The sequence below is a fragment of the Mustelus asterias genome, chromosome 21 (genome assembly GCF_964213995.1).
Source record: "Mustelus asterias chromosome 21, sMusAst1.hap1.1, whole genome shotgun sequence".
NCBI lineage: Eukaryota > Metazoa > Chordata > Chondrichthyes > Carcharhiniformes > Triakidae > Mustelus > Mustelus asterias.
Genome location: NC_135821.1, coordinates 215519 through 287607, shown reverse-complemented (window position 1 = coordinate 287607; position 72089 = coordinate 215519). Strand labels below are relative to the sequence as shown.

The following is a 72089-nucleotide window of genomic DNA, read 5'->3' as shown; positions in this document are numbered from 1 at the left end:
ATTTGATTTATTATTGTCACATGTGTTGGGATACAGTGAAAAATATTGTTTCTTGCACGCTATACGGACAAAGCATAACGTTCATAGAGTCCATAGGGGAGAAGGAAAGGAGAGGGAGCAGAATGTAGTGTTCCAGTCATAGCTAGGGTGTAGAGAAAGATCAACTTAATGCGAGGTAGGTCCATTCAAAAGTCTGATGGCAGCAGGGAAGAAGCTGTTCTTGAGTTGGTTGGTACGTGATCTCAGACTTTTGTATCTTTTTCCCGATGGAAGAAGGTGGAAGAGAGAATGTCCAGGGTGCGTGGGGTCCTTAATTATGCTGGCTGCTTTGCCGAGGCAGCGGGAAGTGTAGACAGAGTTAATGGATGGGAGGCTGGTTTGCGCGATGGATTGGGCTACGTTCAGAACCCTTTGTAGTTTCTTGCGGCCTTGGTTAGAGCAGGAGCCATACCAAGCTGTGATATATCCGGAGAGGATAACTTCTTTGGTGCACCTGTAAAAATTGCTGAGAGTTGTAGCGAACATGCCGAATTCTCTCAGCCTCCTGAGAAAATAAAGACATTGGTGGGCTTTCTTAACTATAGCATTGGCGTGGTGGGACCAGGACAGGTTGCTGGTGGCCTGGACATCTAATAACCTGAAGCTCTTGACCATTTCCATCTGGGGTATTTAGCAATCCTCCAGATGGTTGGTGAAAGGTTTCATCAGCAGAGGTTTTGGCTGCGGTTGTCTTGCCTGCGTGTGGGAAAGGAAAGATACTTTCAAATTCCTTTCCTTGGTCATTCACATTGACCAAGTGACCATTCTTCCCAGGAGACCCTCGGAGGCGAATGGCTATTCGACTGCAGGGGAAATTGCAAGTCCAATATTTGCAAATGCAAACCTTTTGGTTGTGGTCACTGGATTGTGATCAGTAGCTGGCTGATTGTCCCCCTCATTAAAGCAGGGTACTGAGGCCAATTACCATCCTCCGAGGTCACTATATTCCTCCAATTGTGGGCTCTTTGCATCCCTGATTTTATTCTTTTCCAACTTTGACAGCCGTGACTTCAGCTACCTAATCCCAAAGCATTGGAGTCATCGATCTGAACGTTTTGCCAAGTTGACCCAGATCTTTATAAATGATGGCGGGGGGAGCAGGACATGGAAACATAGAATCACTACAGTGCAGAAGGAGGCCATTTGGCCCATTGAGTTTGCACCGACTCTCCAACAGACAGAGTAACCCAGGCCCTATCCACATAATCGCACAGATTTACCCCGCTAATCCCTCTAACATACACATCTTTGGGACACGAAGGGGCAATTTAGCATGGCCAATCCACCTAGCCTACACAGTTTGGGACGCTAAGGGGCAATTTAGAAGGCCACCAATCCACCTAACCTGCACACCTTTGGACTGTGGGAGGAAACCGGAGCATCCGGAGGAAACCCACGCCGACACGGGGAGAACGTGCAGACTCCACACAAACAGTGACCCAAGACCGGAATTGGACACACGTCCCTGGTGCTGGGAGGCACCTATGCTAACCATTGTCCACTATGTCGACATGGGAACAGAAGCTTGGCTGCCATTTCTAACAGATCCCAATTTTGCCGGCAGAAGGAAGGGGAATAGAGCTAGGAAACTCAAACTCAGCAGATCCATTTCAAATAAGTGCTGAGTTCAAACTGACCTATTTTTCACTGTACCAAGCAGTGTGGGAGTCACACATTTATGCAGTATACATAAATGCTTGCAAAGAGCAAAAACATCTATTTAAATTTCATGAGCTGAGTGTTTTTTTAAAAATCCCAAGCTCATTAAACATGAGAATACAAGCAAGTACTCTGGTTTCCTCCTACAGTCCGAAAGACTGGTGCTGGTTAGGTGCATTGTCCATGTTAAATTCTCCCTCGGTGTACCCGAACAGGTGCCAGAGTGTGACAACTAGGGGATTTTCACAGTAACTTCATTGCTGTGTTAACGTAAGCCTATTTGTTACACTCATAAACTTGAAGCAGTCAGTTTGAGTTAAAAAAGTACTCTCTGCTGGACTGTTTTGATTGACAAGCCAACTCATGTAGGTTAGAAAACAGAAGCCATAGCCATCTGTCCCTACGGTTTCGGTGGAGTTTTTTATTTACATTTCCCCAAGTGCTGTTAACACAGCTTACGTTGCTGAAAGTGCTTGGCTGAATTTCAAAAGCTACAAATGACTTATCTCAGCTGGGGTGGGGCGGCTGCTGATTGAAAGTTTAAAGAGGCTGTTAAAGGATTAGTGGTTAGTAAATTGAACATTATTTTTAAAACAAATTGAGCACTTCAGGGGATTTAAAAGCTTTGAATGGGCTTATTTGGATGGGAGGGGTTTTTTTTCAGATTCAATTGTGCCTAAGTGAGTGCCTCAGTAGATTATTAGAAGTCCAATGTGTTTTTTAATCTCCACATCAGCTCTTGCGTCTATCCATGGTGGATATTGAGGAGGCATTTGCGTATGGAGTGGCCTGGAGGATTGAGGGGACATAGGGTGGGGGTCAAGGGGTGGGAGGAGTGAGGAATGCAGCCTTTTATACAACTAGACAAAAGTCCAGGAGAACCAAGGTGAGTTCCTAACCAGCCGGTACTCGGCACCGGCCTGTTTGGCTAGGTGGGCTCAAATTTGTCCTGCATCCCCCTGCCCCACGTCCCTCCCCCGAACTCCTCACTTCAGTAGCAAAAATCCAGACCACAGAGTCATGAAACAGAAGGGTGCCATTTGGCCCATCATGCTGGCTCCTATCGAGCAATCCCTTCAGCCCTTTTTGCCCTGTTCTAGCTCTGGATTTCCCTGTGCTTGCTTTCCTCAAGTCCCCATCCAATTTTTTTTTGAAATTGTCAATTATCTCCTCTTCTGCCACCCTCCTGGACTGCAGGTCGTAACCACTCGCTGTATTAAAAAAATGCTTTCTCAGATCTCCCCAGTATCTCTCCGCCAAAACCTTAAATTTGAATCTCCCGTCCCTTGTAGCAGAGGCTATTGGAACCTACTTGCCCAGCTTATGTAGACTGATCTGATATGGCTCTGCCAAATCTCCCATCAACCTCCTTTGTTCCAAGGCGAACAGTTCCAGCTTCTCCAAGCTAACCTGAAACCCCTTAACCTCGGAACCATTCTGGTCAATCACATCCCCCCAATCCTCTCCATCTCTCTCTCCCTCTCTCCACTCTTTAAGACTTTCTTGGAAACCTACATCTTTGGCCATGTTTTGGTCACCTATCAGAATACATCAGTCCTCATGTGACTCAATGTCAAATTGAGGCGGGGCTGAACGGCACGGTGGCACAGTGGGTTAGCACTGCTGCCTCACAGCGCCGGGGACCCGGGTTCGATTCCCGGCTCGGGTCACTGTCTGTGCGGAGTTTGCACGTTCTCCCTGTGGATGTGGAGGCTTTGGAGAGAGCACAGAAAAGGTTTACCAAGATGCTGCCTGGTATGGAGGGTATTAGCTGTGAGGAGAGACTGAATAAACTGGGATTGTTCTCTCTGGAAAGATGGAGGCTGAGGGGGACCTGATAGAAGTTTATAAAATTATGAGGGATATGGATAGGGTGAACAGTTGGAAGCTTTTTCCCAGGGCAGAAATGGCAATTACAAGGGGGCAAAAGTTCAAGGTAAGGGGGGAAAGGTTCAGTGGAGATGTGCGGGGCAAGTTTTTTACACAGAGGGTGGTGGGGCCTGGAATGCACTGCCAAGTGAGGTGGTTGAGGCAGACACATTAGCGACAGTGAAGACTTATCTGAAGACTAAACACATGAACAGGCGGAGAATAGAGGGATACAGGCGGTTGGTTTCAATAGGACGTGATCGGTGCAGGGTTGGAGGGCCGAAGGGCCTGTCCCTGTGCTGTACTGTTCTTTGTCAGCGTGGGTTTCCACTAGGTGCTCCAGTTTCCTCCCACAGTCCGAAAGATGTGCTGGTTAAGCGCATTGGCCGTGCTAAATTCTCCCTCAGTGTACCCAAATGGGCACCGGAGTGTGGCGACCAGGGGATTTTCACAGTAACTTCATTGCAGTGTTGATGTAAACCGACTCAGAATCATAGAATCCCTACAGTGCAGAAGGAGGCCATTTGGCCCATCGAATCTGCACCGACCATCCAGGACCTATCCTCGTAACCCCACATATTTACCCCCGCCAATCCCCTGACACTAAGGGTCAATTTGGCGTGGCCAATCCACCTAACCCGCACATGTTTGGACCATGGGAGGAAACCGGAGCACCCGGAGGAAACCTATGCAGATACGGGGGAGAATGTGCAAACTCCACGCAGACAGTGACCCGAGGCCGGAATTGAACCTGGATCCCCGGCACTGTGAGGCAGCAGTGCTAACACCGTGCCGCCCCGTGCCGACTTGTGACACTATTAAATAAACTTAAATTTAAACTTAAATGTCACTTGATAATCGTGATGTGGAGATGCCAGCATTGGACTGGGATAGGCACACCACTCACCTGATGAAGGAGCAGTGCTCCGAAAGCTTGTGATTCCAAAGAAACCTGTTGGACTTTAACTTGTGAGACTTTTTATGTGATAATGGTCTTATGAAGCCCCCAAGGCTGTTTTCATACATTTATGCTGTTTATTCTATAAATACTATATTATCTGCGCCTTTGAGGACAGGGACTTTTCATTACAGTAAAGGCTTTACATAAACACAAGTCACCATTTCACACAGGCGATTGGTTTGTGTTGTGAGCATGGACCTCTGGTGGTGAGACTCAGAAATAATTTAGATATCGTGGAATTTAAAGAGAATCTGGGCGTAATTTCCCCGTCTGCCCACCATTGGAGCGGGCAGGACACGGACCATGTGAAAATTCGTTGACCTTGGGTGGGATTTTCCGGCTTTGGGGCAGGCGCGGCCGGAAGAATCCCGCCAATGTGTCCAAAGTGGGCTTGTGACTGAGTGAGAGCTAATTTAATCCTTGGTGACCTCTAACCCTGACCCAACACGTGCATCCGAGAAATACGAGTCAATACTCAGAGAATTGGGTGTCGTGGTGTTGGTTGAGGGATTAATATTGGCCTGGATAGATCTCTGGTTCTTCTTCAGTGCCCTGGGATCATGTTTATTTATTTATTAGTCACAAGTAGGCTTACATTAATACTGCAGTGAAGTTATTGTGAAATTCCCCTAGCCGCCACACTCCGGCTCCTGTTCGGGTATACTGAGGGAGAATTTAACATGGACAATGCACCTAACTAGCACGTCTTTAGACACTAAGGGCCAATTTAGCATGGCCAATCCACCTAACTTACTCATCTATGGACATTAAAGGACAATTTAGCATGGCCAATCCACCTAACCTACACATCTATGGACACTAAGGGACAATTTAGCATGGCCAATCCACCTAACCTACACATCTATGGACACTAAGGGACAATTTAGCATGGCCAATCCACCTAACCCATGCATCTTTGGACTGTGGGAGGAAACTGGAGGACCGGAAGTTATCCACCTGAGAGGGAACACTACGGCTTGGATTTTCCAGATGCGCCAAGGTGAGCCAGTCAAAAGTTGATTGAATCTGGCGGCTCTGGAAGATGTAGCCGGTGGGGGGGAGCCAGAAAATTCCTACACCTGAAATATGCTGGCCTGAATTCTCCAGCCATTCACGCCCCACTGCCATTGCCAATGAGGATGGAGAATCTGGCACTCAGCCAAATCTCCGTTCACTGCTGCGGGACTGGCCGCGAGTGAGGCCGGAGAATTCCGGCCCACTATCATTGTCTGTGTTGTTCTCCCTTCTCTCCCACACAGGAGTGTGAGTCTGGAGTGTGTACTCAGAATCGGGGAGACAGTGGCGTATTGGTAATGTCACCGGGCTAGTAATCCAGAGGCCCAGGCTAATGCTCTGGGGACACGGGTTCAAATCCCACCGCGGCAGCTGGTGGAATTTAAATTCAACCAATAAAGTCTTAGTAATGGTGACCATGACAACTATCATCGATTGTAATAAAAACCCATCTGGTTCACTAATGTCCTTTAGGGAAGGAAATCTGCCGTCCTTACCCGGTCTGGCCTACATGTGACTCCAGAGCCACAGCAATGTGGTTGACTCTTAACTGTCCTCTGAAATGGCCCAGCAAGACACTCAGTTGAAGGGGCAATTAGGGATGGGCAACAAATGCTGGCCCAGCCCGCGACGCCCACATCCCATGGAAGAATAAATAAACTTCCATGGAGTGGATTTGACTCCATGTTCTAATAGCGCTGCGTGCAATGATTGAGTCAAGCTGACACTTAAGAATTAGAGTTCTGATTCGTCGATGTATTTGTGGCTTGATACTAGCTTCTGAACGTCGAATTAAATGAAAAAACTGTACACTTCTCTGCACTGTGAATGGGTTAGTGTTCCCAGTTTGATGAATAACCCCCCCTTTATCAAACCAAATTATACCTGGAGATCGCAAGGGATGTCCAACACTTTCTCCAAGGTATCCAAAGAAAAGGTGCTATGAGCTCAAATTTTCACCTTAAATATGTTTTGTGACGATTCTGCGCCTTTAAGAAATGTATTTGTGTCATGTTTCTTGTGCAGGATATTTTATTAGCAGTCTGTTCTATTAACCGGTGCCGCTTTGTCTGTAACTGGCAGCCCCTGTGGTTACTGCAGCAGCATAATTGATCTTAATCGCTAGAATGTTTGTTTTAATCTGGGCTAATGCTGTTCTGTTATTTTAGTGTTTTTCCTTTGGGTTCTTCAGAGTAAGGCTTGATTAGATTGATTGATAGAAAAAAAATCACATAATTGGGCTTACACAGAGAAATCAAGTCAATTGCTGCTTGGGATCTTTTTTGTATACAAGAAGCGGCTGGATATAGCGCCTTGAAGCGAATGGGATCAGAGGTTATGGGGGAAAAGCAGGATTAGGCTATTGAGTTGGATGATCAGCCATGATCGTAACGAATGGTGGAGCAGGCTCGAAGGGCCGAATGGCCTCCGCCTGATCCTATTTTCTATGTTTCTATGTTAGAGAGAGGTAGCTTTCTCTGTGTCTCTTTTTCTCTCTGGATTTGGTAGAAAATACCTCTGTAAGACCAAGAATCACAGGCTAAACTACCTGGTCAGATTTATTTATAGAATGAAGAATACATAAAAAAATAATGAAACACATGGCACTGAACCAGCCCAAAACCGAAATTAAAAAAATCATATGTGTTAATATACCCCTTCTAAAGCAGATCTCATTTAGGGTCTGCTAGCTAACAGGGCCTTTGGATGAATCAGCCAGGTAGTTCCCTTGGTTGTCCTTTCAAATGTTGTAATTTATTTATTCATCCGTGGGACATGGATGTCGCTGACTGGCCAACATTTGTTGCCCGAGGGCAGTTGAGACTCAGGCACATTGCTGTGGCTCTGGAGTCACATGTAGGTCAGACTGGGTAAGTACGGCAGATTTCCTTCCCTAAAGGGGACATTAGTGAACCAGATGGGTTTTTCTGACAATCGACAATGGTTACATGGTCATCAGCAGATTCTTAATTACAGTTTTTTTTATTGAATTCAAATTCCACTATTTGCCGTGGCAGGATTCGAACCCAAATCTGCAGGACATTGGCCAAGATTAGCGGTAATACCACGAGGCCATCACCTCCCCTCAAATGGTCTGGAAAGTCACTCAATTCAAGGGGCGATTGAGGATGGGTAACAAATGCTGAACTTGGTGGGTTTCGAACCTGGGTCCCCAAAACATTAGCTAAAGTTTTGGATTCATAGTCAGTGGCACAGCGGTTAGCACTGCAGCCTCACAACAACAGGTGGCACGGTAGCACAGTGGTTAGCACTGCTGCTTCACAGCTCCAGGGACCTGGGTTCAATTCCAGACTCGGGTCACTGTCTGTGTGGAGTTTGCACATTCTCCTCGTGTCTGCGTGGGTTTCCTCCGGGTGCTCCGGTTTCCTCCCACAGTCTGAAAGACGTGCTGGTTAGATGCATTGGCCATGCTAAATTCTCCTCAGTGTACCCGAACAGGCGCTGGAGTGTGGCGACTAGGGGATTTTCATAGTAACTTCATTGCAGCGTTAATGTAAGCCTACGTGTGACACTAATAAATTGAACTTAAACTTAAATAACACCAGTAAGCCATTGCCTCCCCAAATGAATGGTGCTAATTCCAATTTATCTATGGAGTTAATAATTTTTATCTCCTTGAACAGCCAGCGTTGCTATCTGGAGATGTCTCAAGGGTTACAATCTCTTCCAAAGAGAACAGAGAAAAGTACATGATGTGGAGATGCCGGCGTTGGACAGGGGTGGGCACAGTAAGAAGTCTCACAACACCAGGTTAAAGTCCAACAGGTTTATTGGGAATCATGAGCTTTTGGAGCGCTGCTCCTTCATCACCTGATGAAGGAGCGACACTTTAACCTGGTATTATGAGACTTCTTAAAGAAAAATACAGCACAGGAACTGGTCTGGCTGATTACTGTAGGTAAATGGTTAGTGTAGGTCGGGGGTCACTATAGATAGATATTCAGTCTCGTTGGTGGTCAACATTGTTGATGTTAAAGTTAAAGTTTATTTATTAGTCACAAGTAGGCTAATATTAACACTGCAATGAAGTTACTTTGAGAATCCCCTAGTTGCCATACTCCGGTGCCTGTTCAGGCACACTGAGGGAGAATTTAGCACGGCCAATGCACCTAACCAGCACATCTTTCAGACTGTGGGAGGAAACCAGAGCACCCGGAGGAAACCCATGGAGACACGGGGAGAACGTGCAGATTCCACACAGACAGTGACCCAAGGCTGGAATCGAACCTGGGTCCCTGGCGCTGTGAGGCAGTTCACTCATTTAGTGGCAAATGCAAAAACAGGAGAAGGTTATTTCCTCACAACTCAATCTTTATTGAATTAGACTGATACAGAATAGAAACCCCGACAGAAAGGGACAGGGAGAACTGCCTGCCACCTGGCATTGCAGCACCATTCCTGAATGGGGCAGATTTAAAAAAAACTTGAAACCATTGATTGAAACAATCTGAAAGAACCTTCTCGCACAATGCTTCAGGTTGCATGAAGCTGGCTGTTTTAATACCCTCTCAGTAAGAAGTTTAACAACACCAGGTTAAAGTCCAACAGGTTTATTTGGTAGCAAAAGCCACACAAGCTTTCGGAGCTCTAAGCCCTTCTTCAGGTGAGTGGGAATTCTGTTCACAAACAGGGCATATAAAGACACAGACTCAATTTACATGAATAATGGTTGGAATGCGAATACTTACAACTAATCAAGTCTTTAAGAAACAAAACAATGTGAGTGGAGAGAGCATCAAGACAGGCTAAAAAGATGTGTATTGTCTCCAGACAAGACAGCCAATGAAACTCTGCAGGTCCACGCAACTGTGGGGGTTACAAATAGTGTGATATGAACCCAATATCCCGGTTGAGGCCGTCCTCGTGTGTGCGGAACTTGGCTATCAGTTTCTGCTCAGCGACTCTGCGCTGTCGTGTGTCGTGAAGGCCGCCTTGGAGAACGCTTACCCGAATATCAGAGGCCGAATGCCCGTGACCGCTGAAGTGCTCCCCAACAGGAAGAGAACAGTCTTGCCTGGTGATTGTCGAGCGGTGTTCATTCATCCATTGTCGCAGCGTCTGCATGGTTTCCCCAATGTACCATGCCTCGGGACATCCTTTCTTGCAGCGTATCAGGTAGACAACGTTGGCCGAATTGCAAGAGTATGTACCGTGTACCTGGTGGATGGTGTTCTCACGTGAGATGATGGCATCCGTGTCGATGATCCGGCACGTCTTGCAGAGGTTGCTGTGGCAGGGTTGTGTGGTGTCATAGTCACTGTTCTCCTGAAGGCTGGGTAGTTTGCTGCGGACAATGGTCTGTTTGAGGTTGTGCGGTTGTTTGAAGAATAGTGTGACATGAACCCAATATCCCGGTTGAGGCCCCCACACACACCCCCACACACACCGCCACACACACCCCCACACACACCCCCACACACACCGCCACACACACCCCCACACACACCCCCACACACACCCCCACACACACCCTCACACACACCGCCAGCTGTGGCTCAGGTTCCAGCTCTCGCTGGGTTTAGTTATTCTTTTGATGTAACTTTTAAGTAAAAGTTACCACCAATGTATTCAATAACAATTGGTTACTGATGGAATAGGATTCCCCTGGTTTCTGTTATCTATCTCTCTCCCTCAAATTTCTTCTTCCCCGACCTTAATCCTCTCCAGTTCACTCATCGTCAGTACCTCTTCTCCCCTCCCTCAATTATCCCTCTCCCCCTCCCTCAATTATCCTCTCCCCCTCCCTCAATTATCCCTCTCCCCCTCCCTCAATTATCCCTCTCCCCCTCCCTCAGTTACCCCTCTCCTTTCCCTCTGTTACCCCTCTCCCCTCCCTCTGTTACCCCCTCCCCTCCCTCTGTTACCCCCTCCCCTCCCTCTGTTACCCCCTCCCCTCCCTCTGTTACCCCTCTCCCCTCCCTCTGTTGCCCCTCCCCTCCCTCCCTCTGTTACCCCTCTCCACTCCCTCTGTTACCCCTCCCCTCCCTCCCTCTGTTACCCCTCTCCACTCCCTCTGTTACCCCTCTCCCCCTTCCTCTGTTACCCATCTCCACTCCCTCTGTTACCCCTCTCCCCCTCCCTCTGTTACCCCTCTCCCCTCCCTCTGTTGCCCCTCTCCCCCTTCCTCTGTTACCCGTCTCCACTCCCTCTGTTACCCCTCCCCTCCCTCCCTCTGTTACCCCTCTCCACTCCCTCTGTTACCCCTCTCCCCCTTCCTCTGTTACCCCTCTCTACTCCCTCTGTTACCCCTCTCCCCTCCCTCTGTTACCCCTCTCCACTCCTCTGTTACCCCCCTCCCCTCCCTCTGATACCCCCTCCCCTCCCTCTGTTACCCCTCTCCCCTCCCTCTGATACCCCCTCCCCTCCCTCTGTTACCCCCTCCCCTCCCTCTGTTACCCCCTCCCCTCCCTCTGTTACCCCCTCCCCTCCCTCTGTTAACCCTCTCCCCTCCCTCTTTTACCCCCTCCCCTCCCTCTGTTACCCCTCTCCCCTCCCTCTGTTACCCCCCTCCCCTCCCTCTGATACCCCCTCCCCTCCCTCTGTTACCCCCCTCCCCTCCCTCTGATACCCTCTCCACTCCCTCTGTTACTCCTCTCCCCTCCCTCTGTTACTCCTCTCCCCTCCCTCTGTTACCCCTCTCCCCTCCCTCTGTTACCCCTCTCCCACTCCCTCTGTTACCCCTCTCCCCTCCCTCTGTTACCCCTCTCCCCCGCTCACGAGTAGCTTCCTGGATTTTGGAATTCTTCACGGTAACGGAATTCCGTAAGCATTCTCATGGTTCTGTTTTTAACCTTTTAAATTCCTGTAATTAAAAACCCATAACGTTATCTCCCCAGGTGGAAAAACCTTCAGTTCACATCCAAAATAAAGGAATCGACGAATGCCCAGACAAGCTGTAATTCGACCTTCCTCTAGACAGATATTAATGGGGAATAACACTAACTGACGTTTGGAATACTGCGTACAGTTCTGTTCACCCTATTATAGAAAGGATATTACTAAACTAAAAAGAGTGCAGAAACGATTTACTAGGATGCTACTGGGACTTGATGGTTTGAGTTATAAGGAGAGGCTGGATAGACTGGGACTTTTTTCTCTGGAGCGTAGGAGGCTGAGGGGTGACCTTATAGAGGTCTATAAAATAACGAGGGGCACAGATCAGCTAGATAGTCAATATCTTTTCTCAAAGGTAGGGGAGTCTAAAACTAGAGGGCATAGGTTTAAGGTGAGAGGGGAGAGATACAAAAGGGTCCAGAGGGGCAATTTTTTCACACAGAGGGTGGTGAGTGTCTGGAACAAGTTGCCAGAGGTAGTAGTAGAGGCGGGTACAATTTTGCCTTTTAAAAAGCGTTTGGACAGTTACATGGGTACGATGGGTATAGAGGGATATGGGCCAAACGCGGGCAATTGGGATTAGCTTAGGGGTTTAAAAAAAAGGGCGGCATGGCCAAGTTGGGCCGAAGGGCCTGTTTCCATGCTGTAAACCTCGATAACTCTATGACTAGCAAATGATTTAAGAGAGAGCTTGGCTCTCTCAGATTTGTTTTTAAAGAGAGAGAGTTTCAAGTATTTTACTGCATCTCCTTCCAGAGACAGTTTTTCATCATGGTAGCTGGTATGGCGGCTGCCACTCCTGGTTTGTTTTTAGTCTGTCCCAACCACCAAGCTTATTGCTCGACTTTGAGAGATTCCGAATCATATCCTCTTTCTATCATTTTCTTTATTAATTTTTTATGCTCAAGTACTACTGTTTGTATCAAACTGCCCTCGTGTCCCCACCAGAGATTCCCTACTTTTTGACCGGCTGCCATTATTCCATCGCGCATCTTTAGTCCCCTAGTGTCGTTTCTTTCGTGCAGTGTTTCCTCGCTCTGCTAATCGATTGGGGTGATACAAAAGTCTGTCTTTGTTCCCCCGCTCACTAAGTGCTACATACTTACTCAGTACTATATGTGTTTGCACCTTCATATTTAAAAAATTTTGTTCAGGTCGCTCAACTTTTGGTTCCAGTGGCCTGATACGCAATTCCTCTATCTACTGGGTGGTAGATAATACTGTCCTCACCCGCATAGGAGACACATTATGCTGCTAGAATCCAGTGAATGACCCTGCTCGCAGCACCATTCTGTAGGAGCATCTTTCAGATCCTATGCTGGCTTTTACGTGGGGGAATTTCCCTTCTTAATTATAGCTCAGCTAACATAAAGACTCGCAGAGACAGTATTCTGGCAAAAGACATTCTTTATTTTCCAAGCTTGGTCAACGTACGAGGAAGAGTTATTTGAGATCGTTCTAAATCAACTGTGAAATTACATTATTCTTAGTTCTGTAATTATACAATTTTCAAAAGCTATTTGCCCACCCCAGCCGGGTATAAGCCAATCATTATAAGTACAGATTATATACCTTGGCCAATGACATTTACTCCTTGGCAGCATGGGACTGTGTGATCAGCTCGTGGACCTTAAGGGTCTTACTCATCGTCTCCTGATGTTTCCCAAACCCAAATATCCAGTGTCCTTGGTTCAATGTGTATCCCATTCATAAGGGCTATCTGGAGACCACTAATAAGAATTGTTTCTTTTCCTTTGCTCATCAGCAATATTGTGTTTTAAGGACTGTGGTTCTTTTTACTTAACTACGCCCCATAATGCCTTACGAGCATAATGTTGTTAACAAAGGTAGATGCTTTTAATACAAAATATGTTTTCAAAAATACATGTCTAAATTCTCTAATAGTGGTTATATGTATCTCCATGCAAGCAGTATATTTCGGGTGTTCTGTAACTCTTTCTGTATCTTATCTACTCTGATCCTATCTACCCCAATCTGCTGAGCTTTGATCCCAAGCCATTCTGAATCCCCTTCCTTAGTGTGGCTTCTCCTCTGAAGATGGGATTGTCACTCTACGGCTAAGTAGAATCTGAGATAGGATACATTCTTTTGTATTAATATCTGGCAGCTCAATGGGCACTGCTGTCTCGAGGTGGCACAGGTTGGGGTGGCATGGGGTGTTGGGCCTCTTCATTCATCTTGTTTAGATTGACACATGGAAGCCTTGGGTAAGAGACTCTCCTGAACATTGGTCGATGTGTTAGACTTTCTTGGGTTTCCTTCCAACTTGTAAGTAGTAGAAAAGTGAAGAGCTCCCAAATAATGCATAACTTAAAAGCATGATCCCGGCATCTTGGGAAAACAGGCCTTCATCTGCAGCTGAAGCCAGTGTCACTGCAAGAAAATAGAGAGAATTAAGAGTTAAAGGATTTAACTGAACTTTTTCACAGGTCCACAGCAAACCAGTAACAAATGGAATTCAATCGTCATCCATCGTTGTATGAGGAACGGTTGAGGACTCTGGGTCTGTACTCGTTGGAGTTCAGAAGGATGAGGGGGGGATCTGATTGAAACTTACAGGATACTGCGAGGCCCGGATAGAGTGGATGTGGAGAGGATGTTTCCACTAGTAGGAAAAACTAGAACCAGAGGGCACAACCTCAGGCTAAAGGGACAATCCTTCAAAACAGAGATGAGGAGGAATTTCTTCAGCCAGAGAATGGTGAATCTGTGGAACTCTTTGCCGCAGAAGGCTGTGGAGGCCAGGTCATTGAGTGTCTTTAAGACAGAGATAGATAGGTTCTTGAATGATAAGGGGATCAGGGGTTATGGGGAAAAGGCAGGAGAATGGGATGAGAAAAATATCAGCCGTGATTGAATGGCGGAGCAGACTCGATGGGCCGAGTGGCCTAATTCTGTTCCTATGTCTTATGGTCTTATGGTCAACCATTGTTAAAGTTAAATGCCTCGACTTTTTCAGGAGGTTAAGGATATTCGGCATGTCCGCTATGACTCTCAACAATTTTTACAGATGTACCATAGATGGCGCCCTTTCCGGGTGTATCACAGCTTGGTACAGCTCCTGCTCTGACCAAGCCCGCAAAAAGCTACAAAGAGCTGTGAACATAGCCCAATCCATCAAACAAAACCAGCCTCCCATCCATTGACTCTGTCGACACTTAAAGAAAAGTAAAGTTTATTTATTAGTGTCACAAGTAGGTTTACATTAACACTGCAATGAAGTTACTGTGAAAATCCCCTCGTCACCACACTCCGGCGCCTGTTCGGGTACACTGAGGGAGTATTTAGCACGGCCAATGCACCTAATCTGCAGGTCTTGCAGACTGTGGGAGGAAACCAGAGCACCCAGAAAAAACCCATGCAGACACGGGGAGAACGTGCAAACTCTGCACAGACAGTGACCCAAGCCGGGAATCGAACCCAGGTCACCTGGCGCTGTGAGGCAGCAGTGCTAACCACTGTGCCATCATACCGCCCTGCTGCCTTGGAAAAGCAGCCAGCATAATCAAGGACCCCATGCACCCCAGACACACCCTCTTCCACCTTCTTTTGTCGGGAAAAAGATACAAAAGTCTGAGGTCACGTACCAACCGACTCAAGAACAGCTTCTTCCCTGCTGCCATCAGAGTTTTGAATGGACCTACCTCACATTAAGTTGATCTTTCTCTACACCCTAGCTATGACTGTAACACTACATTCTGCATTTTCTCCTTTCTGCACCCTCTTCTTTCCTTCTCCCCTATGTACTCTATGAATGGTCTGTACAGCGCGAAAGAAACAATACTTATCACTATATACTAATATAATAGATGTGACAATAATAAATCAAATCAAATCAAAAGTTACCTCAAAAACGATGGGTAGAATTTTCCAGCACTTCTCACTGGTGGGATTTTCCAGTCCTGCTGAATGCCCCTCCCCACCTCCCCCACATGGGTACCCTGGCAGTGTCACGGTTGAGCCATGCAAAACATTGTCAACATTGGCAGGACTGGAAGATCCTGGAGTGCTGGAAAATCCTGCCCATTGGCTGGAATTTTACCGCCCCGCCGCCACGGGAATCGGAGCAGGTGAGGGGCGGGCATTGGGAAGGTCCATTGACCTTGGGCAGGATTTTATGGTTTCGGGACGAACGAGGCCATAAAATCTCTTACCTGGAACTCCTTTTCTGTGTTAACTCTCTCTAAGATTTGGATGTCTCAGTCAGTAACATTCTGTGGCCTCGGTTCTTGCCCCATTCCAGCACCTTGCACGCAACATCCAGGCCGACCGCTCGGTGCGGTACAGAGGGAGTGCTGCACTGCCAAGGAGCTGCCGCTTGGATGAGACTTAAAGTGGAGTTCCGGTTTGCATTTGCATAGTGCCTATCACAGCCCAAGGAGAGCCCAAAGTGCTTTAAGGCCAACAAAGTGTTTTTTGAGGTGTAGTCGCTGTTGTCATGTGGGAAAGACAGCAGCCAGTTTATGCACAGCAAGCTCCCACAACCAACAAATGTGAGAATGACCCAGATAATGTTACCCAGTGATGTTAGTTGAGGATGAATATTAACCCAGGGCATTGGGGATTCTACAACTCTTTGGAATAGCGGCCATGGGATCTTTAACATCCATCTGAGGTGGGGTGGGGGGAGGTGGGGGACAATTTAATATTCCATCCAAAAGACAAGATGGCGCCCGTGACCAAGGTGGAGGGATACGGGGCAAAGGCAGGGGAATGGCATCAAGTCCTGATGCTGGTTTGGGGAGTTGGTGGAGACACGATGGGCCAAATGGTCGTCTTCTGCACCATGACCAATTCTGTGATTCCATGACCGTACAGCACTCCTGCAACGCTGCACTGGAAGTATCGACCTCGATTCGCCCCAAGGCAACACAGACCGGGGAAATTCGTGTTAATAATGTTGTTTAGAGGCAGTGGTTTTTGATTTGATTTGATTTGATTTATTATTATCACATGTACTAAGATACAGTGAAAAGGTATTGTTTCTTGTGCACTATACAGACAAAGCATCTGTACATAGAGAAGGAAAGGAGAGGGTGCAGAATGTAGTGTTACAGTCATAACTAGGGTGTAGAGAAAGATCAACTTAATGCAAGGTAGGTCCATTCACAAGTCTGACAGCAGCAGGGAAGAAGCTGTTCTTGAATCGGTTGGTACGTGACCTCAGACTTTTGTATCTTTTTCCCGACGAAAGAAGGTGGAGGAGAGAATGTCCGGGGTGTGTGGGGTCCTTAATTATGCTGGCTGCTTTGCCGAGGCAGCGGGAAGTGTAGACAGAGTCAATGGATGGGAGGTTGATTTGTGTGATGGACTGGGCTACATTCACGACCTTTTGTAGCTTCTTGCGGTCTTTGGGCAGAGCAGGAGCCATACCAAGCTGTGATACAGCCAGAAAGAATGCTTTCTATGGTGCATCTGTAAAAGTAGGTGAGAGTCGTAGCTGACATGCCAAATTTCCTTAGTCTTCTGAGAAAGTAGAGGCGTTGGTGGGCTTTCTTAACTATAGTGTCGGCATGGGGGACCAGGACAGTTGTTGGTGATCTGGACACCTAAAAACTTGAAGCTCTCGACCCTTTCTACTTCGTCCTCATTGATGTAGACAGGGGCATGTTCTCCTTTATGCTTCCTGAAGTTGATGCACAGTTGTTAACACTGCTGCCTCACAGCGCCAGGGACCAGGGTTCAAGTCCTGGCTTGGGTTACCGTCTGTGCAAAGCCTGCATGTTCTCCCCGTCTGCGTGGGTTTCCTCCGGGTGCTCCGGTTTCCTCCCAGTCTGAAAGACATGCTGGTTAGGGTGCATTGACCCGAACAGGCGTTGGAATGTGGCGGCTAGGGGATTTCCACAGTAACTTCATTGCAGTGTTACTAATAAGTAAACCTTAAACGAGATGCAGTTTTCATTCTTACTGGGCTAACTGTGGTTGCTGTGACAGGAACATGGGGATACAACGCAGTAACAAAGTGCGAGCGCTCCAGTGTACATACCCAGAAACTGCACGGCGAAATAGCATGTTTCCGACAGGAGGGTCCATCGAATAATCATCTTCTCGGATGTGTAAAAGGCACTCCATAAGATCAGAGAAATACCTTCATTCAAAATGGAAACATCTTGGTTATGGTCTGGAAGCACCACAATGGAAGGTGAAGCGAATGTTACAATACTGAGACAGGCATTGCTTTTGATAGGCATTTGACAAAGGGTGATCTGGACTCGAAACGTCAGCTCTTTTCTCTTTTGATTGCTTATGTTGTGTCACCTTTTATTTGATGTGCACTCTGATGTCCATAGAATCCCTACAGTGCAGAAGGAAGCCATTCGGCCCATCGAGTCTGCACCGACCACAATCCCACCAGGCCCTATCCCCGTAACCCCGTGCATTTACCCCAGCTAGTCCCCCTGACACTAAGCGGCAATTTAGCACGGCCAATCCACCTAACCAGCATGTCTTTCGGACTGTGAGAGGAAACTGGAGTACCCAGAGGAAACCCACGCAGACATGGGGAGAATGTGCAGACTCCGCACAGACAGTGACCCAAGCCAGGAATTGAACCCGGGTCCCTGGTGCCTTGAGGCAGCAGCACTAAACGCTGTGCCACTGTGCCAGTGCGGTGGAGGTCTTCTGTTACAATAGGCAGTGTTCCTGCCTCTGAGCTAGGCTTCTGGGTTTGAGTCCTAACCCCAAGACTTGATGACCAAGGAAAGTGCCTTCATAATGCAGCCAAACAGGTCATAGAATCCTACAGTGCAGAAGAAGGCCATTTGGCCCATTGAATTTGCACCGATCACAATCCCACCCAGGCCCTTCCCCCGTAACCACAAACCTACCCTGCTAATCCCCTGACACTAGGGTCAATTTAACATGGCCAATCAAGCTAACCTGCATATCTTTGGACTGTGGGAGGAAACCGGAGCACCCGGAGGAAACCCATACAGACATGGGGAGAACGTGCAAACTCCACACTGATATTGACCCGAGGCTGGAATCGAACCCAGGCCCCTGGTGCTGTGAGGCAGCAGTGCTAACCACTGTGCCACCTTGCCGCCCTGGTAGATGGAATTAGGTATGAGTTCAGGTGTTCCTAGTGTGTCAGTGTGGACTCAATGGGCTGAAGGGACTTTTCTGCACTCTATGATTCTATTTGACCACGTAATTAAGGCACCTTCCTTGGCCATCGTGTCCGGGAGTGGGACTCGAACCCGGAGCTTCTGGTTTATCAATTGACATTTTAGAATCATAGAATCCCACAGTGCAGAAGGAGGCCATTCGGCCAATCGAGTCTGCACCGACCACAATCCCGCCCAGGCTTCATCTCGATAACCCCATGCATTTACCCTAGCTGGTCCCCCTGACACTAAGGGGCGATTTAGCGTGGCCAATCCATCTAACCGGTGGCAGAAAAAACCGGTGGTACCTCACCTACCCAATGAGGTAGATTTTCAATTTGTGACTGGTGACTTACTGAGCAATGCGCCACCATGGAGTCGGAGAGAAGCTTTGCAGGACGGCCTGTACTCTTCCTGGAACAGCCAACCATGCAGCAGTCTAGGAAACACCAAAGCCTGAAGCAGAAAGGAAACAAGACATTAAACCTCGGGCCATCCAGAGATTGGAACCCTTTCAGACTCAGAGTGACTCCTTTCTCTATTCAAACAGAAACCCTCTACCCATGGCTCTGTTACCGTCCTTGGGCACAATCCTCCACTCCCTGCATTTTACTGGAGAACTACTCCTGCCTTTATCGGGAAACTCTGCTGTAGTTTTGGGTATGAGTTCTATTTGTTCTATTTCATGGAGGCGCTGTTTAAATAGACACTGCTGATTGAATAAACTCTATCCAGCGCTGAAACAGTTAAGTAGACTCTGTTGTCTGTTGAGTAAATAGACTTTAAAGTTATAAAATTTATTTATTGGTCACAAGTAAGGCTTACATTAACACTGCAATAAAGTTACTGTGAAAATCCCCCAGTCGCCACACTCTGGCGCCTGTTTGGGTACACTGAGGGGGAATTTAGCACGGCCAATGCACCCTAACCAGCACGCCTTTTGGACTGTGGGAGGAAACCCACGCAGACACGGGGAGAATGTGCAAACTCCACACAGATAATGACCTAAGCCAGGAATCAAACCTGGATCCCTGGCGCTGTGAGGCAGCAGTGTTAACCACTGTGCTATTAAAGAGACTCTGTTTGCCAGAACTCCTGCTGATAGATTCCCCCACCACTGAAAACTCAGTAACTGACACATTCTTGTCAGTATTCACTACAATATCTAACTGGTTAGATTCCTGAAATCATAACTTGTTTCCCTTTTGTGTCCCCCAAAACACAATCTTTTTTTTCCTCAGGCCTCTGGCTAGCTGGGTACAGCCTTCCAGGGGGCACTACAGCTGGGGAAATTGACATTTACAAGGGAGGCAGTGACGCTCTGGTATTGTCACTGGGCTAGTAATCCAGAGACCCAGGGTAATGTTCTGGTTCGAATCCCACCACGGCAGATGGTGAAATTTGAATTCAATGATAAATATCTGGAATTAAGAACTTACCAATGACCATTGTCGGAGAAACCCATCTGGTTCACTAATGTCCCTTTAGAGAAGGAAATCTGCTGTCCTTATCTGGTCTGGCCTACATGTGACTCCAGAGCCATGTGGTTGACTCTCAACTGCCCTCGGGCAACTAGGGATGGGCAATAAATGTTGGCCCAGCCAGCGACGCCCGTGTCCCTGAATTCCCTTATTACATAGGCCCTTCGAGCCTGCTCTGCTATTCATTTTGAGCACGGCTGATCATTATCCCAAGCTCCAATGATTTCAGTCTTGTCTGAGCCTCCACAACACGCTGGGATAGGGAATTCCAAAGATTCACAACCCTCTGACAGAAGGATGGCAGATTTCCTTCCCTAAAGGGACATTAGTGAACAAGGTGGGTTTTTCCAACAATCGACAATGGTTTCATGGTCATCAGTAGATTCTTAATTCAAGATTTTTAAAAATTGAATTCAAATTCCACCATCTGCCGTGGCGGGATTTGAGCCCGCACAGATTCAATTAATAGAATCTGGAATCTAAACTCTTGTCAGTGGTTAGCCAACATCTTTTAGGAAAGAAAATCTGCCGTCCTTACCTGGTCTTGCCTACATGTGACTCCAGACTATACGCATTGGGCCTATACTCATTGGAATTCAGTAGAATGAAGGGAGATCTTATAGAAACATATAAGATTATAAAGGGAATAGCGAAGATAGAAGCAGGGAAGTTGTTTCCACTGGCAAGTGAAACCAGAACTAGGGGGCATGGCCTCAAAATAAGGGAGAGCAGATTTAGGACTGAGTTGAGGAGGAACTTCTTCACCCAAAGAAATCATAGAATCATAGAAACCCTACAGTGCAGAAGGAGGCCATTCGGCCCATCGAGTCTGCACCGACCACAGTCCCACCCAGGCCCTACCCCCACATATTTACCCGCTAATCCCTCTAACCTACGCATCACAGGACTCTAAGGGGCAATTTTTAACCTGGCCAATCAACCTAACCCGCACATCTTTGGACTGTGGGAGGAAACCGGAGCACCCGGAGGAAACCCACGCAGACACGAGGAGAATGTGCAAACTCCACACAGACAGTGACCCGAGCCGGGAATCGAACCCAGGACCCTGGAGCTGTGAAGCAGCAGTGCTAACCACTGTGCTACCGTGCCGCCGGGTTGTGAATCTGTGGAATTCCCTGCCCAGTGAAGCAGTTGAGGCTACCTCATTGAATGTTTTTAAGGCAAGGATAGATGCATTTTTGAACAGTAAAGGAATTAAGGGTTATGGTGAGCGGGTGGGTAAGTGGAGCTGAGTCCACAAAAAGATCAGCCATGATCTTATTGAATGGCGGAGCAGGCTCGAGGGGCCAGGTGGCCTATTCCTGATCCTAGTTCTTATGTTCTTATGTTGAAACCTCACAGCAATGTGGTTGATGTGGTTGATTCTGAAATATCCAAATGAACCACTCAAATACGATTGGGAAACTAAATACTGCCCTTGATAGTGACATACACTCTATGTGAATGAATAAAAAATTAATGATCACACTCAATTATAAAACTGTTAGTTGGTGGATGATTCAATACTCTTTCTTGACATTGCTGCTTTTGGACATTTCGCTGAATTATATAAAACATTTGTCCCAGGGAACCCATTTTAGGGGAGCCAATGGCGTAATGGGTTTGCTGTTGGCCTAGTAATTCAGAGACCCAGGGTGATGCTCTGGGGACCCGGGTTCGAATCCCATCATGAGACAAATATGGCCAATCCATCTAACCTGCACATCTTTAAACACTAAGGGGCAATTTAGCATGGCCAATCCATCTAACCTGCACATCTTTGGACACTAAGAGGCAATTTAGCTTGGCCAATCCATCTAACCTGCACATCTTTGGCCACTAAGGGGCAATTTAGCATGGTCAATCCACCTAACCTGCACATTTTTGGACACTAAAGGACAAGTTAGCATGGCCAATCCACCTAACCTGCACATCTTTGGACATTAAGGGGCAATTTAGCATGGCCAATCCACCTAACCTGCACATCTTTGGACACTAAGGGGCAATTTAGCATGGCCAATCCACCTTTTTAATCTGGAATTAAGAATCTACTGATGACCATGAAACCGATTGCTATAAAAACCCATCTGGTTCACTAATGTCCTTTTGGGAAGGAAATCTGCTGTCCTTATCTGGTCTGGCCTACATGGGACTCCAGAGCCACAGCAACATGGTTGACTCTGAAATGGCCCTAGCAAGAGCAATTAGGGATGGGCAGTGAATGCAGGCTCAGCCAGTGATGCCCCTGTCCCATGATGAAATAAATAAAAATCACCAATTATGCACAAAGAGTTTATGATAAAGATCTTGAACTGACCAGAATTCCAGCGATGGTGAATGTGACTGCAGATGTGAACTGCCAGAACCTGAAACAAGAAGTAACGTGGAAACTGTTAGGTTGCTCACACTGGTTGCATTTGATTCCTGATAACTCAGCAGGGTAAGGATCATTCACTGTGTAACTATGTGGGTCAGGATTCTCCCAAAAAAAAGTGAAGTGCCCAATGGGTGGGAAAATGGGAGTATTGCCACCCTTTTTTGGGCATACATACCAGAGCGAATCTCCGACATTTGCATTGCAAAGTGCCTCAGCGTGATTCATTTGGAAAAGTGTTGGGTGAGGCCTATTCCTACCCGAGAGGCCGGCCGCATAGTGCTGAGTGCGCCACTGCGCATGCGCCTGTTCTGTCAGCGTGGAGTTTGCCGAGTGTGCATTGGCTTCCCATTGCCGGCCTCTGATTGCTGGACTCCAACCCCCCCCCCCCCCCCCAGCTCTGATTGCTGGACTCCAACCCCCCCCCCCCCCAGGCCTCTGATTGCTGGACTCCAATCGCTGACCAGCCTCCCCCCCCCCCCCCCCCCCCCCCCCCAGCCTCTGATTGCTGGACTCCAATCGCTGACCAGCCTCCCCCCCCCCCCCCCCCAGCCTCTGATTGCTGGACTCCAATCGCTGACCAGCCTCCCCCCCCCCCCCCCCCAGCCTCTGATTGCTGGACTCCAATCGCTGACCAGCCTCCCCCCCCCCCCCCCCCCCCCCGCCTCTGATTGCTGGACTCCAATCGCTGACCAGCCTCCCCCCCCCCCCCGCACCTCTGATTGCTGGACTCCAATCGCTGACCAGCCCCCCCCCAGCCTCTGATTGCTGGACTCCAATCGCTGACCAGCCCCCTCCCCCCCCCCCCCCCCCCCCAGCCTCTGATTGCTAGCCTTCCGGACCTCCCCGGGCCAGTCGCAACGTCTCACCCCCTCCTACCAGCCCTGATCACTCTCCCAGCCCCCCCGCAATGACTAGCCCTAACCACCCCTGACCCCTCCCGCCCCGATGGCCAGCCCCAATCACCTCCTCCCTCCCTCTTCTCGCGATCCCAATTGCAGATGGCAGCGGGACTGACCCCACTGATCAGCCCGCAATAGGCTGGCCCTGCCCCAAATATGCCTCGCCACCTCTGGCCTCACTCCCTCCTTTGGCACTGCCCGTTGCCCGGTGGCAGAGCCAGATCACCCCTTGGGCAGTGCCAGGGTGTCAGGCTGGCCACTGCAAGTCTGGAACTGCCCAAGGGCCACTCCCCCCCTTAATCTGACCTCCGGGACGGGCCTCAATGGCCTCTGTCCATACCAGCGGGTCAGGACGCCTGTTCCACATTAGTGGGGCGCAGTCGCAAACACCGCTGGAGGGGACCACTCCTGGCAGGGGGAGGGGAGACGTTAGTGGGTCCGGAGAACACTGTCCCAGGCCCACTAATCATAATCAAATTCGAATTCAATATGATAATCAGCTCTGCGCTGATTTGCAGCACAGATATGACTGTGCTAAAAATAAAGGCACTTGGGAGACTCACTGCTCGAACATCGCAGTGGGCCTGCAGAATCCCAGCCGTGGAGTTTCTGTTTCTTCAGCAGGGTAAGGAACATGGAGAGGGTGAGACAGGCAGGAGCACATGGGCTGAATGGCCTCCTTCTGTGCTATATGTTCCTATCTCAGTTTCTGTGATACAGAGTGAGGAGAATGTCTGGTGGGTTATCAGTCTCTCTTTGTGTTACTGTCCACAAACAGACCTATGGTCAGAACTAACACATTTCTGTAACAAATAAAGGCAGTCTGCTGCTCAGGGGAGGCCCCTGCTATTCTATAAACACAAGACATAGGCAATCTAAACTCTAATATCCCATTACCTGCCTGTGGCTTGTAGTGTAGGGTTAATGTGGGAACTGCCCACTTTATGATGCAGAGAGTCCCATGTTGGCGCCCTGAGGACATCGTCTAGCAGATGCCAGCTTGAGCGCAGCATCTAGACAGGGCTGTACCGTGGAGATGTATTGGTACCGTGGTTAGCACAGCTGCCTCACAGCGCCAGGGAAACCAGGTTCGATCCCCGGCTTGGGTCACTGTCTGTGTGGAGTCTGCACATTCTCTCCGTGTCTGAGTGGGTTTCCTCCGGATACTCCGGTTTCCTCCCACAGTCCGAAAGATGTGCAGGTTAGGTGGATTGGCCGTGCTAAATTGTCCCTTCGTATCCAAAGGTATGCTGGTAGGGTGGATTGGCCATACTAAATTGCCCTTTAATGTCCAAGGATGTGCATGTTAGGTGGATTGGTCATGCTAAATTGCCCCTTAGTGTCCAAGGATGTGCATGTTAGGTGGATTGGCCATGCTAAATTGCTCTTAGTGTCCAAAGATGTGCAGGTTAGGTGGACTGGCCATGCTAAATTGTCCCTTAGTGTCCAAAGATGTGCAGGTTAAGTGGATTGGCCATGCTAAATTGCCCCTTCGTGACCACAGATATGCTGGTAAGGTGGATTGGCCATGCTAAATTGCCCTTTAGTGTCCAAAGATGTGCAGTTTAGATGGATTGGCCATGCTAAATTGCCGCTTAGTGTCAGGGGGATTAGCAGGGTGAATACATGGGGTTATGGGGATAGGGTCTGGGTGGGATTCTTGTTGGTGCAGACTCGATGAGCCTCCTTCTGCACTGTTGGGATTCTATGATTTTAATATGGAAATTTGAAAGAAAAAGACAGTGGCCAAAGAGTGTAAGAAAAACCCACTGTGCACCATAAGACTCCACGGAGGTCCATTGTGAATATCCACAGATTATTGAGTCAAAGGACCAAGCGGGCGGGGGTAGGAAAAACAGGAAAGCGGAGGAGCAGCCAAGAGGCTTATAAATTGAGTTTGTGAAAATGCTGATGAATTACCCAAATGGCAACAGCAGGTGGCAGGAGCGAGCAGATGGCTGTGAATGAAGGAAAGCAATCTGTTGCAGTTCAGAAGAATCAAAACCAACAAAAGGGAAGTGGAATTATTCGCCAAGAAATTGATTGCGTCAAAGCTGCATTGGAAGAAGTCAACTAGACATACGGTCAGACACACCATCAACTTGAAAGTATTCAAAGCAGCCATGGCTGCAAATTACTCTGAAGAACCAACATGTGGCCCTTGAGAAAACCTGAGTTAAAAAAATGTTACAAAAGGGGTAGCACTGAGGGAGTGTCGCACTGTCAGAGGGTCAGTACTGAGGGAGTGTCGCACTGTCAGAGGGTCAGTGCTGAGGGAGTGCCGCACTGTCAGAGGGTCAGTGCTGAGGGAGTGCCGCACTGTCAGAGGGTCAGTGCTGAGGGAGTGCCGCACTGTCAGAGGGTCAGTGCTGAGGGAGTGCCGCACTGTCAGAGGGTCAGTACTGAGGGAGTGTCGCACTGTCAGAGGGTCAGTGCTGAGGGAGTGCCGCACTCTCAGAGGGTCAGTACTGAGGGAGTGCCGCACTGTCAGAGGGTCAGTGCTGAGGGAGTGCCGCACTGTCAGAGGGTCAGTGCTGAGGGAGTGTCGCACTGTCAGAGGGTCAGTACTGAGGGAGTGCCGCAATGTCAGAGGGTCAGTACTGAGGGAGTGCCGCACTGTCAGAGGGTCAGCACTGAGGGAGTGCTGCTCTGTCAGAGGGTCAGTACTGAGGGAGTGCTGCACTGTCAGAGGGTCAGTACTGAGGGAGTGCTGCACTGTCAGAGGGTCAGCACTGAGGGAGTGCCGTACTCTCAGAGGGTCAGTACTGAGGGAGTCACGCACTGTCAGAGGGTCAGTACTGAGGGAGTGCTGCACTGTCAGAGGGTCAGTACTGAGGAAGTGCTGCCCTGTCAGAGTGTCAGTGCTGAGGGAGTGTCGCACTGTCAGAGGGTCAGTGCTGAGGGAGTGCTGCACTGTCAGAGGGTCAGTACTGAGGGAGTGCTGCACTGTCAGAGGGTCAGTACTGAGGGAGTGCCGCACTGTCAGAGGGTCAGTACTGAGGGAGTGCCGCAATGTCAGAGGGTCAGTACTGAGGGAGTGCTGCACTGTCAGAGGGTCAGTGCTGAGGGAGTCCCGCACTGTCAGAGGGTCAGTACTGAGGGAGTCCCGCACTGTCAGAGGGTCAGTGCTGAGGGAGTGTTGCACTGTCAGAGGGTCAGTGCTGAGGGAGTGTTGCACTGTCAGAGGGTCAGTACTGAGGGAGTCCCGCACTGTCAGAGGGTCAGTGCTGAGGGAGTGTTGCACTGTCAGAGGGTCAGTACTGAGGGAGTCCCGCACTGTCAGAGGGTCAGTACTGAGGGAGTGCCGCACTGTCAGAGGGTCAGTACTGAGGGAGTGTCGCACTGTCAGAGGGTCAGTACTGAGGGAGTGTTGCACTGTCAGAGGGTCAGTACTGAGGGAGTGCTGCACTGTCAGAGGATCAGTACTGAGGGAGTGCCGCACTGTCAGAGGGTCAGTACTGAGGGAGTGCTGCACTGTCAGAGGATCAGTACTGAGGGAGTGCCGCACTGTCAGAGGGTCAGTACTGAGGGAGTGCCGCACTGTCAGAGGGTCAGTGCTGAGGGAGTGCCGCACTGTCAGAGGATCAGTACTGAGGGAGTGCCGCACCGTCAGAGGGTCAGTGCTGAGGGAGTGCCGCACTGTCAGAGAGTCAGCACTGAGGGAGTGCCGCACTGTCAGAGGGTCAGGACTGAGGGAGTGTCGCACCGTCAGAGGGTCAGTGCTGAGGGAGTGTCGCACTGTCAGAGGGTCAGTACTGAGGGAGTGCCGCACTGTCAGAGGGTCAGTACTGAGGGAGCGCTGTGCTGTTGGATGGGGTGTAGTTTGTGTCGTAAAGTAGTATATTATTTCCTGTGGAATTTAAATATTGAGTTTTTGGTAGATTTTATTTCATTACCTGAGGCCAAGTGGCTCGTGCAGAGTAAACTTTAATTCATTTCCCAACATCTGACTGATCTGTGAAAGAAAACGACAAAGATTAATTTGGCTGCATTATCTACAGGAGAAGGTTTGTCCTGCAGAAGTGGCCAAATCATCTTAATCATATCAAACTATTGTCCCTGCAGAGGTTGAAGAGGAAGCTCCCATATCACTTCTCAGGACGGATAATAAATGCCTTGACAGTAATGCCCACATCCTGAGATCAATTATAAAAATATAATCCTGTGAGGGATGGTCAAAACATTCGAACGAAAGCCTGCAATAATGTACAAATACACAGCTTCTTCCCTGCTGCTGTCAGACTTTTGAATGGACCTACCTCGCATTAAGTTGATCTCTCTCTACACCCTAGCTATGGCTGTAACACTACATTCTGCACACTCTCCTTTCCTTCTCTATGAACGGTATGCTCTGTCTGTATAGCGCGCAAGAAACAATGCTTTTTACTGTATGTTAATACATGTGACAATAATAAATCAAATCAAAATCAATATTCTACCAGAGAAAGCTGTTGGGGCCAGTTTCTTCGATATGTTCAAGAGGGAGCTGGACTTGGCCCCTGTGGCGAAAGGGATCAAGGGGTATGGAGAGAAAGTGGGAGCGGGATACTGAAAATACACGATCAACCATGATCATATGGAATGGCGGTGCAGACTCGAAGAGCCGAATGGCCTAGCCATGCATCTACTTTCTCTGTTTCCATGATTCTACACCACACGTGAACACACACTCAAAAATACATGCACACACAAACACATGTACATACAAACACACACATGTATGCACATACACACAAACATGTGAGTACAAACACACACATGTATGCAAACGTTTATACACAAACATGTGCACCCAAACACACATATGTATGCAGACACTTACACACAAAGATGTGTGTACAAACACACACATATGCATAAACTTACATGCAAACATGTGCACATAAAACACACATGTATGCACACACTTACACACAAACGTGCATACAAACACAAAAGTGTATGCACATGCATACACACACAAACATGTGTGTAAAAACACACACACCCGTATCCGCACACACACATACACAACCACGCATGTATACACAGACACAAACATATATGCATACAAACACACACATGCATACACACACTGAGACAGACACACATAAACAAATGTATTCACACTCATGCACTTACATGCAAGCAAACTCTCAGTCACACATGCACGCAGTGGCGTTGTGGTATCGTCACTGGACTAGTAATCCAGGGACTGAGGGTAATATCTGGGGACCCAGGTTTGAATCCCAAATTTGAAATTTTAATCCAATAAAAATCTGGAATGGTCCAATGACAACCATTGTCGATTGTCATAAAACAATCTCGTTCACTAATCTCCTTCAGGGAAGGAAATCTGCCATCCTTACCCGGTCTGGCCTACATGTGACTCCAGAGCCACAGCAATGTGGTTGCCCCTCAACTGCCCTCAGGCAACTAGGGATGGGCAATAAATGCTGCCCAGCCAGCAACGCCCATGTCCCATGAATTAATTAAAAAGAAACGCACTCAAAAATACATGCCTACATACACTCCCAATCATACATGAAGACATGCTCAAAAAGCATGCAGACACAAACACACATGCACACTCACAAACATGTGACTCTGCACTCACGCTAATGCACGGGTGCAGACTCACAAGCTCACACAGGCAGCTCACATGTACTGCACTTGTACAAGCACGCTTGCACACACACTCACAAACACATGCACACAAGTGCACACTTGGAGAAGCAGGAAGCCTGCAGCTGGAACGTTAGAAACCCAGCTCATAGAATTCCTACAATGCAGAAGGGGGCCATTCGGTCCATCGAGTCTGCACCCACTGTCCGACAGAGCATCTTACCCAGGCCCTATCCCTGTAACCCCACGTATTTAACCAACTAATCCCCCTAACCTACACATCTTCAGACACTAAGGGACAATTACACATGGGCAATCCACCTAACCTGCACATCTTTGGACACGAATGGGCAATTTAGCATGGCCAGTCCACCCAACCTGCACATCTTTGGACACTAATGGGCAATTTAGCATGGCCAATCCACCTAACCCATACATCTTTGGACACTAGGGGGCAATTTATCATGGCCAATTCACCTAACCTGCACATCCTTGGACACTATTGGGCAATTTAGCATGGCCAATCCACCCAACCTGCACATCTTTGGACACTAATGGGCAATTTAGCATGGCCAATCCACCTAACCTGCACATCTTTGGACACTAACTGGAAATTTAGCATGGCCAATCCACCTAACCTGCACACCCTTGGACACCAAAGGACAATTTAGTATGGCCAATCCACCTAACCTACGCATCTTTAGACTCTAAGCGGCAATTTAATATGGCCAATCAACCTAACATGCACATCTTTGGACACTAAGGGGCAATTTAGCATGGCCAATCCTACACATTGGAAAGAATATATCAACGTTGGATTCAGATTCACCAGAATGTTACCAGGGCTGCAAGGATTACATTTCGAGCAGATATTACACAAACAAAGGCTTTATGCCCTGGAATGTAGATGGTTAAGGGGTGTTTATTTATTTTTTAGTGTCACAATTAGGCTTACATTAACACTGCAATGAAGGTACTGTGAAAATCCCCTAGTCGCCACACTCCGGCGCCTGTTCGGGTACACTGAGGGAGAATTTAGCACGGCCAATGCACCCTAACCCGCACGTCTTTCAGACTGTGGGAGGAAACCGGAGCATCCAGAGGAAACCCATGCAGACATGGGGAGAACGTGCAGACTCCGCACAGACAGTGACCCAAGCCAGGAATTGAACCCTGGGTCCCTAGTGCTGTGAGGCAGCAGTGCTAACCACTGTGCCACCGTGCCACCCTTGCAATCTCAGGCGCTGTTCAATCTTCTGTCTCTTTCCAAAGAATTCTGCTTTAAATTCAGATATCCAGCCTTTTTTTAAAATGTGAAATGTACTCATTGAGAAGAGAGGTTGTAATCATAGAATCATAGAATCCCTATGGTGCAGAAGGAGGCCATTCGGCCCATTGAGTCTGCACCGACCACAATCCCACGCAGGCCCTATCCCCATAACCCCACGTATTTACCCTGCTGATCCTCCTGACACTAAGGGGCAATTTAGCATGGCCAATGCACCCTAACCAGCACGTCTTTCGGACTGTGGGAGGAAACCGGAGCACCCAGAGGAAACCCACGCAGACACGGGGAGAATGTGCAAACTCCGCACAGACAGTGACCCAAGCTGGGAATCGAACCCGGGTCCCTGGCGCTGTGAGGCAGCAGTGCTAACCACTGCGCCACTGTGCCGCCCATCCTCCCACAGTAATGCTGAAGAGTGGAAAATCTTTCTCTTTGGCAACCCAATTACCAACATGAATTAAACGTGACTGAGATGATTAGATGCAATATGAAATTGTCCCTACTTCCCAACTTATTCCCTGACACTAATCGTACAGAAACAATTGTAGACAGAAGCGCAAAGTTTCAAAATGATTTTGAAAGATTAAGTTAGTTGGCTTTGACAGATGGATTCCAGCGCAGTTACGAATGATGTGATTCATTTTTGGTGAAAATAAAGGGTGAGACTTGAGTCCATGAGAGAAAATGCTGGAAAATCTCAGCAGGTCTGGCAGCATCTGTAAGGAGAGAAAAGAGCTGATGTTTCGAGTCCAGATCATAGGATCCCTACAGTGCAGAAGGAGGCCATTTGGCCCATCGAGTCTGCACCAACCACAATCCTACCCAGGCCCTATCCCCGTAACCCCACATAATTCCCCTGCTAATCCCCCTGATACTAGGGCCAATCCACCTAACACGCACATCTTTGGATCGTGGGTGGAAATTGGAGCACCCGGAGGAAACCCACGTAGACACTGGGAGAATGTATAAACTCCACACAGACAGTGACCTGAGGCCGGAATTGAACCTGGGTCCCTGGCGCTGTGAGGCCATGATATGGAGATGCCGGTGTTGGACTGGGGTAAGCACAGTAAGAAGTCTCACAACACCAGGTTAAAGTCCAACAGGTTTATTTGGCAGCACCAGCTTTCGGAGTCTCGCTCCTTCTTCAGGTGAGTGGGAGTTGTGTTCATAAACAGGGCAGAGACAGACACAAACTCAATTTACAAGATAATGGTTGGAATGCGAGTCTTTACAGGTAATCAAGTCTTAAAGGTACAGACAATGTGATTGGAGAGAGGACCAAGCACAGGTTAAAGAGATGTGTATTGTCTCCAGCCAGGACAATTAGTGAGATTTTGCGGGGAACACTTCAACGGTCACGGGCATTCAGCCTCTGATCTTCGGGTAAGCGTTCTCCAAGGAGGCCTTTACGACACATGACAACGCAGAGTCGCTGAGCAGAAACTGATAGCCAAGTTCCGCACATATGAGGACGGCCTCAACCGGGATCTTGGGTTCATGTCACACTATCTGTAACCCCCATGACTTGCTTGGGCTTGCAAAATCTCACTTGCTGTCCTGGCTGGAGACAATACACATCTCTTTAACCTGTGCTTAACCCTCTCTCCGCTCACATTGTCTGTACCTTTAAGACTTGATTACCTGTAAAGAGTCGCATTCCAACCATTATCTTGTAAATTGAGTTTGTGTCTATGTATGCCCTGTTTGTGAACACAACTCCTCACTCACCTGAAGAAGGAGCCTGAGACTCGAAAAGCTTGTGCTGCCAAATAAACCTGTAGGACTTTAACCTGGTGTTGTGAGACTTCTTACAGTGCTGTGAGGCAGCAGTGCTAATCACTGTGCTATACCGTGCTGCCCCGGGTTAGATGAAAGCTTTGTCAAAGCTAAAAGTCATAGACAGTGGGAGATATTTATACTGCAGAGTGAGTCATAGCCACAGAAGCAAGGGGAAAGGCTGCTAATGGCAGTCCATAGAGAATAAAGGGTGTGAATGGCCAAACGGCAGAGAAGCTGAAATCAGAGGATAAAATGTGACAGATGAAGATGTGGGGGGGAGGGGGGAGATGGATGGGAGAGAGGTAACATTTTGAAAAAGGGGGAAAGGGGAAGCAAAGGGGGAGAAAAGGTAAGGAAAGGGGATAAAGTAGGGGGAAAGATCTGATGAGTAATTATACGTGAAACATGGGAACAGTGGGGGTCCAAAGAGATTTGGGGATTTACATGCAAAAATGACAAAAATTACGTGGTTAGGTCCACAGTATAACTAGAAAGACAAGTAGAATGTTGGTCTTTTTAACTAAAGGGTTCGGAATATAGAGGGAAGGATGTTTTTCTGTGGTTGTACTAAGCCCTGACTTGGCCACATCTGGAGCACTGTGTAATTTTGGAATGCCATGCTTTGGAAAGGATACGAGGGACTCCTCCGGGTGCTCCGGTTTGCTCCCACAATCCAAAGATATGCAGGTTCGGTGGATTGGCCATGCTAAATTGCCCCTTAGTGTCAGGGGGACTAGCTAGGGTAAATGCATGGGGTTACAGGGATAGGGCCTGGGTGGGATTGTGGTCGGTGCAGACTTGATGGGCCGAATGGCCTCCTTCTGCACTGTAGGGATTCTATGATTCTCTGATACATCAACTTTGGATTCGGATTCACCAGAGTATTATCAGGGCTGCAAGGATTACATTATGAGCACAGATTACACAAACAAATGCTTTATACCCTGGAATATAGATGGTTAAGGGGTATTTATTTATTATTTATTTATTTATTAGTGTCACAAGTAGGCTTACATTAACACTGCAGCAAGTGGCCAATAGTTAGCACTGCTGTCTCACAGTGCAGTATTAATATGAGCTTACTTGTAAAGTTTTATTTATTAGCCTCGCAAGTAGGCTTACATTAACACTGCAATGAAGTTACTGTGAAAATCCCCTAGTCGCCACACTCCGGCGCCTGTTTGGGTACACTGAGGGAGAATTTAGCACGGCCAATGCACCCTAACCAGCACATCTTTAGGCAGAAATTGGAGCACCTGGGAGGAAACCCACGCAGACACGGGGAGGACGTGCAGACTCCACACAGGCAGTGACCCAAGCCGGGAATTGAACCCGGGTCCCTGGCGCTGCGAGGCAGCAGTGCTAACCCACTGTGATACTGCATTATAACAGGGCCAAGCTAAGGGGCTGATCTTTCCGGCTCGTCCTGCCAGTTGATCGGTGTGGTGAGCTAGTAAGATCGGGCGAGAGGCAAAAAATCACCTTTGCGACTGGTTTTCCAGCCCCTCGTGATGTTACTGACCTCGTTTTGATGGGGATAATTAGTGATGCATTAATGTGCATCACTTAATTTAAATATAATTAGTGAGGCCCCGATGCTATTGATTGGGGGTGGGGCGGGGTGGGGGGGGGGCGGGGGGAGGTGGGGGTGGTGGTGGGGGAGGTGGAGATGGGTAGGGGAGTGACAGGAGTGCACTGGGAGATCGGTGCACCTGCGCAATGGTGCCCCTCGAGCTCAGAAGCCGGCTTCCCGGCGAGAACAGATTCCACCCACTCCCCCTACTGGCGAAACTCCCATCCTGGGTCTTTTTTTCTAAGTGCTGTATGATTGCATCGGGAAGTGCACCCGAATAACAGGTGGGATTCTTTCCTGTTTTCACGCTCATTCAGCACTTAGAATTTATTTATTAAGATCGTGCGACCCCCAAGACTTTCTTTACTGAGAGTTTATTGACTTTGCCCAGTTTCAACACTCCTCACATTCACCCAGTGTCCCAACCACCCCCTCTTTATATGTGTTCAAATATCTGCTTCCTTTCACCATATAATTGATACAAACAAGCCTTAACAATGTAATTGACATCAACAAACTGTAGCAATGTAATTGGTAGGAATTTGACAAGACAAGACAGAACAAAACAGAATTGGAACTGGTTCATTCAGGAGAGAGGTTGGGAAACATTTTTTCACACAAAGCATGGTTGAAGCGCGGGAGCTTTCCCACAAAAGGAAGTAAATGCTAACGTAATTATCATAGAATCCCTGCAGTGCAGAAGGAGGCCATTCAACCCATCGAGCTTGCACCAACAACAATCCCACCCAGACCCGATCCCCGTAACCGAAAGTATTTAACCTGCCAATCCCCCGTCACGAAGGGGCAATTTAGCATGGCCATCTACTTAACCTACATATTTTTGGGGACTAAGGGGCAATTTAGTCTTGGGCCATTGTCTGTGTGGATTTGCATGTTCCTCCCAGGTCTGCATTGGCTTCCTCCGGGTGCTCCACTTTCCTCCCACGGTCCAAAGATGTGCAGGTTAGGGGGATTGGCCATGCTAAATTGCCCCTTAGTGTCCAACGATGTGTAGGTTAGGGGGATTGGCCATGCTAAATTGTCCCTTGGTGTCCAAAGATGTGTAGGTTAGGTGGATTGGCCATGCTAAATTACCCCTTAGTGTCCAAAGATGTGCAGGTTAGATGGATTGGCCATGCTAAATTGCCCCTTAATGTCCAAAGATGTGTAGGTTAGGTGGATTGGCCATGCTAAATTGCCCCTTAGTGTCCAAAGATGTGCAGGTTAGGTGGATTGGCCATGCTAAATTGCCCCTTAGTGTCAGGGGGTCTAGCAGGGTAAATATGTGGGGCTAGGGGGATGGGGTCTGGGTGTGATTGTTGTCAGTGCAGGCTCGACGGGCTGAATGGCCTCTTTCTGCACTGCAGGGATTCTATGATTCTAAAGCAGCTTTACCTTTGAGCGGTGAACCTCCCCCTCGTCATCCTTCCCGCCGACTCCGAGGATTTTCCTGCTTTTCAGCCGGCTCACCAGGTCGGTCTGGCTGTGCTTCTTTAGGAGGGAGCCCTGTGGTTTGACAGCCATCATTATCCTCCCTCACCCCCGATTCCCCTAACTGCAGAACAACTGTGTCTCCCGTCACAACGCAAACCTGAAACAAGAAAGCAAAGAGGGAGGGGGGTGCTCTTTAATCCTGAGGTGCATTTGGAATAGAGAATGTATTTATTATTGAACATCAATTGAGTCTATTATTTATAATATTTCAGCACTAAAACCACTCCAAGCTTTCAGCTCCAAACCCCTGAAGTATTGTGTTTGCCTTAAAGTGTGATCAAATCACTGTAGCTTTTGTAAGCAACTCAGCATTACTGACTCGCATTTACGTAGCGCCTTTCCCGAACCCAGAATTTCACAACTAATGAAAAAATTAAACCTGAACTGTTGGAACTACCCAGCAGGTCTGCAGAGAGAGAGAGACAGTAAGAAGTCTCACAACACCAGGTTAAAGTCCAACAGGTTTATTTGGTAGCAAATACCATAAGCTTTCGGAGCAGAGCTCCTTCGTCAGATGGAGTGGATATCTGTTCTCAAACAGGGCACAGACACAGAAATCAAATTACAGAATACTGATTAGAATGCAAATCTCTACAGCCAGCCAGGTCTTAAATGTACAGACAATGTGGGTGGAGGGAGCATTCAACACAGGTTAAAGAGATGTGTATTGTCTCCAGACAGAACAGCTTGTGAAATTCTGCAAGTCCAGGAGGCAAGCTGTGGGGGTTACTGATAATGTGACATAAATCCAACATCCCGGTTTAGGCCGTCCTCATGTGTGCGGAACTTGGCTATCAGTTTCTGCTCAGCGACTCTGCGCTGTCGTGTGTCGTGAAGGCCGCCTTGGAGAATGCTTACCTGAAGATAATCTTCAGGTAAAAATGTCACAGCACCACCTTCTCAAGGGCAACCAGGGATGGGCAGTAAATGGTGGCTGAGCCTGCGATGCCCATATTCCGTGAATGAATAACACAAAGGGCGCCATGATGATTATTTCATGTTTCCATTGTTGGTTGGTGGGGGTGAGGGGGGATCAGTTTTGGCTTCAGGCCATCTGGGAGAAGTCCTCCGCCCTTTTTTGGAGTAGCCCCATGGGATTTTTCATACCCGCCTAGGATGGCAGATGTAGGGAGGGGTTCAAAAACCCCTCACCACATCTGCCATCCTAGTGTTGCCACCTGCAACAGTGCAGCATTCCCTCAGCGCCGCACTGGGAGAGTCAACCTGGATTCGAGGTTGTCCAAATGGAATTCGTGAACCTATAGCCTTTTCAGAAGGAAACAGTGAAAAAGAATGCATGAGGGGTGGAATCATCTTGGCTTCAAGTTGGCAAAGCACCTCTGAAAACCAACAACATGGAGACCATAAGACATAGGAGCAGAATTAGGCTATTCGGCCCATCGGGTCTGCTCTGCCATTCAGTCATGGCTGATAAGTTTCTCAACCCCATTTTCCCCCTTTTTCCCCATAACCTTTGATGACCTTACCAATCAAGAACCTATCTATCTCTGTCTTAACGATACTCAATGACCTGGCCTCCACAGCCTTCTGTGACAATGAATTCCACAGATTCACCATCCTCTGGCTGAAGAAATTCCTCCTCATCTCAGTCCTAAAGGGTCGTCCCTTTACTCTGAGGCTGTGCCCTCGGATCCTAGTCCCTCGTACTAATTGAAACATCTTCCCCACATCCACTGAATCACGGCCTTTCAGTATTCTGTAAGTTTCAATGAGGTTCCCCCCAACTTCTTACTAAACTCCATCGAGACCCAGTGTCCTCAAACGCTCCTCATATGTCAAGCCTTTCATTCCCGGAATCATTCTCGTGGAACCTCCTCTGGCCACTCTCCAGAAGGTCCAAAAAGACATAGTGGGGAGTTTTCCCATCCCGCCCACCACGGGAATTATAGCGTGCAGGGGGGGCGGCGGGGGGTGGGAGGGGGGGGGGCGGATACGTGGAGGGGAACCATGCAAAGATCCATTGGCCTCAGGTGGGATTTCCCAGTTTTGGGGTGAGCACGACTCGAAAACCCATCCCAGAATTTAAGCTGGGGGGAGGGGGTCGTGTCAGAAGTCCCCTTCTTGTTTAACATCTGAAAAATAAGAGGATGAATTTTTGTCTTGGAAGCACAGGGGATTCAAAGCACCCCCGCCCCCCCCTACCCCACTCTCTGCAGTGAGTAAGATTCCACATTAAGCAAATTGAGGAGATCAGATGAACACTCTGTGGGACCCTGTAATTCCCGCCAGCTTTACTCTCGCAAACACAACCAGCAATAATTGTTTGGTTTTTCCATTTGTGAATTTGCTTTTAAAATGTTATGACTCCTTAGGGAAAATGCACAGCGCTCTGCACTTAATCGCGCCTTGGGGAACATCAGCTCAGTGACTGAACCAGTCACAACGCACAGATACTGGAGTGAGCCAATCAAATTCCAGCTGTTTGCTAAACTCCTGAATGTTGTTCCTTTCCCTTTCACAATTTAAGACCATTTTTTTCTGCCTCTTTCGCCACAGGCATCATTCCATTAACCTGACTTCCGAAACTACTTCATAGAATCCCCACAGGAGGCCATTCGGCCCATCAAGCCTGCTCTGGTAACACGGGGCAGGCACGGTGGCACAATGGTTAGCATTGCTGCCTCACAGCGCCAGGGACCCGGGTTTGATTACTGGCTTGGGTCACTGTCCGTGTGGAGTTTACACCTTCTCCCCGTATCTGCGTGGGTTTCCTCCGGGTGCTCCGGTTTCCTCCCACAGTCTGAAAGACGTGCTGGTTAGGGTGCATTGACCCAAAAAGGCGCCGGAGTGTGGCGACTCGGGGATTTTCACAGTAACTTCATTGCAGTGTTAATGTAAGCCCTACTTGTGACTGATAAATAAACCTTAAAACTTTAATAATCACATCCAAGCCCTATCCCCGTAACCCCACATATCCCTGCTCGTCCCATAAGACTTTAAGATATTGGAGCAGAATTAGGCCATTTGGTCCATTGAGTCTGCTCCGCCATTCAATCATGGCTGATATGATTCTCATCCCCATTCTCCTGCCTTCTCCCCATATCCTTTAATCCTCTTATTGATCAAGAATGTTTCTATCTCTGTCTTAAAGACACTCAGTGACCTGGCCTCCACAGCCCTCTGTGGCAATGATTCATCACCTTCTGGCTGAAGAAATTCCTCCTCATCTGAGTTTTAAAGAGGCGCGCCTTCACTCTGAGGTTGCGCCCTCGAGTTCTAGTCTCTCCCACTAGTGGAAAGGTCCTCTCCACATCCACTCTATCTCGGCTTCTCAGTATTCTGTAAGTCTCCCCTTGACACTAAGGGGCAATTTAGCATGGCCAGTCAACCTAACTTGCACATCTTTGGAGTGTGGGAGGAAACCGGAGCATCCGGAGGAAACCCACGCAGCCAAAGGGAGAATGTGCGAACTCCACACAGAGAGTGACCCGAGACTGGAATTGAACCCTGGTTCCTGGTGCTGTGAGGCAGCAGCGCTAACCACTGTGCCACCCTAAGTCCAAAGATGTGCGGGTTAGGTTGATTGACCATGCTAAATTGCCCCTTAGTGACAGGGGGACTAGCTAGGGTAAATACTTGGGGTTACGGTGATAGGGACTGCGTGGGATTGTTGCCAGTGCAGGTGTGATGGGACAAATGACCTCATTATTTGTTGTAGGGATTCTGTTCTTCTATTCTATTCTACTTAATTGGGCTTCAAAGCACTTTAGGACATGCTCAGTTTGTGAAAGGTACCTCATAAATGTAAGTTTTATCCCTTCCCATTCACTCCTGCTATGCAGGATTGCAAAGAACTCTGCTTGTGACTTTCTCACGCTGTCCACTCTCCTCAATGGCTAGAATCCAGCATACACAACATCCAGGCTTGGGGTGACAAGTGGCAAATAATATTTGTGCCACCTAGGTGCCAGGCAATGACCATCTCCAACAAGAGACACTCTAACCATGAACCCTTGACATTCAATGGCATCACCTTCGCTGAATTCCCCAATATCAACATGTCAGGCGTTACCATTGACCAGAAACTCAATTGGACCATATGAATACTGTGGATACAAAAGCAGATCAGATGCCAGCAATCCTTAGGCACGTAACTCACCTCCTTCCCTCCTGAAGACTGTCCACCATCTACAAGGCACAAGTCAGGAGTGTGATGGAATACTCCCCACTTGTCTGGATGAGTGCAGCTCCAACACTCAAGAAACTTGCTACCATCCAGACAAAGCAGCCCCACTTAATTGCTACCCCTTCCACAAACATTCAATCCTTCCACCACTGATGCACAGTGGCAGCCATATGTACCATCTACAAGATGCACTGCAGGAACTCGCCAAGGCTCCTTAGGCAGCACCTTCCAAACTCTCAACCACTGCCATTTAGAAGGAGAAGAGCAGGAGATACTTGGCAACACCAACACCTGGACGTTCCCCTCCAAGCCACTCACCATCCCGGCTTGGAAATATATTGGCCATTCCTTCACTATCGCTGGGTCAAAATTCTGATGTTCCCTCCTGATGCACGATATAACACACGAGAGGCGTGATGTACTCGGGAAATAAAGGCTTTTATTGCCAACAATAACAGAGCTACCATATACAGTATACGATCCCAGACTAAAGGGTCACCAGGCAGAGCAGTGACCTTTATACCTCTCCCAGGAGGCGGAGCCGACTGGGGTGTACCATAACAACTATATTAACAGGTAGAACAGCCCAACCCTAACCCCAACAGTAACATATATACAGACTCATAGTACTGGCCAGACCATGGCTCAGCACTACCTGGTGGGAACCAACAATGGTTCACCACACCTCCCTAACAGTGTGGTGGGTGTATCAACAGCACAAGGACTGCAGCGATTCAAAAAGGCAGTTCACCATCGCCTTAGAACATAAGAACTAGGAACAGGAGTAGGCCACCTGGCCCCTCGAGCCTGCTCCGCCATTCAATAAGATCATGGCTGATCTTTTCATGGACTCAGCTCCACTTACCCGCCCACTCACCATAACCCTTAATTCCTTTACTGTTCAAAACTGTATCTATCCTTGCCTTAAAAACATTCCATGAGATAGCCTCAACTGCTTCACTGGGCAGGGAATTCCACCGATTCACAATCCTTTGGATGAAGAAGTTCCTCCTCAACTCAGTCCTGGATCTGCTCCTCCTTATTTAGAGACAATGCCCCTTAGTTCTCGTTTCACCTGCCAGTGGAAACAACTTCCCTGCTTCTATTTTATCTATTCCCTTCATAATCTTATATGTTTATAGAAGATCCCCCCTCATTCTTCTGAATTCCAGTGAGTATAGTCCCATTCTACTCAGTCTCTCCTCATAAGCCAACCCTCTCAACTCTGGAATCAACCTCGTGAATCTTCTCTGCATCCCCTCCAGGGCCAATATATCCTTTCTCGTGTAAGGAGACCAAAACAGTTCACAGTACTCCAGGTGTGGCCTCACCAGCACCTTATACAGCTGTAACATGACCTCGCTGTTTTTAAACTCCATAACTCTAGCAATGAAGGACAAGATTCCATTTGCCTTCTTAATTACCTGCTGCACCTGCAAACCAATTCCTTGAGCTTCCTGCACAAGGACACCCAGGTCCCTCTGCACTGCTGCATGTTGCAATTTTCAAGGACAACTCGGGATGGGCAATAAATGCTGACCTGACCAGCGATGCCCACATCCCATAAATTAATTAAAAAAGAACTAATGGAATAAAATGGGGTGGCATGGCCGCACACAGTGGGGGGGGGGGGGGGGGGGGGGGGTTTGATTCCCGGCTTGAGTCACTGTCTGTGTGGGTTTCCTCCGGGTGCTCCGGTTTCCTCCCACGGTCCGAAAGCCGTGCTGGTTAGGGTGCATTGACCTGAACAGGCGCCGGACTGTGATGACAGGGGAATTTCACAGTGACTTCATTGCAGTGTTAATGTAATCCTTATTTGCGATTAATAAAAAACTTTAAACTTTAAACTGTCTTCCCCGTGTCGGCTCCCAACGTGAGATGATTTGGTTAGCCCAGTTCCTGTCTCCAGGACAACCATTAGCTCATTCATAAGTCATTATAAATTGGCGACCAGTTAAGAAACAAAACATTGGGATGGTGTGGGGAGACTGGGCTCCCAGTATGGAGAGATGGTGGTGCAATGATAATATCACTCAACTGGTAACCCAAGAGGCTTAGGCTAATGCTCTTGCACCCTAAGTTCGGATCTCATCAAGGCAGCTGAAGGAATTTCCATTCAGTTAATAAAGCTGGAATATAAAGTTAGGCAGCTATTACTGGTTGCTGTAAAAACCCTACCTGGTTCTGATTTCCTAATGCCCTTTAGAAAAGGAAACCTGCCATCCTTACCTGGTCTGGTCCATATGTGACTCCAGACCCACAGCAATGACCCAGCATGCTCAGGGGCAATTAGGGATGGGCAACGAATGCTTGCCGGTGCTGTCTTCATCCAATGAAAGGATAAGGGAAAGGTATAGTGAAGGAGGGTAATATAAAACTTATAAAGTTTATTCATTAGTCACAAGTAAGTAAGGCTTACATTAACACTGCAATGAAGTTACTGTGAAATTCCCCCCGTCGTCACAGTCCAGTGCCTGTGCGGGTCAATGCATCTAACCAGCAGGTCTTTTAGACTGTGGGAGGAAACCGGAGCACCCGGAGGAAACCCAGGCAGACACGGGGAGAACGTGCAAACTCCACACAGACAGTGACCCAAACCGGGAATCGAATCAGGGTCCCTGGTGCAGTGAGGCAGCAGTGCTAACCACTGTGCCACCATGCCACATTTTAAATTTACTATAATAAGTAGACTAGGTTAAGGTAAAGATTACAAGGTGCCTTCTATATAGAATAAGGGTTCACCATGTGCCGAATACAAAATGCAAAGGTATTGTCTGTATAACCACAATTTAACCAAGTATTATGAAATTAAACCGTATTCTTAATGTGTTTTGCAAACCTTGGCCAATGGGCAATCTAATTGCTCAGCATGATGGGAAATAGACAGAAGTAGACAGACCAAATTCTTTTGCGACAATGGTATATCAGGAGAGCAGTTCTCCTTATCAACTTGAGTCAAGCAGCTGCAAGTCAATCAGGGCTTTGGAATGTATGGGCATTGCATTAGCTCATGATTAATGAGGTTGGTACGGTTTCTCATGGAGATAATGACACTGGGCATAGGCAAGGAAATTGACTCCCTTTACCAACTAAAATTTTCAGGCGATAGCAATATCCTTGAATCTACCGGATTTACGTAGTTAGATTTCCTAGTAACGAGGGAAGAACTTTCAGGTGCAATGTGCTAATGAGCTTCTAATCCTGCTGATAGGTAGAGCGTTATTAGCTAAGGTATAATGTTGTAATTGGACCCTCCAGTCTGGATGACAAGCTGGGCGAGGAATCGAAGTGTTCAGAAGAGTACATCAATCTCCCACTTGTACTGGTACGACAGAAAGGATAGCCGGTACTTGCTGACTGACTACCCCTTCTCCTGATGCATGCATTAGCAATAAACTTATTTTTGTTCTTTAACTACATGCTGGCTTTTGTGGTCTCTGTTATTGATTGAGTTCAGCTTAGTACAAGATCCCCCAGAAGGACACCCTGGAAAATTCCTCTGACATGTAGGAATAGGGATGTTTTACAGCAATTGTACAGGGCATTGGTGAGGCCACACCTGGAGTATTGCGTGCAGTTTTGGTGTGCTTATCTGAGGAAGAATGTCCTTGCTATAGAGGGAGTACAGCGACAGTTTACCAGGCTGATTCCTGGGATGGCAGGTCTGTCATATGCGGAGAGACTAAGTCGGTTAGGATTATATTCATTGCAGTTTAGAAGAGTGAGAGGGGATCTCATAGAAACTTATAAAAGTCTAACAGGGATAGACAGGGTGGATTCAGAAAGAATGTTCCCGATGGTGGGGGAGTCCAGACTTTAAGGATAAGTGGTAAACTTTTTAAGACTGGGGTGAGGAGAACTTTCTTCGCCCAGAGGGTGGTGAATGTGTTGAATTCACTCCCACAGAAAGCAGTTGAGACTAAAATATGTGATTTCAAGAAGAAATTAAAGTAAAAGCAAAAGCAAAATTTATTTATTAGTCACAAGTAGGCTTACATCAACACTGCAATGAAGTTACTGTGAAAAAACCCTTAGATATAGTTCTTGGGGCTAAAGGGATCAACAGATATGGGGGGGAAGCTGGGACCAGGATAATGAATTCGATGATCAAAATTAATGGCATAGCACGCTCGAAGGGCTGAATGGCCTACTCCTGCTCCCAGTTCCTATGTTTGTATATTACCTCCTTCTTTTCAAAAGGGAAAATGGGGATCAAGGGGGTTCGGGGGGTGTCTAATTATATGGGGTGTTGTCTGATTCTAGGATCTGTCCAATCTTGAGAGACTGAGAAGTGGCAATTCTCCAGTCCATGGTGTCACTTTGCTATTCGACAGTGGTATGCTTCTCAGAACACCCCAATTCTGTCCTCGCCTGACACACAAACACAATTTCCAGCAAAGGTCACCAGGTAACGATCGGGAGCTGACCTTTTATTCTAAAGGCTCACTCCCATTGCTCCCACAACCTGTCCTCTCAGGGAACTGAGGCAAGCTGAATGAGGTATCTGGCATTGAATCAAACCTGCAGCACTCCTTATCTCAGTACGGACATGGCACCACAGAGGATCGTGAGATAGGATTTACATTTATCTAGTGCCTTTTAAGACAATAAGACATCTCAAAGCGCGTTACAGTCACTGATGCTGTTTGAATTGTGTTGTAGGAAATTCAGCCGCCAACTTATGCACAGCAAGATCCCACAAATGAGCAATGCGACAATGACCAGATCTGTTTTTTGTGCTGTTGGTTTCCTCCCTCAGTGTCCAAAGATGTGTAGGTTAGTGGATTGGCCATGCTAAATTGCCCCTTGGTGTCCAAAGATGTGTATGTTAGTGGATTGGCCATGCTAAATTGCCCCTTGGTGTCCAAAGATGTGTGGGTTAGGTGGATTGGCCATGCTAAATTGCCCCTTGGTGTCCAAAGATGTGTAGGTTAGGTAGATTACCCATGCGAAATTATCCCTTAGAGAGCAAATATGTGCGGGTTAGGTGGATTGGCCATGCTAAATTGGCCCTTAGTGTCCAAACGTGCGTCGGTTATGTGGCTTGGCCATGCTAAGTTGCCCCTTATTCTCCAAAGCTGGGCAGGTTAGGTGGATTGGCCATGCGAAATTGCCGCTTAGTGTTCAAATATGTGCAGGTTAGATGGATTGGCCATGCTAAATTGGGCCTTAGTGTCCAAAGATGTGTAGGTTAGGTGGATTAATGAGGTAAATACAGGGGGTTACAGGAAAGTGCCTGGATTCTCTGCTGGAGAGTCGGTGCGGACTCAATGGGCTGAATGGCCTCCTTCTGCACTGTAAGAAGGTCATGATGTTGATTCGAGGGATAACAATTGGCCAGGACACCATGGGAACACCCATTCCCCCCCCACCTGCCTCCACCCACCTCCCTCACTCTTCTTCAAAATAGTGCCACGGGTATTTATATTACATCCACCTGGGAGGGTCTCGGTTGACCATCTTATGTGGAAGACAGCAGCTCCGACAGTGTGGCACTTGCTCAGTATCTCCATCGGAATCTTAAAGAGCTGATTTAAATGGACGTGCACATGACTTGTATCGAGGGCCCATGCCTGGCGATAATCACTGGCGCCCGGTTGACTCAACACAACTGATCGCCTATCACCCATTTTCTGCTGTGTTAGCAACAAGAGTGGCCAAAGCCTGTGATAAAACATCATAGAATCCCTACAGTGTAGAAGGAGGCCATTCAGCCCATCGCCTCTGCACCGGCAACAATCCTACCTATGTCCTATCCCCGTAACCCCACATATTTACCCTGCTAATCCCCTAACACTACAGTCAATTTAGCATGGCCAATCTGCCTAACCTGCACATCTTTGGATATTAAGGGGCAATTTAGCATGGCCAATCCACCTAACCTGCACATCTTTGAACATTAAGGGACAATTTAGCATGGCCAATCCGCCTAACCCGCACATCTTTGGACATTACGGGGCAATTTAGCATGGCCAATCCACCTAACCTGCACATCTTTGGACTGTGGGAGGAAACCGGAGCACCCGGAGGGAACCCACGCAGACACGGGGAGAACATGCAGACTGCACACAGACAGTGACCCGAGGCCGGAATTGAACCTGGGTCCCTGGCGCTGTGGGGCAGCAGTGTCACTGAGCCGCCCCAAAGTGGGAAGCTTTTAGCTCGAGTCAACAACAAAAACAGGAAAAAAATTAAAAAGGTTCTCCCACTGGGAGCTCAGAGTGGTGCTGGCAACTCACCAGAGATAACAATTTAGTGTAAATATTTCAGGAGAAAATCAAAGCATTCTGCACATACCTTTTCACTTGTGGCTGGGGTTTATGCTAAAGTTTTTGGATTGGAGGTGCTGTAATGGTTCTCCTGGCACTCCGTTTCCAATGGCTGGTCTTGCCGTGAGTATTATGTGTGCTCGAGACAGGAGAGTGCGAGAGGCACGCAGAAACATAGCCTTACCTTAAAGTGTGGAATAGAAGTGCAGTTGAAGATCAGTTGAATGCACAGATTACTTCTCTTTACTGAAGTCAACGTCATCAAAGATCCCTGATGTGAATCTTTCCCTCTGGGGCCTGGTCCCCAGGATCACAAAGGGACAAAATATCCAGCAAGGGTTCGATGCATAAGATCCAGACTATCTGGCACGTCAAAGGTTCTGTCTACGATAAAGAAATGAGGCAAATTAGTGTCTGGGCTCACTAAACCTACAGTGGGCCCCAGTTGATTTTAAGATTCTTATCTGTGGGTTCAGGTCCCTCAAATGGTCTTGCCCTCCCTATCTCCTCCAGCCCCCTAACCCTCCGAGATCTCTGCGGAGCCCCAAACCTGGCCTTCAGCGCGCATCCCCGATTCCCACCGTTCCGCCAATGGTGGCCGTGTCTTCAGCAGCCTGGGCCCCTAAGCCTTGGAATTCTCTCTCTAAACCTCTCCGCCTCGCTGTCCTTCTCGAAGGGGCAGCACGGTGGCATAGTAGTTAGCACTGCTGCCTCACAGCGCCAGGGACCAGCCTTGGGTCACTGTCTTGGATACTAAGTGGCAATTTAGCATGGCCAATCCACCTAACCTGCACAGCTTTGGGTTGATTGGCTATTCTAAATTTCCTTAGTGTCCGACGATGTACAGATTAGGTGGATTGGCCATACTAAGTTGTCCCTTAGTGTCCGACGATGTACAGATTAGGTGGATTGGCCATGCTAACTTGCTTCTTAGTGCCCAAAGATGTGCAGATGAGGTGGATTGGCCATACTAAATTGCCCTTTAGTATCCCAATATGTGCAGATTAGACGGACTGGCCATACCCCTTGATGTCCCAAGATGTGCCGACTTGATGGATTGACCATGCTAAATTGCCCCTTAATGTTAGGGAGACTAGCAGGATATGTACATGGGGTTACGGGGAATAGAGCCTGGATGGAATTGTTGTTGGCGCAGGCTCGATGGGCCGAATGGCCTCTTTCTGCACTGTAGGGATTCTATCCATTCGATAAACTCTTTCAAACCTGCCTCTTCGACCAAGATTTTGGTCACTGGCCCTAATGTCTCCCTCCAGTGTCAAACATTGCTTGATCCTACTGCTGTGAAATGCCTGAGGGTGGGACACAGTATTAAAGGTGCTATACAAATGCAAAAAAGTGTATGTTTAGTGAGCCCAGACACTACTTTCTCTCATCTCTTTATTGTAGACAAATACAAAGTGTTGTTGGATCGGTGTACTAGGGTTTGTTCAAAAAGGCAATGTATACTGCACTTCCTCGTACATACTTTGGCAGGAAATGTGTCGAAGCATGTTGGAATATGTTGAAATATTGTTGGATTGTAAGTAGCAAGCAGTTTGTATCATGTCCTCTCTCTCTCTCTCTTGCTCTGTTTTTATGTGGTTCACGCATTCATCTGGAGTTATTAACTCTCTCTGGTTTACGGTTTCATAGGCATCGACAGCCCCACAATGTGTTGCTCAACCCTGGGTAACTTGTGGAGACCGGGCAGTTTACTATCCACTGGTGCCTTCGCACTCGTTTGGTGCCTTGATAAATGCCCTTTTGCGATCACGTCAGTAGTGTCTCAGCTTTGAGTCAGATGATTATGCATTCATGTCCATCTCCAGGTCTTGAGCGCCACAATCTAGTTTCGAGCGCAGTCTTGTGGGGGTGCTGCATTGTTGGAGGCACTGCCTCCTGGTGAGACTTAACTAAGCTCTTGTCTGCCCTTTACAGTGGGTGCATGACATCCAATAGCATTACTGAAGAGCAGAGGAGTTTCTCTATGGCAGCCAGGCCAATATTCATCCCTTAATTGACAACAAGTGTCAACGATTGACAAGTTATCAGTCATTATCATGGTGGCACTATGGTTAGCACTGCTGCCTCACAGCGCCAAGGCCCTGGATTCAATTCCGGCCTTGGGTGACTGTGTAGAGTTTGCATGTTCTCCCCGTTTCTGCATGGGTTTTCTCCGGGTGCTCCAGTTTCCTCCCACAGTCCAAAGATGTGTAGGTTAGTTGGTTGGCCATGCGTATTGCCCCTTAGTGTCCAAAGATGTGTAGGTTAGGGGGATTGCCCATGTTAAATTGGCCCTTAGAGTCCAAAGGTGTGCGGGTTAGGGGGATTAGCCATGCTAAATTGGCCCTTAGTGTCCAAAGATGTGCAGGTTAGATGGATTGGCCATGGTAAATTGCCCCTTAGTGCCCAAGGATGTGCAGATTAGGTGGATTGGCCATGGTAAATTGTCCCTTAGTGTCCAAACATGCGTAGATACGTGGATTGGCCATGCTAAATGGCCCTGAATGTCTAAAGATGTACAGGTTAGGTGGATTAACCATGCTAAATTGGCCCTTAGTGTCCAAAAAGGCATAGACTCGAAGGATTAGCCATGGGAAATTTGTGAGGTTATGGGAATAGGGAGGGGGAGAAGGCCTGGGTAAGGTATTCTGTCAGAGAGCCAGTGCAGACTTGAAGGGCCAAATGGCCTCTTCTGCACTATAGGGATTCGATGATTCAATCACACTGCTGTTTATGGGAGCTTGCTGTGCACAAATTGATGGCCGCATTTCCTTGAGCTCAGCAGTGACCATACCTCAACATAGAAACATTTCATTGGTTGGAAAGTGCTCTGTGACAACTGGTGTGTGTGAAAGGTGCTAATTAAATGCAGCTTTTGCTTCTGATTACTGAGACTGTGTCAATCGTGTGGGTTGGCTGAGTTTTTGGCAAGTGGGTGTTAAAAGCTGCGGTGGGAAATGTAAGGCTTAACTCTGTGGTTTGCAAATGAAGCTTTCAGCTTTATACTGGGCGGCGACCTTCCTGAACTACTGTTGTTGAAAGAATCATAGCAGAAACTCACTGGAGCTTGAGGCCTACGCTTCCCAGTGCAGCAGGCAGGGGTGCAGCACTGACTGATGTGTTGTCTTCCAGGTGAGATGTCACACCAAGGAGCCGCCGGTCCTCTCAAAGTGGATGTAAAAGATCCCACACCAATGTTCAAGAAGGCGGCACAGTTAAAATTTAAAGTTTATTTATTAGTGTCACAAGTAGGCTCACATTAACACTGTAATGAAGTTACTGTGAAAATCACCCTAGTCGCCACACTCGGCACCTGTTCGGGTACGCTGAGGGAGAATTTAGCACGGCCAATGCACCCTAACCAGCACGTCTTTCGGACTGTGGGAGGAAACTGGAGCACCCGGAGGAAACCCACGTAGACATGGGGAGAATGTGCAGACTCCGCACAGACAGTGACTCAAGCCATGAATTGAACTAACCTGGGTACCTGGTATAACCACTGTGCCACTGTGTTTAATTCCGGCCTTAGGTGGCTGTCTGTGTGGAGTCTGCACGTTCTCCCCGTATCTGCGTGGGTTTCCTCTGGGTGTTCTGATTTCCTCCCACACTCCAAAGATGTGCGGGTTAGGTGGATTGGCCATGCTAAATTGCCCCTTATTGTCCAAAGATGCGCAGGTTAGGTGGATTAGCCATGCTAAATTGCCCTTTAGTGTTCAAAGAAGCGCAGGTTAGGTGGATTGGCCATGCTAAATTGCCCCTTAGTGTCCAAAGATGCGCAGGTTAGGTGGATTGGCCATGCTAAATTGCCCCTTAGTGTCCAAAGATGTGCAGGTTAGGTGGATTGGCCATGCTAAATTGCCCCTTAGTGTTCAAAGATGCGCAGGTTAGAATCATAGAATCATAGAAACCCTACAGTACAGAAAGAGGCCATTCGGCCCATCGAGTCTGCACCGACCACAATCCCACCCAGGCCCTACCCCCATATCCCTACATATTTACCCACCAATGCCTCTAACCTACACATCTCAGGACACTAAGGGCAATTTTTTTTTTAGCATGGCCATTCAACCTAACCCGCACATCTTTGGACTGTGGGAGGAAACCGGAGCACCCGGAGGAAACCCACGCAGACACGAGGAGAATGTGCAAACTCCACACAGACAGTGACCCAAGCCGGGAATCGAACCCAGGTCCCTGGAGCTGTGAAGCAGCAGTGCTAACCACTGTGCTACTGTGCCGCCCTTAGTGTCCAAAGATGTGCAGGTTAGGTGGATTGGCCATGCTAAATTGTCCCTTAGTGTCCAAAGATGCGCAGGTTAGGTAGATTGGTCATGCTAAATTGTCCCTTAGTGTCAGGGGAATTAGCAGGGTAAATGCATGGGGTAACGGGGATAGGACCTGGGTGGGATTGTGGTCAGTGCAGACTCGATGGGCTAAATGGCCTCCTTCTGCACCGTAGGGATTCTATGAAATCCTACTCAAGGTCAACCCACCCCTGCCCGCTACAATTCCCATGGCATGCGCGACGGGAAAATTCTGCCCCCTGAGTTCGTCTGAGGCTTTTCTGTCTTTTAGAACATGGAGCAAGCAGACAGTTGTTGCCAAGCTCAGTAACAGTTGTACTTGTTTGTTGGATTGCAAACAGCAGATTACTGAGGCACAGAACTCGGCTTCCGACATCAAAAGGGTTTGAACAGAACAGACATCAAGAGAATATTTTTCTCCCACTTGAAAAGTCAGCCTCCTGTTCTTGGCCACCTGCTTGTGGTGTTTATTACTGTCTCAGTGTGACTCCGATCCGCAGCTGCAGACTCACGAGGGTGTCTAACAGGGAAAATTGGGAGATCAGGGAGCGTCGAGAGCGAGTGAGGCTTCTGCGATCGGATATCTGGGTCAATGCCAGGAAGGGCGAAAGGTCCAAGAACTGAACCAAATTGAAGTTGCTTTCGTTCCAATTTTAAAATTAATAAAACAGTCGGAATTCAGCTGAAGTGACGAAAGGAATCATTTTCATTCTGGGCCCAATTTTACCATCAAGTTGTGCCCGTTTTCGGGGGCAAAAACTTGATAAAGTCGGGCGTGAGGCGAGTCGCGTGATCTGTGCCCGCCTCCGCGCCGGCTCCCCCTTTACCAAGGCCTGAAAATGGCCACGATCTGGACCATGTCTGAAACGGGCGCGACGGCCATTAAAATGTATTTGCATGCATTTAAATTGACTTAATGGGCTGCACGCCCAACCTTATCGGCACTTCCCCCTTTAGCGCTACGTTCGTCCATCCAGAATTAGCGTGAAACAGCCACGCTCCACAAAAGTCGGGTGCTCCAGTTAGTGAGAAGGTAAACGCCCAGCGTCCAAAGGCTCTTTGTTTGAGATCGGAGGTGGCGGAGGGAAGGTGGGTGGGTCCGATGGCTCTCTGCTTGAGATCCATGGCGGGGGGGGGAGTGGGAGCCCGCTGCCACTCTGCCTGAGATCAGTGGGGGTTGGGGGGGGGGGGAGGGAGGGGGTCCGCTGCCACTCTGCCTGAGATCAGTGGGGGTTGGGGGGGGGGGAGGGAGGGGGTCCGCTGCCACTCTGCCTGAGATCAGTTGGGGGGGGGGAAGGGATGGGAGGGCCCACAATCAGTCTAAGTGGCGGAGGGAGTGGGGGGATAAGGGGGTCAGTAATGTTGTGGGGGGTGAGGTAATGCCTGTGGGGACCAAGGGGAGGCATTATCCAGCCCGGGAGCGATGTGGCAGGGGAGTCGCATTCTATCATTTTTTTATCTGCGCATGCGCAGTTGGAAGCGCCGATCGGAGCTGCAGGATTTCGGGCGCGTTAAGCCCCGCCCACAGGCTTCTGCAGCACGATTCCGAATCGCTGATATCTTTGCAGAACGTGTATGTGGGCGCCTCAGAACGGGTCTAAAAGTTGGATCTGAAACACTCCCAGATTGAAGTCCACCTAGCACTTAGAATGAAAATGGTAAAATAGGGCCCTCTGTGTCATCAAGCGGATTGGAACACAACACCAAGGTATTTATATGGCGACTTTACTGTAATAAAATGTCTCGAGATGCCTCATATGATTGTTATCCAACAAGATTTATCTCATCTAAGGGAATAATTTGGACTGTTGAGCAAAAGCTTGTTGGTATCAACAAACAGCTTAAAGGAGAAAGGGAGATAGAGTGAGATAAACTAAAGTAAAAGTTTATTTATTATCACAAGTTGGCTTACATTAACACTGCAATGGAGTTACTGTGAAAATCCACACTCCGGCACCTGTTCAGGGAGAATTTAGCATGGTCACTCCACCTAAGCCACACATTTTTGGACTGTGGGAGGAAACCGGAGCACCCGGAGGAAACCCACGCAGACACGGGGAGAATGTGCAGATTTCACACAGACAGTGACCCAAGCTGGGAATTGAACATGAGTCCCTGGCGCTGTGAGGCAGCAGTGCTAACCACTGTACCAGATGGAGGGAGAGGTGGAGATGCAGAGGCGGCACGGTGGCACAGTGGTTAGCAGAAGGACCTTGGGGTCCGGGTCCATAGGACTCTAAAATCGGCCCCGCAGGTGGAGGAGGTGGTTAAGAAGGCGTATGGTGTGCTGGCCTTTATCAATCGAGGGATTGAGTTTAGGAGTCCGGGGATAATGATGCAGCTATATAAGACCCTCGTCAGACCCCACTTGGAGTACTGTGCTCAGTTCTGGTCGCCTCATTACAGGAAGGATGTGGAAAAGATTGAAAGGGTGCAGAGGAGATTTACAAGGATGTTGCCTGGATTGAGTGGCATGCCTTATGAGGATAGGCTGAGGGAGCTCAGTCTTTTCTCCTTGGAGAGACGTAGGATGAGAGGGGACCTAATAGAGGTATAGAAGATGTTGAGGGGCATAGATCGGGTGGACTCTGAGAGGCTTTTTCCCAGGGTGGAAATGGCTGCTACGAGAGGACACAGGTTTAAGGTGCTGGGGGGTAGGTACAGGGGAAATGTTAGGGGGGAAGTTTTTGACACAGAGGGTGGTGGGCGAGTGGAATCAGCTGCCGTCAGTGGTGGTGGAGGCAAACTCAATAGGGTCTTTTAAGAGACTCCTGGATGAGTACATGGGATTTAATAGGATGGAGGGTTATAGGTAGGCCTAAAAGGTAGGGATATGTTCAGGGGCCGAAGGGCCTGTTTTATGCTGTAGTTTTTCTATGTTTCTTTCTATGTTTCTATGTTCTCCCCGTGTCTGCGTGGGTTTCCTCCGGGTGCTCCGGTTTCCTCCCACAGTCCAAAGATGTGCAGGTTAGATGGATTGGCCATGCTAAATTGCCCCTTAGTGTCCAAAGATGTGCAGGGTAGGTGGATTGGCCATGCTAAATTGCCCCTTAGTGTCCCGGGTTGTGCAGGCTAGGTGGATTGGTGCTGCATGGCCCCAATGTGCCTAACCAGCACGTCTATCGGACTGTGGGAGGAAACCGGAGAGCCCGGTGGAAACCCACGCAGACACGGGGAGAAAGTGAAGATTCCACATAGACGGGGACCCAAGCTGGGAATTGAAACCGGGTTCCTGGCACTGCGAGGCAGCAGTGCCAACCACCATGTCACCGTGCCACCCATAAAGGATATAGATTTGAGACTACACTTTTTCCATAAATGTTTATTGGCAAAACCGATCATGAATTACTTTTTATAACAGGATTGTACCTTTTTTATTTAATCCTGGAATGTGGGCATCGCTGGTTGGGCCAGCATTTGTTGCCCTTCGCTGAGGGCATTTAAGAGCCAACCACATTGCTGTGGATCTGGAGTCAGACCAGGTAAGGATGACAGATTTCCCTTCCCTATTGGACGTTAGTGGTGGATCTTTCTGACAATTGTTTCATGGTCATCATTAAACTTTTAATTCCAGATTATTTTTTTATTGAGTTCAAGTTTCACCATCTGCTGTGGTGGGATTCGAACTTGGGTCCCCAGACAATTACCCTTGGTAATTATATTTGCAACCTGGCAAAATTTCTGATTGTTTTGAAGTGTCTATATTTAAAACGAGGGGAAAAGAACTCATCATATTATATCCAAAGACAACTGAGTGAAGTGTCCCTGAGCTCTGCTCTGTATAAAAACAACTTTCGGCTGAACCCAAAAAGACTTCCACTTTCGAGAAAAACAAGTTATTCTTATCTTTTATCAAATTTAAGGACCTTGTGTCGAGGAAAAGCAGCTACTTGGGATTGCTTCCAGCAGTAAGGTAATTCAAGGACTTGTTTTGAGTTCCATCTTTGGTCTCCAGGCAATTATTTGTCGAATTAACATTGTAAGTTTTCCATCAAATCCCAATAATTTTATTACAAATTGACTTTGCAATGAAATAACAGAGAGGGTTGATGGAGGGAAATGCAATTGATGTTGTCCATAGGGTGTTATGATCTGGCAGGTGATAAGCATCACGCAAACTAAATCCCAAAGGGAAACTTGGCAAGCCATCGTAACTCTTTCCTTTTTGTATTTTTTTTAACCATGAGAAGATACAGGTACTCAAGTCAAAAGCCACAAATTCCGCCAACACTTTTGGAGATTTTAAATATTAATTTGAATTCTTTATTAGCAAAAGAAAAAAAAACTTCAGCACACAGGATTACATTTACACAATTAAAATTGGTCTCGAAGAACGTGCTCCCAAATAGATTCCTATTTAGTTAGAATCACAAATAAATACCCCTTAAGGCAACAGTCCCTTACAGATGTTTAATCTGTAAAACATTCCAGTAATATTAGCATAAGGAAACCCCATTATTGCTGTAGAGGACGTGTGTCTCAGGACTTCTCTCTCACTCCCACTCTGCCGTGGAAACTCAAAAACTTCAAACAAAAATCCTGCTTTTTGTAAAAAACGGATAATTTTCTGGCTGCTTGACTTTGCCTCTTCACAGTTTTGCCCCCCACACAGAGCACACTCCAGAAAGTCTGACACGGCCACCCCCAAAACAGCTCCCGATCTCTTTCTAAATATGTTCTTTTTCTCTTTCACCATTTCTCATTGTCCTTATCCTTCTCTGAAAATTTTCTTACCCAGAATACAAGAATCTTCTATGCTCTTCTTATAGCCACCATCTTCAGGCAGGATTTTCGGGATCATATGAAACCCGGGCGGACATGCTGGTAAAATGCCGCCCTTTAACTCCAATTGCAAATCTCTACCCATGTCTTATTTACTTTAAGTGCTTGCCTTTCACACTGGGACCCTTTGATGTTCTAACGCTTCCAATACAACTGCCTTCAGTTTAAATTAAACACACACACACACTCACACATACACACACACTCACATACACACTCACACTCACACACATACACACACTCACATACACACTCACACACTCACACTCACACATACACACACTCACACATACACACACTCATACACTCACTCACACACACACACTCACGCTCTCACACGCACACACGCACACTCACACACACACACACACACTCACACACACACACTCTCACACACACACACTCACACACACACTCACACTCACTCACAGACGCATGCACACATGCGCACACGCACACACTCACACACACATGCACACACACACACACACTCACACACACACACTCACACACACACTCACACATACACTCATGCACACATACGCACACGCACACACGCACACACACGCACACACTCACACTCACGCACACACTCACACACACACACTCACACATACACACTCACGCACACACTCACGCACACACTCACACACTCATACTCACACACACACATACACACACACTCACATACACACTCACACTCACACACTCACACACATACACACACTCACACACACACTCACACTCACACACTCACACACACACTCACACATACACACACTCACACATACACACACTCACACACTCACTCACACACACACACTCATGCTCTCACACGCACACACGCACACTCACACACACACACACACTCACACACACACACTCTCACACACACACACTCACACACACACTCACACACACACACACTCACTCTCACAGACGCACGCACACATGCGCACACGCACACACTCACATACGCATGCACACACACACACACTCACACACTCACACTCACACACACACACACACACACTCACACACACACACTCACACACACACTCACACATACACTCATGCACACATACGCACACGTACACACGCACACACACGCATGCACACACTCACACACACACACTCACACACACAGTCACACACACACATACTCACACACTCACACACACTCACACACTCACACACACACACTCACACATACACACTCACGCACACACTCACAGCACACACTCACATACTCACATGCACACACACACGCACACACTCATACTCACACACACACACTCACACATACACTCATGCACGCATACACACACGCACACACACACACACACACACACGCACACACGCACTCACACACACACACACACACACACACACACTCACAGACACACACACTCACACGCACACACACACTCACACACACACTCACAAACACACTCACACACACACACTCACACACACACGCACACACACACTCACACACTCACAGACACACTCACACACACACTCACACACACACTCACAAACACACTCACACACACGCACACACACACACACTCACACACACACTCACAGACACACACACTCACACGCACACACACACTCACACACACACTCACAAACACACTCACACACACACACTCACACACACACGCACACACACATACTCACACACACACACACTCACACTTACACGCAGACACACAAACGTACACTCACACGCACACGCATTCACACACACACACACACACACTCACAGACACACACACTCACACACACACTCACAGACACACACACTCACACGCGCACACACACTCACACACACACTCACAAACACAGTCACACACACACACACATACTCACACTTACACGCAGACACACAAACGTACACACCCACACACTCACACACACTCATACACACTCACACACACACTCACACACACTCACATACACCCACAAAGGCACACACACTCACACTTACATGCAGACACACGCAGGTACACTCACACCCACTCACATGCACACACACACACACACACACACTGACACTCAGACACACACACACTCACACACACACACACTGACACTCACGCACGCACACACACACTGACACTCACGCACGCACACACACACTGACACTCATGCACACACACACACATGCACACACTCACACTTACACACAGGCACACACATGTACACTCACACGCACTCACATGCACACGCACACACATGCACACACACTCACACTTACATGCAGACACACACAGGTACACCCACATGCACACATACTCACATGCATACGCACACAGACATGCACGCACTCACACTCACACACACTCACTCACACACACATGCACGCACTCACACACACACACTCACACACACACACATGCACACACACGCACACTTACATGCAGACACACACATGTACACTCACATGCACATGCGCACACATGCACACACACTCACACACACACACTCACGCACACCCACACAGGCACTCACACACACACACTCACGCACACCCACACAGGCACACACACTCACACTTACACGCAGACACACATACATACACTCACACACACACGCACTCACACACACACTCTCACACCACACACACACTCACACACACGCACTCACACACACGCACTCACACACACACTCACACACACACTCACTCATAGACACACTCACATGCACACACTCACACACACACTCACACACACACACTCACACACATGCACTCACACACACGCACTCACACACACACTCACACACATACTCACACACACACACACGCACTCACACACACACTCACACACACACACACTCACTCATAGACACACTCACATGCGCACACTCACACACACTCACTGACCCACACTTCTGCTTCACAGATTATCACAGTATGCTAATACATGTGACAATAATAAATCAATCAAATCAAATCAAAAGACCACACCTGGAGTATTGTGTGCAGTTTTGGTGTCCATATCTGAGGAAGGATGTCCTTGTTATAGAGGGAGTACAGTGAAGGTTTATCAGGCTGACTCCTGGGATGGCAGGACTGTCATCCCTGAGGGCATTTAGGAGTCAACCACATTGCTGTGGGTCTGGAGTCACATGTAGGCCAGACCAGGTAAGGATGGCAGATTTCCTTCCCTAAAGGGACATTGGTGAACCAGATGGATTTTTCTGACGATCGACAATGGTTTCATGGTCATCATTAGACTTTGTACCTTCCTATGGTCTGCCCCCTCACCCGCTCCGATTCCCGTGGCGGGCGGAATGGGAAAATTTGCCCCATAGATACTGCTGGGCGCAGTAGGCTGTTAATAAGCGTTGCTCTTTATCGAACATGATATGGGCGGCAAGGTGGCACAGTGGGTTAGCACTGCTGCCTCACAGCGTCAGGGGCCCGGGTTCGATTCCCGGCTTGAGTCACTGTCTGTGCGGAGTTTGCACGTTCTCCCCGTGTCTGCGTGAGTTTCCTCTGGGTGCTCCGGTTTCCTCCCACAGTCTGAAAGACGTGCTGGTTAGGTGCATGGGCTGTGCTAAACTCTCCCTCAGTGTACCGGAACAGGCGCCGGAGTGTGGCGACTAGGGGATTTTCACAGTAACTTCATTGCAGTGTTAATGTAAGCCTACTTGTGACACTAATAAATAAACTTAAACTTACCCTTGATTGTTGTAGTTTTTCACTAATGTCCTTCAGGGAAGGAAATCTGCTGTCCTTACCCGGTCTGGCCTACATTTGACTTCAGAACCATAGCAACGTGGTTGACTCTTAACCCCCGTTTAAAATGACCAATTGTACCCCTCGCATTTACACTCTTTTAGGAGAGAGATTTCTAGAATCCCACAATGTTTTGTGTGAAAAAGGGGTTTCATGACTCAGCCCCTGTTGGTTGTCTTTAACTTTAATTTAATTTAAATTCCAGTGTGCCTGAACAGGCGCCGGAGTGTGTGCGACTAGGGGATTTTCACAGTAACTTCATTGCAGTGTTAACATAAGCCTACTTGTGACACTAATAAAAAAACTAAAACTAAACTAACACCTATAATGGTAATAAGGAAAATAGGAGAATAATTTTCTGGAATATTTAATCTTGTATTAGCCTTGCTCTTTCCCCCAATGTGTTTATTTGTACCTCTCGCACCCAGGCGTCCTGTATCCATCATGCAAGTTACTGGCAGATTAGCCATTTAGATACACTGGATCAGTCATAATTTGGTTTAAATTGTCTTTCAGACAATCTTTAAGCCTCGATCAGTGACACAGTGGGGGATTGGGGGTTGCGGAGGAGGGAACGGGACTTGAAAGATGCCTCGCAGAGCAAGAGGCCTCCTTTTCAAAGAGGCCCTCGTGCCAATTTGATTTCTGATCTCCCAGAACGCAGCGTGTCATTTTGGGAAAGATTTAAAGCTCTTGGGATTTGATCGGAAAACACAGAAGAATTCCAATCGACTCATAGAACATAGAACAGTACAGCACAGAACAGGCCCTTCGGCCACGATGTTGTGCCGAGCTTTATCTGAAACCAAGATCAAGCTATCCCACTCCCTATCATCCTGGTGTGCTCCATGTGCCTATCCAATAACCGCTTAAATGTTCCTAAAGTGTCTGACTCCACTATCACTGCAGGCAGTCCATTCCACACCCCAACCACTCTCTGCGTAAAGAACCTACCTCTGATATCCTTCCTGTATCTCCCACCACGAACCCTTAGTTATGCCCCTTGTAATAGCTCCATCCACCCGAGGAAATAGTCTTTGAACGTTCACTCTATCTATCCCCTTCATCATTTTATAAACCTCTATTAAGTCTCCCCTCAGCCTCCTCCACTCCAGAGAGAACAGCCCCAGCTCCCTCAACCTTTCCTTATAAGACCTACCCTCCAAACCAGGCAGCATCCTGGTAAATCTCCTCTGCACTCTTTCCAGCGCTTCCGCATCCTTCTTATAGTGAGGTGACCAGAACTGCACACAATATTCCAAATGTGGTCTCACCAAGGTCCTGTACAGTTGCAGCATAACCCCACGGCTCTTAAACTCCAACCCCCTGTTAATAAAAGCTAACACACTATGGGCCTTCTTCACAGCTCTATCCACTTGAGTGGCAACCTTTAGAGATCTGTGGATATGAACCCCAAGATCTCTCTGTTCCTCCACAGTCTTCAGAACCCTACCTTTGACCCTGTAATCCACATTTAAATTAGTCCTACCAAAATGAATCACCTCACATTTATCAGGGTTAAACTCCATTTGCCATTTTTCAGCCCAGCTTTGCATCCCTCCTTCCCCTCCCCTCCCCTTCTTCTCCAGTACAGCCCAATGCTTAACCAGCCAGGCCACTGCGCCCCCCCAGGGGATATAGTCAAAAATGTTCAGGTCCTGCAATGTCCTGCTACCAGAGGAGGGGGGAATGGTGATGGGAGGTCTGCGAGATATTACAACAACTTACATTTCTATAGTACCTTACATTTATATAGGGCGGCACGGTGGCACAGTGGTTAGTGCTGCTGCCTCACAGCGTCAGGGACCTGGGTTCGATACCCGGCTTGGGTCACTGTCTGTGCGGAGTCTGCACGTTCTCCCCATGTCTGCGTGGGTTTCCTCCCACTGTCCGAAAGATGCGCTGGTTCGGTGCATTGGCCATGCTGAATTCTCCCTCAGTGTACCCAAAGAGGCGCCGGAGAGGGGATTTTCACAGTAACTTCATTGCAGCATTAATGTAAGCCTACTTAACATAGAAGATAGGAGCAGGAGGAGGCCATTCGGGCCTTAGAGCCTGCTCCGCCATTCATCACGATCATGGTTGATCATCCAACTCAATAGCTTAATCTTGCTTTCCCCCCATAACCTTTGATCCCATTCGCCCCAAGTGCTATATCCAGCCGCCTCTTGAATACGTTCGATATTTTGGCAATATATTCAATGTGACACTAATATAGAAATATTAGAAAAGATTATTCAGTAAAAGGCTATGAAAAGTACATTTTGAAAAATGACTTCAAACATCTCAAACTTCCAGACAGCTGCATCGGTTCAGAATTTAGTAATGTACAGATGTAAATTGTTGGTACAATTGGTTTTTAAATGAATCACTTCTTCCGCCAAAACATCCACTTTAAACATCTTTAACACATGGAAATATCCCAAGATGCTATGCATTATAAAACAAAGGTGAAACCGAACTACATAAGGGGACATTGAGTCAGATGACCAATGGCTGGGTCAAATAAGTTTTAAGAAATGTCTTGAAGTAGAAAGCGAGGTAAAGATGTGTGTCGGGGGCGGGGTTGAGGTGTATCAATCCAATTTTGGTGCCTTATCGACAGTTAATTTGTAGCCCTCACATTTCCCAATGGTTCCATCTGGTTTAATCACCGGCACGATGGGTGTTGCCCATTCCGAAAACTGAGTAGGTGTGATGATGTCTAGTTCTTCCAGTCGTTTGAGTTCACACTCAACCTTCTCATGTAAGGCATGGGGCACGGGTCAAGCTCTGTAACGCTGGCCTCAGGATTCACGTAAATGTTTGCCTTCAGGCCCTGTATCTTGCCTAACTCGTCTTTGCAACACCTCCTGGCGTTTCATTTAAGGCATCATGGAAATTTCCATCATTGATTTTGAAGATTTCTAGCCAATTTAACCAAACTCGGGAAAGAAAATCTTGGCCCATCAAAGTTGGGGCCTGGGCCGCTGAAGGCATAGTCAGTAATGGTGGGGAGATTATAATTGGGAACGCTTGCGAGGATTAGAGGAATGCTGATGAGTTGTGGAGCTGGAGGAGATTACAGAGATGGGGGGGCGGGGGCGAGGCCATGGAGGGGGGCGTGAACCAGGATGAGAGTTTTATAATTAGGTTGTTGCCTGACTGGGAGCCAGTGTAGCTCAGGGAGTGCCAGCCTTGCAGCGAGTTGAGACAGGCAGCTGAGTTTGGATAGCCTTAGGTTTACGGAGAGGGCAACACAGGAGACCAGCCAGCAGAGCCTTGGAATTGTCAAGGCTAGAGGTAACAAGGCCAAGATAATGGTTTCGGCAACAGATGAATAGAGACGAGGACAAAGTTAAGAGATGTTACAGGGATGGTAAAAGGTGGTCTTAGTGATGGCAAAGATAGAAGCTCATCTGAGGATGGAAACTTCGCCTCAGAGGCAGCAAGACCCCTAGTTGCCCTAATGTGATTCACAGACAATGAAGTACTTTGTGAAACATAGTCACTGTTATAATGTGATGGCCTAGCGGTATTATTGCTAGACTATTAATCCAGAAACTCAGCTAATGTCCTGGGGACCTGGGTTCGAATCCCGCAGATGGTGGGATTTGAATTCAATAAAAAATATCTGGAATTAAGAATTACTGATGACCATGAAACCATTGTCGGAAAAACCCATCTGGTTCACTGATGTCCCTTTAGGGAAGGAAATCTGCTGTCCTTACCCGGTCTGGCCTACATGTGTCTCCAGAGACACAGCAATGTGGTTGACTCTCAACTGCCCTCTGAGGGCAACTAGGGATGGGCAATTAATGCTGGCCAACTAGCGATTCCCATGGCCCACAAATTGAATTAACACAGTCAATTTGTGCACAGCAAGCTCCCACAGACAATGTGTTAATGACCAGATAGTCTGTTTTATTTAGGGATTGATTGAATATTTGGTTGGTTAGCTCAGTTGGCTGGACGGCTAGTTAGTGATGCGGAGCGACACTAACAGCGTGGGTTCAATTCCCGTACTGGCTGAGTTTATTCACGAAGGCCCTCGCCTTCCCAACCTTACCCCTGGCCTCAGGCGTGGTGACCCTCAGGTTAAATCACCAGCAGTTGGCTCTTCCCCTCAAAGGGTAGAGCAGCCTATGGTCATCTGGGAATATACTGACTTTCAAATGATTGGCATAGAATCACTACAGTGCAGAAGGAGGCCATTCGGCCCATAGAGTATGCACTGACCACACTCTCACCCAGGCCCTATCCCCATAACCCCATGCATTTACCCCCCTGACACTACGGGGCAATTTAGCATGGCCAATCCACCAAACCCGCACATCTTTGGACTGTGGGAGGAAACCAAAGCAACCGAAGGAAACCCACGCAGGCACGGGGAGAATGTGCAAACTCTACACAGACAGTGACCCAAGGCCAGAATCGAACCCGGGTCCCTGGCACTGTGAGGCAGCAGTGCTAACCATTGTGCCACCGTGCCGCCCTCATTGCATACTAATTAACCAGCCTCCAGAGAGTTGTTTTTTTTGCTCAAGAATTTTACATTCCGCAGAATGGAATCTGAGGCCTAGTGTTTTGAGGCCCGGTGTTTTGACTCAGTGAGGTGACCTCGCAGAATGTAGTGATCCATTCACAGACTGAAGTGACTCTTGCGCCTTTGCCCAAACCAATTGGTGCACTGTCTTACTTTCACCTCCAGAGGGAGCTCCTTTTCCTTCCCATGGAGCACTCTGGGAAAGATGCCAACCCTAAGGCCAGTTTGTCTTCCACGGCTTGACAACTAATTTTCAACAAATTCCTTTCCATTCTGCCCACAGCAGCGAAGTAAATAATGAACAATTTTTCCTCTTTATGTCAAGAAATGCTCGAATAAGACTTTGTTCTCTGTTTAAAAGTGATTTTTTGCAGGAAAATGGCTTTAGGAAATGCAAAATGGCCGGAAACTCAAACGCCACTGAATAAAATTCAATGGCCTGTAAATGAAAGTTGACGAATCACCAAGAGACCTTGATTCATAGGCTTGTATCACCAGATCTGGCAACCTGTGGGCCGAAGGGCCTGTTTGTGCTGTGGCTTTCTATGTTCTATGTTCTAAAGCCTGAATGCTGCTTTGTGCATGTACCAAATCGCACATACGGCCACTTGGGAGTGGCCAATAGATAGAATCATGAATTCTACAGTGCAGAAGGAGGCCATTTGGCCCATCGAGCCTGCACCAACCACAATCCCACCCGGGCCCTATCCACATAACCCGATGCATTTACCCTAGCCAGCCCCCCTGACACCAAGGGACAATTTAGCATGGCCAATCCACCTGACCCGCACATCTTTGGAGTGTGGGAGGAAACCGGAGCATCCGGAGGAAACCCACGCAGACACGGGGAGGACGTGCAATTGTGACACTGGCTTCCGTCAAAGAACAAATTATTTATTAGTCACAAGTAAGGCTTACATTAACACTGCAATTAAGTTACTGTGATATTCTCCTAGTCGCCACACTCCGGCGCCTGTTCGGGTCAATGCACCCTAACCAGCATGTCTTTCAGACTGTGGGAGGAAACCAGAGCACCCGGAGGAAACCCACGCAGACACAGGGAGAACGTGCAGACTCCACACTGTCAGACAGTGACCCAAGTGGGAATCGAACCCGGGTCCCCTGCGCTGTGAGGCAGCAGTGCTAACCCACTGTGCCACTGTGCCACCCTAGGCATGGTGGCACAGTGGGTATTAATACAATGAGTGCTAATGCAGGGGTATTAGCAGGGTAAATACTTGGGAGTATGGGGGGGGGGGATTGTCGTCGGTGCAGGCTTGAAGGGCTGAATGGCCTACTTCTGCACTGTAAGGGTGCTGTGGTTCTATGAATGTGTAATTGGCTAATTAAGGTAGACAAATCCCCAGGGCCAGATAGCATCCATCCCAGATTACTAACAGAGATAGGCAAGGATATTGCTGGGCCTCTAACAGAAATCTTTGTTTCCTCATTGGCCACAGGTGAGGTCCCAGAGGATTGGAGAATAGTCAACATTGCCTCGTTATTTAAGAAGGGTAGCAAGGATAACCCAAGTAATTATAAGCCAGTGAACTTGACATCAGTGAACTTGTTGGAGAAGATTCTTAGGAATAGGATCTATGCACATTTGGAACTGAATGGTCTTATTAGTGACAGACAGCATGGTCTTGAAGGACATCATGTCTCACTAACTTAATTGAGTGTTTTGAGAAAGTGACGAGGGAAGGGTGTTGTCTACATGGACTTTAGTAAAGCATTTGACAAGGTCCCTCATGGTAAGTTGGTACAAAAGGTTAAATCACATGGGTTCAAGGGTGAACTAGCCAGATGGATTCAAAACTGGCTTGGCCACAGAAGACAGAGGGTGGAAGAGTGTTTTTCTGAATCAAGGACTGTAACTAGTGGTGTTGCGCAGGGATCAGTGCTGGGACCTCTGCTGTTTGTAATATATATAAATAACTTGGACGAAAACGTAGCTGGTCTGATTAGCAAGTTTGTGGCTGACGTCGGTGGTGGTGGAGGCAAACTCGTTGGGGTCTTTTAAGAGACTTCTGGATGAGTACATGGGATTTAATGGGATTGAGGGCTATAGATAGGCCTAGAGGTGGGGATGTGATCGGCGCAACTTGTGGGCCGAAGGGCCTGTTTGTGCTGTGGCTTTCTATGTTCTATGTTCTATGTACTAAGATTGCGGGAGTTGCGGATAGTGATGAAGATTGTCAGAGAATACAGCATATATAATAGGCTGGAAAATTGGGCAGAGAAATGGCAGATGGAATTTATCCAGACAAATGTGAGGTGATGCATTTTAGTAGATCCAATTTAGGTGAGAGCTCTAAGATAAATGGCAGAACCATCTGGAGCATAGACACACAGAGAGATCTGGGAGTACAGGTCCACAGATCCTTAAAAGTGGCAGCACAGGTGGAAAAAGTGGTGAAGAAAGCATACGGCATGCTTTCCATCATCAGGGCGTAAAAGAGTATAAAAGTTGGCGAATTATGTTACAGTTGTATAAAACTTTAGTTAGGCCACATTTGGAATATTGTGTCCAATTCTGGTCACCACACTACCAGAAGGATGTGGAGGCTTTGGAGGGAGTACAGACAAAGTTTACCAGGATGTTGCCTGGTATGGAGGGTCTTAGCTATGAGGAGAGATTGGGTAGACTGGGGTTGTTCTCCTTGGAAAGACGGAGAATGAGGGGAGATCTAATAGAGGTATACAAGATTATGAAGGGTATAGATAGGGTGAACAGTGGGAAGCTTTTTCCCAGGTCGGAGGTGACGATCACGAGGGGTCACGGGCTCAAGCTGAGAGGGGCGAAGTATAACTCAGACATCAGAGGGACGTTTTTTACACAGAGGGTGGTGGGGGCCTGGAATGCGCTGCCAAGTAGGGTGGTGGAGGCAGGCACGCTGACATCGTTTAAGACTTACCTGGATAGTCACATGAGCAGCCTGGGAATGGAGGGATACAAACGATTGGTCTAGTTGGACCAAGGAGCGGCACAGGCTTGGAGGGCCGAAGGGCCTGTTTCCTGTGCTGTACTGTTCTTTGTTCTTTGTTCTTTGTATGGAGGGCATTAGTATGAGGAGAGATTAAATAAACTGGGAATGTTCTCCCTGGAAAGACAGAGGCTGAGGGGCGACCTAATAGAAGTTTATTAAATTATGAGGGGTATAGATAGGGTGGAAGCTTTTTCCCAGGGCAGAAATGGCAATTACAAGGGGGCAAAAGTTCAAGGTAAGGGGAGGAAAGGTTCAGTGGAGATGTGCGGGGGAAGTTTTTTACACAGAGGGTGGTGGGGGCCTGGAATGCACTGCCAAGTGAAGTGATTGAGGCAGACACGTTAGTGACATTTAAGACTTATCTGGATAGACACATAGACAGGTGGGGTAGAGAGGGATACAGGTGGTTGGTCTAGAAAGAACAACGTGATAGGTGCAGGCTAGGTGGGCTGAAGGGCCTGTTCCTGTGCTGTACTGCTCTTTGTTCTTTGACGGAAGCCAGTGTCACAAGTGCAGCAAATCACAGGGTGGATACTGGAGTGTGTTCACCAAAGTAATAACTTGTCTTGAGAGCAGAACAGTCCAATTGGCAGATAATTGGAATAATCACAGGCCTTGCCTCAGAATGTCAGTCGAGGCTCAGTGAGTCTGTCTCTGTGTCAGAAGGTTGTGGTTTTCCGGTTTGGCTCCAGAGAATTGAGTGCATGATTTAATTTCAGAAATAAATGGAACAGCAATCTTCCTCTGCGATTACCTTCAATGTGGAAAAACATTCACAGAGGATCCATAAGCATACGGCACGCTCGCCTTCATCGGACGGGGCATCGAGTATAAAAATTGCCAAATTACGTTACACTTATGTAAAACGTTGGTTAGGCCACATTTGGAATACTGTGTCCAATTCTGGTCACCACACTACCAGGCACAGGGGTTAGCACTGCTGCCTCACAGCACCAGGGGCCCGGGTTCAATTCCTGGCTTGGGTCACTGTCTATGCAGAGTCTGCACGTTCTCCCCGTGTCTGCGTGGGTTTCCTCCGGGTGCTCCACTTTCCTCCCACAGTCCGAAAGACGTGCTGGTTAGGGTGCATTGGCGTTCTAAATTCTTCCTCAGTGTACCCGAACAGGCACCGGAGTGTGGCGACTAGGGGGATTTTCACAGTAACTTCATTGCAGTGTTAATGTAAGCCTCACTTTTGACACTAATAAATAAACTTTAAAATTTTAAACTTTAAAAAACTTTATAGGATTTGAGACTGCGCCACGCATGGCGATATTAAGGCGGTTCTCAAATTCTTGCTTGAGGTGGTAGTTTTTAAGAAATGTCTTCTGGGAGTAGGGAGAGGGGGGCAGAGTTTCAGGGAGGGAATTCCAGAACTGAGGACACAAACAGCCGGAGGCACGGCCGCCAATTGTGAAGCAGTTAAAATTGGAGATTTGCAGGATTGGAGTTTGAGACCTGCTTCAGTGTCGATTGCTCTCGGCCAGTGAGGTTGAAGAAATGCTGAGCTGTGTTTACAGCTTCTGCACAGAGTAGCACAAAACTGACATGCCGCAGAGACATCAGAACATCAACTCCATGTGTGTGTGAGTGTGTGTTTGTGAGTGTGTGTGTGTGTGAGTGTTTGTGAGTGTGTGTTTGTGAGTGTGTGTTTGTGAGTGTGTGCGACTGTGTGTTTGTGAGTGTGTGTGAGTGTGTGTGAGTGTGTGTGTGTGTGTGAGTTTGAGTGTGAGTGTGTGTTTGTGAGTGTGTGTTTGAGTGTGTGTGCGTGAGTGTTTGTGAGTGTGTTTGTGAGTGTGTGTGAGTGTGTTTGTGAGTGTGAGTGTGTGTTTGTGAGTGTGTGTGTGAGTGTGTGAGTGTGTGTGTGTGAGTGTGTGTGTGTGAGAGAGTGTGTGTGTGAGAGAGTGTGTGTGAGCGTGAGTGTGAGAATGTGTGTGTGAGTGTGTGTGCGAGAGTGTGTGTGTGAGTGTGTGCGTGTGTGTGTGTGTGAGTGTGTGTTTGTGAGTGTGTGTGAGTGTGTGTGTGTGTGTGAGTGTGTGTTTGTGAGTGTGTGTGTGAGTGTGTGTTTGTGAGTGTGTGTGAGTGTGTGTTTGTGAGTGCGTGTGTGTGAGTGTGTGTGTGTGTGAGTGTGTGTGTGAGAGAGTGTATGTGTGAGAGAGTGTGTGTGAGAGAGAGTGTGTGTGTGCGAGAGTGTGTGTGTGCGAGAGTGTGTGTGTGTGTGAGTGTGTATGTGAGAGCGAGTGTGTGTGTGTGAGAGAGTGTGTGTGTGAGAGAGTGTGTGTGTGAGAGAGTGTGTGTGTGCAAGAGTGTGTGTGTGTGTGTGTGTGTGTGTGAGTGTGAGTGTGAGTGTGAGTGTGTGTATTTGAGAAAATGCATGTAAGTATGAGTGGCATGGCGGCACAGTGGTTAGCACTGCTGCCTCACAGCGCCAGAAACCCGGGTTCGATTCCCAGCGTGGGTCACCATCTGTGTGGAGTCTGCACGTTCTCCCCGTGTCTGCGTGGGTTTCCTCTGGATGTTCCGGTTTCCTCCCACAGTCTGAAAGATGTGCTGGTTAGGGTGCATTGGCTGTGCTAAATTCTCCCATTAGTCTATCCGAACAGGTGCCGGAGTGTGGCAACTCGGGGATTATCACAGTAACTGCATTGCGGTGTTAATGGAAGCCTACTTGTGACACTAAAAAATAAACTTTAATCTTTAAAACAGTCCGATTCCTCCTCGCTAATATCTCCTGTGCTTCCTCTGTGGCCTCTGCATTCTGTAAATTCTGACTGATGTGAAATTCAGGAGGCATTCTGTTGCCTGCTCACCCCCCCCCCCCCCCCCCCCCCCGGCCACCCCCCCACCTCTCGCTGACTCCTGCGACCCCACCATCTCTCATTTAAAATTCTCCAATTAATTCATTGGCTGTGAAAAGCTATGGGACATCTGAAGACCGTGAAAGGCGCTATATAAATGCAGGTCTGTTTTTACTGTGCGGAGATTGAGGGCGTTCGCCCTGTACTGCTCATCTCATTGCGTGGTTACTTGACATCAGATTTGACCCTCAGATATAACGTTAGCATTTCACGTCCTGTTGTGATCATGTTTATGCAAGGGTTGTTTTAGGGGACGCAATGGCCTAGTGGTATTATTGGTAGACTATTAATCCAGAAACTCAGCTGAAATGTTCTGGGGACCCGGGATCGAATCCCATCACAGCAGCTAGTGGAATTGTTGGAAAAACCCATCCGGTTCACTAATGCCCTTTAGGGAAGGAAATCTGCCGTCCTTACCCGGTCTGGCCTATGTGTGACTCCAGAGCCACAGCAATGTGGTTGACTCTTAACTGCCCTTGAGCAACTAGGGATGGGCAATAAATGCTGGCCCAGCCAGTGACGCCATGTCCCATTAATGAATTAAAAAATAATTTTTTGACTTGCTCCCAGATCCTCGATTCTGGGGAGTTCTTTCGTTAGCTACCTCCCTCGAGGCACGTCCTGGGATGGCTCAAAGTGCGCTAGTGCCAACTAGGTGGAGGAGATGGGGGAGTAAGGAGCTGGGGGCCAGGGCGGCACAGTGGCACAGTGGTTAGCATTGCAGCCCCACAGCGCCAGGGACCTGGGTTCGATTTCCGGCTTGGGTCACTGTCTGTGTGGAGTTTGTACGTTCTCCCCGTGTCTGCGTGGGTTTCTTCCGGGTGCTTCGGTTTCCTCCCACAGTCCAAATATATATGGGTTTGGTGGATTGGCCATGCTAAATTGCCCCTTAGTGTCAGGGGGACTAGCTAGGGTAAATGCATTGGTTTATGGGGATAGGGCCTGGTTGGGATTGTGGGTCAGTGCAGACTCGATGGGCTGAATGGCCTCCTTCTGCTCTGTAGGGATTCTATATAAGTAAAGTAAAATAAAGTTTATTTATTAGTCACAAGTCGGCATACATTAACACTGCAATGAAGTTACTGTGAAAATCCACTAGTCGCCACAGTCCGGCGCCTGTTCGGGTCAATGCACCCTAACCAGTGCATCTTTTGGACTGTGGGAGGAAACCAGCACACCCAGAGGAAACCCACGCAGACATGGAGAGAATGTGCAGACTCCGCACAGACAGTGACCCAAGCCAGGAATTGAACCGGGGTCCCTGGCGCTGTGAGGCAGCAGTGCTAACCACTGTGCTACCCCATATATGAGACTGCTGTCAATGTGGTTCACTGATCCCAGGAAGGGTGGGGTGAGGGGATGAAACTTTGGGGGCAAAAGCTGGAATCCTCTTGCGGGATTCTCCTGTCCTGCCGGCAGTGCAGCCCCGCCTACGGGTTTCCCACCGGTGTGGGGTCATATCAATGGGAATTTACCACTGACAGCGGTGGGGGTGGCACGGTGGCACAGTGGTTAGCACTGCTGCCTCACAGCGCCAGGGACCCGGGTTCGATTCCCGGCTTGGGTCACTGTCTGTGTGGAGTTTGCACGCTCTCCCCGTGTCTGCGTGGGTTTCCTCCGGGTGCTTTCGGTTTCCTCCCACAGTCCGAAAGACATGCTGATTAGGTGCTAAATTCTCCACGGGGTGCCCGCTAGCAAACGAAGCACCACCTCCCGGCGGCGGGAAACACGCGGCTGGGATGCCGGAGAGTTGGTCAAATCCCCATCCAAGCTGGCAGGTATTGAGCCGGGAATTGGGAAGGGAGGTGACAGGATCAGGAGATGGAGTCACCAGGTGTGAGTGCGATAGTGGACAGGTTGGCATGGGGAAGGGGTGGGGTGGATTGGCACAAGGTGCTGGCTTTTATTTGGTTAAGGGTGATTGTAAAATCCAGCAAATCTATTGGTTCAGTAAGTCGTGTGCTTCCTCTGTGGCCTTTACTTTCTGTAAATCCTGAGTGATGTGAAATTCAGGAGGCGTTCTGTTGCCTGCTCATGGGGACATGGGCGTCACTGGCTGGCCAGCATTTATTGCCCATCCCTAATTGCCCGAGGGCAGCTGAGAGTCAACCACATTGCTGTGGCTCTGGAGTCACATGTAGGCCAGACCGGGTAAGGACGGCAGATTTCCTTCCCTAAAGGGACATCAGTGAACCGGATGGGTTTTTCCGACAATGGGTCATCAGTGGATTCTTAATTCCAGATTTTTTTACTGAATTTCAAATTCCACCATCTGCCGTGGCGGGATTCGAATCCGGGTGCCCAGAGCGTTACCCTGGATTACTAGCCCAGCGATAACACCACTATGCCGCCGCCTTCTCAGCTGTAGATGCCAAAGTTCATCCGGAGTTGTCTGATTTGGAGGGATGCAGCACCCAGTACGGCACTGTGTCACACTCAGCTGGAGGTACCTCAGCTGATCTGTGCAGTGGGGTGGTCGGGGGTGAGGGTCTGTCGGGGGGGGGGGGGGTGACGTGGGAGGGGTTGGGTGCTATTAATGTTTGTTCTCATGAAAGTAGGAGGCGAGGGTGTGTCGCAAACAGCCATTGTCCCGTCTCTGTTGCTGGACTAGAAGGAGCTTGGCATTGACAGTGCCTCCAGTTAGCTATAGCCCTCATGCGTTTGAGGCAGAAACTTAGTGGATTTGATTCCCATTCCAGCAACCTGGAACAATGGTTCCTGGCAGCAGGGGTGGCACAATTATTAGCGCTGCTGCCTCACAGCGCCAGGGACTGGGATTCAATTCCCGGCCTGGGTCACTGTCTCTGCAGAATTTGCCATGATTGAGGTTGGCCGTGCTAAATTCTCCCTCAGTGTAACCCAAACAGGCGCTGGAGTGTGGCGAATAGGGGATTTTCACAGCAACTTCATTGCAGTGTTAATGTAAGCCTACTTATGACACCAATAAAATTAATTTTAACTTTGAATCACCTGTAGATCTTTCCCTACGACCCTAGCTATGACGGTAACACTACATTCTGCACCCTCTCCTTTCCTTCTCTCCAAGTAACTTCATTGCAGTGTTCATGTAAGCCTACTTGTGACTAATAAGTGAACTTTAACTTCAGGTATTGTATGAATAGGATGCTTTGTACTCTATGAACTGTATGTTTTGTCCGTATAGTGCGCAAGAAACAATACTTTACACTGAATCCCAATACACGTGACAATAATAAATCAGATCGAAGTTTTACTGACAAAGTTCTCACCTTGCTAAGCTAGTTTTTCGCATATAATTCAGGCAGTTGGATAACTTAGCAGGAAAGACACTCCATGAATGGGATGCTTTGTACTCTATGAACTGTATGTTTTGTCTGTAGAACAACAATATGTATAGAAACAGAACTTTTCACTGTATCCCAATACGTGACAGTAAATCAAATCGAAGGGCTGAATGG

At 48.1% G+C, this 72089-nt stretch overlaps 1 protein-coding gene across 1 annotated transcript; it reads right to left on the bottom strand.

The window, feature by feature from the left end:
- Window positions 1-12789: 12789 nt before the first annotated feature.
- Window positions 12790-45626, bottom strand: LOC144508862 (tumor protein p53-inducible protein 11-like). Its single transcript, XM_078237077.1, has 7 exons — window positions 45468-45626; window positions 34925-35120; window positions 27179-27237; window positions 22324-22372; window positions 18882-18981; window positions 17406-17507; window positions 12790-13792 (listed from the first exon to the last, which is right to left on the bottom strand). The coding sequence occupies exons 2-7, from the start codon at window positions 35054-35056 to the stop codon at window positions 13659-13661; spliced, it is 576 nt and encodes a 191-aa protein (XP_078093203.1). The 5' UTR covers window positions 35057-35120; window positions 45468-45626; the 3' UTR covers window positions 12790-13658.
- Window positions 45627-72089: the final 26463 nt, after the last annotated feature.

Coding starts and splice junctions, on each gene's coding strand:
- LOC144508862 (XM_078237077.1), bottom strand. CDS start 35,056: ATGATGGCTGTCAAACCACAGGGCTCCCTCCTAAAGAAGCACAGCCAG. Junction 18,982..22,323: donor TCACCATCGCTGGAATTCTG/GTCAGTTCAAGA, acceptor TTTCTGCTTCAG/GCTTTGGTGTTTCCTAGACT. Junction 17,508..18,881: donor CCATGGTGGCGCATTGCTCA/GTAAGTCACCAG, acceptor TTTTGAATGAAG/GTATTTCTCTGATCTTATGG.